Source organism: Sturnus vulgaris, chromosome Z, assembly GCF_052056855.1.
Source record: "Sturnus vulgaris isolate bStuVul1 chromosome Z, bStuVul1.hap1, whole genome shotgun sequence".
NCBI lineage: Eukaryota > Metazoa > Chordata > Aves > Passeriformes > Sturnidae > Sturnus > Sturnus vulgaris.
The window spans coordinates 7,944,177-8,016,265 of NC_142283.1; the positions used below are offsets into that span (position 1 = coordinate 7,944,177).

Consider the following 72,089-nt stretch of genomic DNA (forward strand, 5'->3'; position numbering starts at 1 on the left):
CCTGGTCCTGCACAGCACAGCTTCATGAATCCCACCATGTCTTGAACCCTGTCAGGCTTGGTGCCATGACTGCTTCCCTGGGGACCTTGTTCTGATGCTCAGCCAATCCCTGGATGAGAAACCTTTTCCTGATATCCAGCCTAACACCCCATGACACAGCTCCCTGTCACTGTGACTTAGAGCAGCGTTTAGAATTTGGAAAGATGGGCAGCAGAGCCTGGAATACACCTGGACTTCTTGACCTGCTGGATCGTCCTGCATTTTTCCTGTCCCCTTCTTCTCTCTTCCTCCTTTCCTGGCCAACATTCCATCTCTTTTTCCCTGGCCTCCAATCTTTTTGTTTGTCCTTGATATTAATTTTCCTAGAGGGATCCTGCGAACCTGACCACCCCACAGTGCGATTGGGCAGGGAAAGCCAATATTCACTGGAGTCAGTACATGTTTTTAACCAAAGTGAGCTCAATTTACCTCCTTTTACCTACTTACTACCACCTCAGTTCTGCAGAGAAGATGCTGGTTTCATCATTCACATCTTGCACAGTCCACCCAACCCAAAACAGACTGGATGAAGCTGTGATGAAGTAAGAGCTGAGCAAAAACCCTCTGAAGTTGGCAGCTATGCCTTCTCTGTTTTTCCAGAGAAAATTTTCAAATTTGATTAAATACATTCCTAATACACTTGAGAAAAAACCTCTCATTTTGGGTCACAATGTATTATTGCAGTGGCAGGAGGAATCCCATAATCTGAAGGGGTGGGCTGGCTTCAGGAGGCACAGCAGAAAGCACCTCACTGCCCAAGACACCTTATTCCAGTATTTGTGGAGCTGACAGGCATCTGCTTTTTGAATTCCACTCCTGTGTCTCCCCCATCTTCTCTGAGGATGTCTGGCAGAGAGGGGGACACATCAATCCAGAATTTTACCTGGTAATCCCATCTGTTCTGCTGTTCTGCTTCACTCTTCCAAATACTTGTCTACAAGGCACAAATGTGTGCACAAATGTCTTCTTGGAAGTCAAGAACACCTGAAGCAAAACCCACCCAGAGCCCTTCATCTGCAGTCTTCTTGACTTTGAGGTTTCTAGAATCCCAAGCCTCAGGCTATGACAACACTCTAATTCTCCTTGTACCTGTCACGACCATGGGGGTCTCCTCAGCTGATGGACAGGAGAGGCCAGACATTACCTGCCTGCTTAGTTTTCAACCACAAACTCCACCAGCACCTTCACCTGCACACATCAAAGCCTTGGTCTCAGTCCAAATGCCTGAAAAGTTGTGAAGCAGCTCCCTGCACAGAAAGCCGTGGATGTGGAGCAGCTCTTCCAGCAGCTTCCTCGCCAGCATTTGTTGGAGAGAAGAGGCTGCCAGGAACTTTTGAGCACCCAAACTCTGGTGAGATAGGAAGGCTGCAGCTGATCTGTCCAGACATAGCTTTTCCATCAACTCCATCATGACTTTCAATAGGAGGCCTCATCCTGCTGGCTGGGCTCGGCAGGTTTGGCCCCATTCAGATGGCTGGGTTGCTGGAGGTGTCCCTGTCTGTGGCTGAATTGTGGCCACTGTACTGGACAAGGACCAGCAGCCACTTGAGAAGGAGGAGATTGGCCACAAGCAACTTCTCAGCCACCCAGAGGGAACAGGAATACAGGATCAATAAGGCAGAAGTTGCCCATGGGCAACTGCCCATTCAAAAGTGGCACAAGGCAGGGGGGAGGCAGCAGCTCTGCTGCACCACTGATTTACAGGTGCTATAATACTCCTAATTCTGAGGCTTCTATTTCTTCTCTTGGAATCTGGATTATCAAGCTCCAAAAAGGATGAACATCTGAAGGAAGACAGTATCTTGCAGATACCTCACTTACAATTCACCATTTCATTGTCTTCTTGGGGACAGAGCTTTGTTTATTCAGAGACCTTGCCTAATTTGCATATATATGCATAACCATGTACAATAGCTCCCCTTGATCCTAGATAAAATAAGCCTGTGGCTAGGGTGCATTCCCAAGTACCACAGAGTGTCATGCCAAGATCCCATCTAAGCAGTATCACACATGCTCCACATTAGCAAGATGGGACACAACTGCAATCAGCTCAGATGTGCAAGTTGTCAAGTGCTGCTGGGCTAGAAAAGATCTTACAGGGAGTGAAGGAAGCTTGTTTTGGAAACTCAGTTCCTCCCATTTGAAATGAAGGCCTGAATTCTGCTGGTTGTCAGGCAGCTTGCCCTCCGTTGTTCCATTTCCCTGGCTGCAAGGAAACTTGGAGATGGGTGATAGGTGAAAAATCTTGACAGCGATTTTTGTTAGCAGTATTCATTCTTAACTAATGTTTAAATCACCCCTGAGGTATAGAGATGACATTGCAGAGCATGTCATCCAGGTGTTTAAAACTAAACCAGGAGTTTGTCAATGTGAAGTTGCATTTATTTTTATTTTTTTTTTATTTCAGCTGGAACAACTCTGTCTTAATAAACTGATATTCTTCTCACCTGCAGCTCCTATAGAAAGAGACTTGGAGGGGTGTGACAGTGACAGAAGATATTCCTTCTTCCTTTCCCCCAGCATCTGTGATGGGCAGTGTGGTTTGTCCTGAGACTGGAACAGGAAGGAGAAACTGCCTGTGCACTCCCATAATTAATACATTCCAGAGACTCGGGAGCCAAGATGTTTGGTTTTGGTGCACACTGGCGTGCCAAAGTGCATTAAAATGCTGTTGGAGACTGGGCCAACTGGTCTCATGAAGTTGCAGGCAGCTTCTGAATGGAAAACACAAAACACCCACACACCCACACACCCACACACACACCCACCCACCCACACCCACCCACGCCCTTACAGGAATGCCTGCAGGGTACATTACCTGGATGTCTGGGGAATACTCACTTCTGGACAGAATACAGATAAAACTCCATAGAGTGTCTCTATAGGTGCTTTGTTCCTTTGCTATTGTACACTCCACAAGGCCAAAGACTCTAAACCTGTGTTTCCAGCTGAACCTGCTGATAATAGGAACCCATTAGACACAGGCTGTCAAGCAAATCTGAGACTTAGTGGACCAAGCCACACCTGCTCCAGGCGAATTCTGCAGAGCCAGGGGCAGGGAGAGCTCCAGAGCTTTCTGATAAGCTGCCTTATACAGATAAGGACAGGGCAAATGTGTCACAGCTGTGGGAGAGCAAAACAGCTGCCCTGAGCAAGGGGCAGACACTATGACTCATCTCAGGAAGGGAACTTAGAACAGCTCTGGTTTTGTCCCATTTGAACTTCAAAAGACAAGAAGCCAAGATTTATTTTCTTTAGCCTGAGGGAAATTTTGGGTTCCTTCTTGTTTCCGTTTTGCAGTAGGGAGGTATGGGGAGAGTGTTTGGGTAAATGCCAAAACCATTTAAGTATTTAGTTTAGTATTTTTATTTTTTCATTTAGAGTATTTGCGCTTTTTAAATAGAAGAATAACACTCTATACCAAAACTAGGGAAACATTTCGAATGTTATTTTCTGCTTCAGTTTCACAGCTATCAGCTATTTTAAAAAATGGAAAAAGTAACCAGAGTATCACATCACATAAAACCATAAAATCACAGAATGGTTTGGGTTGGAAGGGACACCTAAAGGGTATCTAGTTCCAACATCCCTGCCATGGGCAAGGATGTCATCCTGCTCATACAAAGCCCCATCCATGCTGGCCTTCAACATTTCCAGGGATAGGGCAGGCATGGCTCCTCTGGGCAACCTGTGCCTGGGCCTCACCCTCTCACAAGGAAGAATTTCTTCCCAATGCCTAATCTAAACCTGCCCCTTGTGAGTTTGAAGCAATCCCCCCTTGTCCTGTCACTCCAGTCCCTTGTCAAAAGTCCCCTTCCAGCTCTCTTGGAGTACCTTTACAGACTGGAAGGGATTCTAAGATCTCCCCAGAACCTTCTCTTCTCCAGGCTGAGCAACCCCAGCTCTCTCAGCCTGTCTCCATAGCAGAGGTGCTCCAGCCTCAGATCATCTTCATGGCCTTCTCTGCTCCAGCAGGTCTCCATTCCTCTATAGTGGCCCAGAGCTGGATGCAGCACTGCAGGTGGGGTCTCTCCTGAGTGGAGGTGTAGAATCACCTCCCTCAACCTGCTGCCCACACAGCTTTTTCTGCTCCAGGACATTTTTGGCTTTCTGGGTTGTCTGAGCTCATTGCCTTCTCATCTTGGGCTTCTCATCTATGAACACCCCAAGCCCTTCTCCTCGGGGCTGTTCTCCACCCATTCTCTGCCTGGCATTTGTGCCTGGCATTGCCCTGATCCAGGTGCAGGACGTTGCATTTCCATTTAGTTAACATCGAGCCTCCACTGTGCTTAGCACAAGAAAATTGGTAATGAAAATTGGTGTGAACACCTGCATCTCCAGACTTATTGTTGGCTTCAGGTGTTCTTTCGGTGCTGAGTCTCATGAAAAATACCGAGAGCACTGCAAGGTGACACAGCCTCCAGGGAAGTGCTGCTGATCCTGATCATCCATGAATTTTCAAATTGAGATGACGGCCGTGCTGGTCTTCTGAGTGCTGAGCCAGTACCCTGCCAGTACTCAAGGCCTTATAATGAATATAAGGGAGGCCATCATTTTGCTGCTCTTCTGTGCTTTCCTGAGCCAAAACAAAGCTACACAATTATTCAGTTTTTCCTGGAGCAATCTGTGCCAAATAAACTTGTAAATGGTTTGGTTTTTTTTTTGGGGGGGGAGGGCAGAGGGTGGGAGGGGGATGTTCAGCACACACTGTATTAAAAGAATAATTTTCCCTTTAATGAGAGTCTTAGATGTTAATTGAAATCAAGGAAGGACATGTGCACAGAGGTGAAACCTTTCATTAAACAACTCACATATATACATTCAAAAAATCAGAAAACCTTCAGGTGCAGTACTTCAGTAATGGCAAAAACTTTACTAGTTTTCCCACCATAGTGACTGTCTTAATAAAGAGGGATCACCTTTACTGGTAGTCTCTGCAGTATCTGGGTCCTTAATCACAGCTGCAGCAAAAATTAATTGTAATTTGAACAGTTAAATTAATTAAAACTTTTTGTTTGTTTTAACAAGATAACATATATTTTACTTTCAAGTAGAATAATTATTTCTGGAGTCATCTTTCCTTTATAAGCCTTGGATTTCTACTTACTACGGTTTGCAATAATGAACCATACCCCTCTGATATCTCTCAGGAGAACAATTCCATATTCCATTCAAGCATCACAACTACCCTTGTCAAGGAACTGTCTTCATCTCATGGAGGAAGAGTCACAAATGGGCTAATTAGGACATCTGCACTGATTTTCCAGGTTTTTTACCAACAGGCAAAACTATCACTTTCATTTTTAGTCTACTTCAATAGTTCATGGATGGCAGGGTCTGAAAACCGTGCTCAATTCTTCATTCAGCTAGAAAATTCACTTAATGGAATTCATGGGTTTGCATGAATAAATGCCACACCAAAAACAGCGTTTGCAGAAGAGAGTTCGAAGAACTGACCCAGTTTATCACACCCCCTTAAGCCTCACTGATTCCTCCTGCCTCTCTCAGCATGGTACCTGCTCCCCTGCTGATGGAGCTGGCTGAATTTACTACGCTGGCTGAATGGACTACGAAAACCACGGACCCCAGACACTCCAGGTGCAGCCAGGGTGGGGAAGACCCCAGGGGTTGGGTCTACTGTGGCTGCAACTCTCACACAGCTCTGACAGTGAAAGGCAGACTCCCCACACACACACAGAGGCCAAAGTACCTCTCCACTGGTATTGTTTCCATTCCCCATCCTCTGTTTCCCCCAGTAACCTTGGAAAGCAGCTGCCAAGCCAGTGGGGAGAGTGATGGGGGTCAGCGAGCTCTGACTCTCCACCAGCGAGGGAACCACCACCATTTCAGAAACCAGAGATGCAAAATTCACAACTCATTTCATTCCAGTATTAAGTATAAAGTTAGAAACTGCACAAAGCTATTGAAAAGGACTTCAATGGTGAAAGATTGTTTTTAAAATTGTTTTCCCACAGAAGGAACACTTTTCTCTCCCTGTGTTCTGCCGTCCTGCAAACTGCTCTCCTCTAAGTAATATGCTCCATAATGAACTTCTCAGTCCCAACTTAGTAGCACGTTTTACATTGAAGGGGTCCTTAATTTAATATGCAACACTGAGTGCAGCCAGGGGAGCATTGCAAAACAAGGCACTAGAAATTGAAGGAAAAGCACGGCACTCATCCTTACAGTCAATACTGTCTAATCAAGGTTTGCAATGCAAGTACATCAAGCCAAGGCTCACACTGCACTTCAAGCTGCTACATAGTTTTCACCTGTCTTTCTCAAAAAGATGTTTCCATGATAGCATAAACATAATTTATTTATTGTTTTCAAGCTGCTCGCTCATTATAGAGCCTGAATGTCTTGCAGAATCATCACAAAAATTTTCATGCCAAAGCACAGAATGTGTTTCTCTGCTCCCTGCCTGGTTCATCTGTGATGAAAAACAGATGGTGTTTGTTCATTTGTCAAATTAAACTAAACCTCCCTCCCCGCAAACAAACAAAACACTCTTCGGCGTGACTTGTTTGATCGCTGTCATTAACACATCTCTCTAGGAAGCGCTAATTGTTCAGCCACTGACTCACTGACCTCTTGCCCAACAGCTCCTCATTCTTTCTGCTCTTCATTGTGTCTTAAATGCCACCTTAGCATCACTGCCTTGATTTAACCCCTCCTCGTCACCCTCCCTGTGCTTTCCATATCTTCATGCACTCTTACCAATATAACTAGGAACCTAGAAAGGGCTGGAAATATAAGAAAGTTCAACTATGTATATATATATATGTATATATATATATATATATACACACACACATTAAATATTTAAATCATTTTCAGATTAGGTGCATAGTCTAGCACTTCAAAGCTCAGAATAGTCCATGTATTGTTTTAAAAGGTAGTGACTTTAATATGTTGAAGGCTTTGTTCTTTGTTGTCAAGAAGAGAAAAAAAAAAAGAAAAAAGAAAATGAAAAAAGAAATGAAAAAGAGAAAAGGGAAAGGAAGAAAGGGTAAAATAAAAAAAAAACTAACAGCCCACCAACTTTCCTTGCTTTGTTCACAGCTGCCTAAGTTAATATTTTTCTGCTCCTTCTGTGATCATCAACAGGAAAATTGAGGGGGAAAAATCTAATGAGCAAACTTTAGATTTTAAATTAATGCAATCTTCCTGGGAAAGAACACTTTAAAACAAACAAAAAAAAAAAGACAAAACAACCATAAAAGCTTGCAGGTATTGTGCATAAGAAGTACTTGAAGAAAAACAATTTACCTTAATGGCTGGACATGCAGTTGCATTTATTCTATACGATTAAGCATAAGCCCATGAATAAACACTTTACTGAATTTTACCCACTAAGTGAAATTCTTTAAAAATCCTGAGCACTCTTCCACTAATGTCCATGAAGCATTCAAATAAAACTTCCTATTTCCATCATTTTCTAAGTATCATACAGATAATAGTATATTGTTCAGTCAGTACTTTCTTAAACTGAACTGCATCTCTTTTAATTTAAAGAGTTAATTTCTAGTAATGCACTACTTCAAGAAAAGTCAATAAAAATATTTTGTCAGCAATCACATGAGTTAATGCAGGTATATCTGAAGGCCTTGTAATACTTTCCTTTTATATGATCCATGCCCTTCACTAGGAAAAAATGTCTGTGGTCAAGTTTAATCATAGGTGCAGGTAGCTGGGTGAGGAGGGAGGGAAGGAATTCTCCATTCTCCAATTCTCTGACACCACCCAAGCCCCTCAGGACATCAGCTGGGGTAGATGGCAGGAAGGTACCTGCTCCACCTTCCTGACATCTACCCGATGGCTTCAAAAGGAGAAGTTGACATATTCATTTAAAAGCAAACAAATAGTAATAACCCCCCCCCCACAAATCACAGAACTAATCAGTGCACAACAGCATTTTCTAGGACACAATCAAGATGTGATTCACCTGACAGAAGGCAGATATTTGCATTTGATCATTGGCACTGGCTGGCTGAGTGATCAGGGAGAGGAAAAGAAGGAGGAGGAAGATAAAGATGACAAGAAAAGCATTTCTGTTCTGTAGGTCTTATAAAATTCAAAACTAGGGTCGGCCAGCTCAACAGCACTTTCAAGGTGTCACTTTCCCCTGTAGACTGCAAAAATCATGTTAAGGAGGCACAACCAGAAGAGGGTCTCTCAATTTAGATATAGTGAAATTAATTGATGATCTACTTTGCTTTTTTCATTATGATCAATGTGGCACAAATTTTCCTTTGACTCTTCCCTCTGCCTCCCTACTTCTAAACACATTTGTACAAAAAGCAGTGCTGACACAGGCCGAGTTACCTGTGACATACATTAAAAGCAAGACCTGCTGCAAACACAAGAGAAACTTACAGATGAAGAGCTGTCATTTCAAACTGAACCTGGTTATGAATGAACTTTGCAAAAACCAAACAAATCACACAAAAAACCCACACTGAAGAATTTGCAGCCACGCAGGATGGTGTATTTAAAGATCTGTATATGTGGCAGTTTGGGACACGGTTTATTGGTGGGCTGGGCAGTACTCATTTAATATTTGGCCTCAACGGTCTTAGTGTTTTTTTCCAGCTTCAATGATTCTGTGGTGCTCTGTGTTCACAGGGTGTCTCTGCACTCCACAGGCTGAACAACAAAACCCACTATCCTGGAGTGCAGCCCAGCTCAGAGAGAAACTTCCTTGGAAGGGGTTTTTGGGGCAGATCTGATACTGTACAGTGAACACACACAGAAAAACACAGGTTTTGTCTCTACGCAGAAAGCACTTTTTTTTTTTTTTTCAAATGGATGTATAAAAATGTGGTTACAATAAATTAAAACAAGTAAACAGGGGCCACTAGTTCACATATCACACCAAACAGCTCCCTCTTTAACCAAAAGAATCAGGAAGAACAAACTAGACATAACAAATCCTTGCCACATTATTGAATGAACTAACAAGAGGAGTTCAGTGAGAAGAAGGATAATAAATACTTCCATATACTCAAGGTAGTAATGCACAAATTGGCATAAAAGAGTGCACCAAGATATGCTGAAGTTTTGTGCTTCCTTTTGTGGCACTTAATAAATACCTAGAGATCACACAAATATCTCAAAAGTTGAAAGTTTCCATGTCATTTTTACCACAAGCATCAGAAATATAAACTGTTAAGTATATAAAGATAACCTTTACACCTGACTATCTACCTTAAACTATGTAGTTTTATAAGCCGTAGTATACAATATCCCCTCTTAAAATTTAAAATAGGCCTAGCAAAATATCAAATATCGTGAGGCACTCTGCTGTAATAAAGTCTTTTTTTAAATGCAAAAAAAATCCTCGGCAGAAGATCAGTCACATTTCTGACAATGCAGGGCTTCTTATCTTACTCATTTCTACGTATTTCAATGCTTTACTATAACATTAACATTAGAATTTAATTTGGAGACAATCTCCACGGCACAGTACATTTTTATTTCCCAACGAAGATTCTTCTTTTGTGCATTCCTCAGGATTCTGCTGTCTGGCCATGACCTACTCTGTGACTTCTGAGTGGCTTTGTTTTCCCATGGCTAATTCACCACCATTTTTGTACTTGTCAGCAAAATAATCAGAGTCAAAGCTCACAGACAAATCTGGAGGACTCACATAAACATTTCCATTGTCTATTGTGACCTTATGAATCCTTTGTTTGACTCCTTTTGATTGCCACTTTGGTGTTGGTGATGGTTCCAGAGGATTTATTCCTTCATACAAGCCTTCTCCTGTTTCCAAGGTAATCTTAAACTTATGCCAAGGACAAACAATACACGCTTGTCCATCGATATCCTGCAGGAAGGAGAAGAAGGAAAGATAGCAAGTCATCTTCTAGGACAAAAAGTATATTTGATAATTTGGTTGTATGGCTGTTTGCTGTTATATGTATGTGACTGGTTTTTTCAATATTTTGTTCAGATAAAAGCATTAGAAAAAATCCATTAGAGTTTTCACATAACTCTATGCCTCTGCATTATTTTTATTTTGCTTACATACCTCTATTTCTCCACGACATAAAGGGCCTCCTTCATCTGAAACATGGCAGAACACCGTATTAATTTAGGCAGCAGATTCTATGCTTAATTCTAACAACACTGAGATCACACAGGCAAATATCTTACGGTAGCAGCGAGAGTCCAGAGCATGAAATTTCCCCTCATGGTAGAAAACAACAATTTCTCTGCCATTGATTTTGGCTGTTATTCTTTGGGACTTCTTTATGTTCTCTTCTTTGCCAATGAATATAAGGCCATCTGGCTCTGTTTCAGCTCCTCCTGTGCTTGAGCTGTCTGATTCCACATCCTTAAAACACATGTACAAATAAATGAAAAGGTCACTTATAAAGAAATTCACATTTAGATTTCATGTGGGGAGAGGGAGAAAAGATTTCAGTGAAAGACTGTCAGCATGCAGAGGTAGAAAAGGAAGAGAGCTTGGTAATAATGTTCAGTTAGTGTGTTCACTAACAGAACTAACAGGACAAGGAAAACCAGCTGTTGGAAGCCTGATATCTAAAGCTGAGGCAAGATAAACTCTCAATCACTATTCATTTACTCTGCACCTAAACCAGCTTCACCTCTCAAAACCTATGTGAAAACAAATACAAGGATGGCAAACGTAAAATACTATACATTTCAGGTATGCAATGGATAGATTTACATGTAAATCCAACACTCTCGACATAATGTTATGGCTAGAAATATTAAGTGATTTAAGTTAATAAAAAGTTATTTTGAAAAGGAAAGAAAACATTATTGAGTAGCTGTATTCAACCTGATATTTTTAGCAAATGTGCCTGCCTTTCCTTCCCTCTTCTTACATATTTCAAACATATAACAAACTCTCCCTCTCACAAGAGAGAATATAAGTGGCTTTATGACAAAAACAACGTTCCCATTTAATTTACTTACAATTTGCTATTGTGTTCCAGTTATAATCAAATTTCCAATACAACATCGATTCGTCAGAAAAATGAGGTTTAAACAGGCCTTTATAAACACAGAAAGAGGAACCATGGGTGGGGGGAGAGGTGGGGATGTCTCTCAGGCTGCAGGGGGGTGCAGAACCTCAGAGAGCTGCACTGTACCTTTGGTCCACACCAGATTGCAATGGAGATGAGAAAGCAGATGAAGAAATGAAGGCTGAGGATGATGAGATCCAGCATCTCCTCTTTTCCCGGTGCCTGTCACCACTGCCCTGCCTTATTCCCATATGTCACAAAGTGCTTTGCAGCCCCTCTTTAAAGTGCAAGCAGGAGGCAACTGGGCCAGGCCCTAGAGCACCCTATGGCAGGACTTCAGAGGCTCAAACGTCAGAAACCGGCTCTGCCAGGGCTGATAAGAGCCATGGACACTCTGGGGCTGGCCTGATAAGAGAAGAGTACAGCTTCCAGTTCCCCCTGCTGCTGTCCTCACCGTGAGCCCACGCTACTGCTGCCTGCTCCCAAAACCCTGCTCAGACCCTCAGGACCAGCATCTGCAGGTTTCTTTATGAACCACTTCGCTGGGAAAGAGTGGTTTAAGTGACAGTGTGGCATTTCAAAGTCCAGTTGTTAACTGATCTGCACATGATCAGCTGCTAAAACCAACTCCCTGCTTTCCAGTTCGAGGAACTACCACCCAGTCTTACCCAGAAAGTGAAACGTCACTGCCAGACTCACAGGACGATCCAGTGTGGCTTTCACACTTCATTTTTTCAAGATACACAAACTAATCACAGGAACCAGAGTAGGAAATCCCCAATTTTTAATATCACCTTTTGGCTGACTCCCTCTATAAACTTTCCAAATTGAGAAAGATATTGAAATGCAGAAGCCTGTAGTTAAAACCTCTCTTAATAAGACACCTCTAGAAAACCCTGTGTGTATAAATACATACATCTATAGCAACAGAAACACACACACATACATATTTGTGTGCACACACATCTGTGTGTGCCTCCCAATCAGTATTAGAGTACACCTGACCTCCAGCCCATTTTGCCATGACTTCTTGCACTCAGCTTGCATTTTGCACACATAAATTATCCAGGCTCCCATTCTGAAACCTGACTGAGACCATCAGCACCTCGTGGACCCTGAGTGGCCTAAACTGCACAAGCAATCAGTAGCCAACAGGTTACTTGCACAGCTGATACTCGCACACTTATCTACAAACAAGTGTAGACTTAGGACTACACTGGCACATCAGGGGCCCTCCAAAAGGAAACCTCCAAGGCAACTTTCTTCCCTTAGATAAGGGGAAATGGGTCACATCACCCTCTCACAGACCCCATCTCAGAATCCTGAGCTGCCGGAGCAGCTCCAAGTAGTGGAAGTGGGCACACTTCAGTCGGCAAGAGGAAAGGCTCTTTCCAGGCTTATACACGGCAAGTTAGCCTTTACTTTTTAACAGTTTTTCTCCTGATATTTTCTTAAGAGTTTGGCTGCTTTGATGTTTTCTGAGTCGCTGCAGACAGCACGGATGGAATTGTCCCTGCTGCCAAGTGCCATCTGGTGGGAGCGACAAAGAGGTTTGCGAGCAGCGTAAGGGCTCTGTCTCCAGCTGGAAACAGAGATGGATTTGTGAATTGTGGCAATTCATTGCTGCACCCTGCTCTGAATAATTTTCCCCCATTTTGGGGAAAAAGGAAAGATATCCCCGCTGCTCTCATCCTTCGGGGGATGCTCTGCTGTGGGTGTGAGGAGAGCGCGGGGGTGTTTGGAGGAGGATGCTCGGCCAGGCAGGGCAGCCCATAAATGTATATGTGCGTGTGTATATCTATATATAAATACACACAAGCCTCCGGAGGCTCGAGGAGGGTCAACAGAGCGGCGGCTACCCCGCTGACCATGGGTCAGGAGAGATGGAGGAGGGACCCCTCACCCCACATCTTCAGCCGCACTGCCCCAGGCATCCCCCCGGGACGGAGGGCGGGCGCCGTCCTGCTGCTGGTGCCCCTATCTTTCATCTTAGCTCTTAGCTTTGGCTGAGCTTGGAGTCCATTTATTTTTATTTTTATTTTTATTTTTATTTTTATTTTTATTTTTATTTTTATTTTTATTTTTATTTTTATTTTTATTTTTATTTTTATTTTTATCTTTATCTTTATTTTTATTTTATTTTATTTTATTTTATTTTATTTTATTTTATTTTATTTTATTTTATTTTATTTTATTTTGTTTTGCTTTGCTCTGTTTTCTTTTGTTTTGTTTTATTTTATTTTATTCCCCCCCCCCCCGACATTTTGATGCCCAACTTACAGAAGCATGTAAGATCAGCAGGATGGCAATTACTACACGAATTGCCTGGAAGTCATTCCCATTCAGAACCCGAGCTTTTGTTATCATTACATAGCCTTACCAATATTTTATTTGTGGATTTTGGATATGTCATTCAGAAATAAAACTGGCCAGTCCAGAGTCCAGAAAATAACTTTTTTTTGTGTGTGTGATTTTTGGTGTTTTTTTGGTGGTTGGTCTTGTTTAAACCCACTAGATGACTGTGGATGTTACCACTTAATTTCAAGCAGTCTGGTGCAATTCTTGCATTAGTTAATTAGTGAGATGCACAGACTGAGTAGGGGACTCTTAACAGGCACACTGCAATGGGATGTATATATCTAAAACCTGCCCTGCTTGTGGCAAAAGGCATCTAAAACACAGTTATAGTTATTCCTACCTGTTTTTAAGGCAGAGCAATGAAGGAATATTGCTCTGAGGCTGTATTCTCTTCATTTAGCTCTGCTGCTGTTTGTAAAATTTTCAATGCGCTCACTGAACCAGCTGATTTTTTTTTTTTTTTTGTCATTTTGACCTTACAAATAAAGCCAAACCGATTCTTTTCTGCGAAGTGAGAGCCCTGTTTCTGGGCAATCAGGCAAGAGCAACCTGCAATGTTTACAGCTGGTAGCATACGTGTTATCAAAACCCTCAGTATATCGATGACAACTCCTGTGTGCAAAAACGATTGACAAACCAAGGCAGGTGACATTAAAGGCTCGGTGGCTGTTTTTAAGTAATAATGGTGAAGCCTAAACCACCCCCTGCAGACAGAAAGAGGCTGCAAAGCACATTCCCAAGGCACCAGTCTCGTGCAGGATCACATCTACTTTGGCAATTTGTTCCTGACAAATGCTTTGAACCTAATCCGTTCCAGTGGCAGAGTTTAGATAGTTTGGCAGACTCTTTTCATGTTTAAATACTTGGAGATCTTAACTTTTTCCCTCCAAATTATTCATCAGAATAGGCCCGCCTGAAAACCAAAATAATTTCTTTTTCCTGCTCTTGGTGGCAGCATTTTCCATGCTGTGAAGCCTTAGTCACTGCAGAGGACTCCTCAAGGTTTCTCTGACAGCTGATACCAAATACAATTCCAGGTCCCTTATTTGAATTATTTCCCTCTAAATGCTCACATCTGTTTATAGCCCTTCTTAAAAGATAAAGACACAAAGCAGAGTCAATACCCTGAGCATTCACTGCAGTTAATAAAACAGTTGCCTCTTGTGCCTTACAAACTCCTTTAAATCATACTCACAAGTCACTCGCTTCCTTTTTCACCACATCATGTGGTTTGCTAATGGTCTGTTTCAATTTCTCTAAAATTTCCAGGCATATTGCACTTTTTTTGAGCTGCAAAAATGCAACCTAGACAGTTTTTTGGTGACCATTTTAGAGTTTTTCCCTTTCCTTTTTATTTTGACTTCAAACTATTCCATTATAATTTACCTAACTTATTTCTGATATTTTTTTCCAGCTAATCAAGACTCCTTTGGATTTTAGCCTATCCTCAGGAGCACTGGTAGCTCTTCCAGGGTGCATTTTCTCGTGCTTAACAAGAAAAGAGTGCACACTCCTGCATACAATTTCTTCCACAAAAAATACCAAACAGCACTACATTGAATTCTTGCAGACCAATTACATTATTTGGGGAAAAGGCATAAGTAAAAACCAAGAGTTTTAAAAGTCATTATGTATATAAATAGTGATATAAAGAGTTGGAAGACAAAGCTGTTCAAATTTTATACCCCATTTTCAACTGGATAATTGGTTCAAAATACTTGAGAAGAAACAAAGAGATAAATCTTTTGTTCTGCTTTTAGAAAACCACGGTAAAACAATACAGGATTTTTCACTGGCTTTCACTGCCAGAAGTGCAGCTTTATCTCCTGTTCCATGTTCTCTCCAGAAACTGCAGTTTACACATGACAATTCTGAAAGAACAGGTTTTCCAGTCTGTATTGCAAAGAATGTTTTCCTGAGCAGTAGCTTGAAAGATCCCAGGTAAACCTTCAACAGTAACTTCATCCAATGTTTAGTTTTAATAAGATTAATTTCCTACATGTTTTATCACAGGTCACTTCAAAAATTTACTATTGACATTAATTTCCATGTGTGTTTAGGTAATTTAATGTCAGTCTTATGTCTTTGGTTCTGTGTCTCACAATGAGTGGCTGCATATCCAAGGAGGTAACAACTATATCCATTACCATAACTTATTAATATATAATTGCATATTATCATGCTTGTCCAGATCAATGAGACATTTCCTATATGGCATCTTTATCACATTTCTTCCATGTGACCTTTCATAATGGAAGTTTCTTTGATAAGCTAATGAACCTGCCACCCTTTGAGGTTTAATATTATTCCTGGATTCATTTGCACTATCATTTCTGTAGTAAACCGTTAGGTATGACTGCTTGCAAAGATTATTTGTATCTAAACATCATTTTTTAAACAACAAATAATTCTGTATCTAATAATTCCCTGTAGTTGTGTTGATGATAGTAACAGCAATAAGGAAATTGTTTTTGTAAGAATATGTCACAGAGTGGAAAAAATATAATGTGCCACAAGAAAAACATACATTCAAAATATTCCTTCCAACTTCTGTACCAGCGAGGGAACCTGCAAACCCCCGGGAATCCTGGTTTCCAATCCTAGAGGGTTGGAAATTCCCTTCTGTGCCACAGAAGGCAGAGCTCAAAGTCTTCAGCCCAGATTAATGTATAGACACCAAGGAGATGCACAGGTCTGGCTTCCAATTAAGTGTGGAGTGAACTGGACAGCAACCACAAAAAATGTCAAAAGGCAAGGATGCACCATAGGTAAAGCTGTTATCATTACTTTTGTGTCGTTTTTACCATAACTATTAACAGTGATTTCAACAGCAGAGCAACAGAACGACAGAAGGCCTGACACTACATTCAGGGTGAAGGACTTCAGGCAGTATCTCCCTTATATATAAAATCAGTGGAAGGTGGAAGTTTCTCCTTCCTGTACCTACACCCCTACATCCCTATAGAAGCCTGTTAGGATTTTTTTTCCCCTCATAAAGTGTGGAAGAGTAATTAAGTCTTTGAAAGTATTTTATCATTCTAACATTGCTGAAAGTACCCGACTTTTTAATTCAAGAATCTCATATTAGAATGCAAGGAAGTTCTTGTTCTTTCAAATCTATAAATAAAAGTAGTGTAGATTAAGACCAATTTGCATTATCATTTTTATGTATGAAAACCTTACTGCAAACTAGGAAGAACTCTGAATGCTCAATTAATTCTTTCTTCTAAACTGTCAATAATATGCTGCTAAGGAAGACTTCAAGAATAACCTTACTGTTTAGTCTGTCATCAATACCCTAAATTTGTCTCTCCCTCGAGCTCTGCTTTGCTGGTCTGTCCCGTTCACAGCTATTTCCATAATTTCAGTCAACACTCGGTCCTCCTGTTAGGTCTTTAGTTAGTTCCTTATTTCCTCTTGCACATGAGTCATGTAAAACATGCCATGTTTTACTGCAGTTACTGTGCCTCTGATTGCTTCTTGTGATTACTTTGCAGAGTAATCTTGCAAAAGACTTCATCTTGCAAAAGATTCAAAAGCTATCCAGTTATTTGTCTTATAGACTGGGTAAGCAACATCCATATGACTTATTCCCAGGCCTTTTTTTCTTCCCCACCTGCCCCCCCTTCAAAGACCAGCCTATGAGTATTTTCTTTAAAAAAAACCCAGAACACTACCTACCAAGCATGGTGTCTGTCCCTGCACATACAGCATAATGAAAAGCTTTCAGTTTTCTCACTTCTTGCTCTGAGAACTCTCCCGTGCAATTCTTGGTGTACAGTGAGTAATAATCTCCTGGGTGCACCTCTGCAACCACTTAGGCATTTCAATAGCTTCCTAAGTTACATAAAGGTAAGAAGAAATTACAACATTTAGCAACTAAACACATTAAAAAGAAAACAAACAAACGGAAACGAAACAAAAAAACAGATGTAATTTAAAGCCCTTTACTATAAATTTATAGTTTTCAGTCTGTGGTCCAAGAAACACCAGGTGCTAATCTGTTGCACAGCACTGCTACCTCCTCCATGTTCTCCCTCTGCTTCCACAGATATCCAGCTATTTTAAAAGATGCCTGCAAGAATCAGCTGGGAAAAAAGCCTAGGAGCTAGAAACCCATGCATAACTGCAGAGTAATCTTCTAGAATTTTACTCTACGGAAAGTACAGAAACACTGACATAGCATCTCATTAACTGTAGCATAACTACGAAACTATAAAGACTGGGCACTATGTGAGGCTGCAGAACAACATGGAAATTCACTTAGTCTGGAAAGGTCTTCAGGACAGTGCCTGACAGACCTTGACACCTAGATAGAAAGAATTCAGTACATTAGACCAATTTTATAGTACTCTTCTCTTTGCTTTTACAGGAGTCAATCCATTTAGTTATTAAGTTTAAGATAACCCTGTTGTTTGTCTGTGGTAATTCAGGGCTATGAAAGAAGCAAAATGCAGAGGACCATCTGTTCAACAACACAGGGTTTCACAAGCATAGTGTGTTGGTACTCTGCTGTGTATTACCTCCCCAGCAGACTTAGAATTTAGTTCAAGTTCTTCATCGATGCACTCAAAAGAGAGATTGATCTTTTTAATTTTCAAAACACAGTTGCACTCCAGAAAAATCAGCAAACCATCAGTAAATGGTGGTTCACATACTGGGAATGTGCGAGTGGTGGTGGAAAGGTACCTCAGCAAAGCATGGAGTTTAATCTAACTGGAATAAGGATGAGAAAAATGTAACAGAGATGTTAAAACTCTGTCTGTGACTTGAAAAAAAAGGAGCTCCTGCTTTCCAAGACACATCTAACCTAACTATTAATACCTAGAAAGTTTTCTTTCATGTCAAATCTAGATTTCGTTTTTTTGCAAACGTCTTCTGCCCATGCTCTCCTTATTCCCAAAAGCTTCTCACCATTCCTAGAAGAAAAGAACCACAACCCCATTACAATGACATTCACATTTCTCAGCCTTCATTTGTATAACCTTGTTTCCAAATATTTCTGATTTTGTTGCACTCAAGAGATTTTACAGTTCTCTGTAAACAAAGAATAGATAGGCCAGACAGAAAAGGCCATGAGTTGCATAAATTCTAGAAGCTTTTTTTTTTTTTAAGTAAACATAATTTGTTTTCAAACCTAATATTCAGTTCTTCATCAGCAGAGAATGCTGACACTTTTATGCAGTGAAAGCTGCATAAGCCATTTACATTTTTAGGGTAGATAGTGGCACCTGGAGACATAACATGAGATGGAATAAAAAAATACCTACTACTTTGAAATTTATTTCATAGTAAGTATTATTTGTTAGTTTTCCATATAACAAGAGTTTTCTCTATTCTGAAAACACTGAAAAGCTACAGCAGCACAGAAGAGGTTAACAGAAAAGAGATTTCTGTTGTGTCGTATTAATTCAAATTCAAGGTTCATATATTCACAATACACCCCAGACAGAATGATTACACAAAGCATCACTTCTAGCAAGGACCATGCAGACTGTTCCAAACCATGAACTTCAGATCAGTACAGAAAATAAAAACAGCTAAGTATAGCAACAATTTCCTTCTGTTTAAGCCTTGCTGATACTGTGACTATAGGGCTTTAGGAGAACGTGAGGGCACAGGATAAAAGCAAAGAAGTGACATTTGAACACAAAGCTCTGCTCCACATCTGCATCTGCCCAGCTTCCCTGGCCCTGTCTCTTCTCCTCTGCTCATGCTTCCACCTCTCTTCTCTCACTCCAACTTGGCCCTGCAGTAGAGATGTACTCGATACTGGAGGCATCCTGCCACCCCTGCTCAAAAAAAGCATTTTGGTAGAAAACTTCTCCATGTGGAACTTCACCAACTGACCATTGTCTGGGGGAAGTGGGGAGGGAAGTGCTGACCCCTTCTCCCTGGCATTCACGACAGGACACATGGAAATGACTCAGAGCTGTGTCAGGGCAGGTTCAGATTTGACATGAGGAAGCATTTCTTTACCAAAAGAGGGCACAAACTCTGGAACAGGTTTCCTTCAGAGGAGTTCAATGCCCCAAGTCTGTGAGTGTCCCAGAGGAATTTGGACAGTGTTTTTAATGTGGCTTGAACTTTGGGTCATCACTGAAAGGATCAGAGAGTTGGGCTTGATGGCTGTTGCATGTTTTTTCCAAATTAAGTAATCTTTTTTCTTTTCCCTTTTCTTTTCTTTTCTTTTCTTTTCTTTTCTTTTCTTTTCTTTTCTTTTCTTTTCTTTTCTTTTCTTTTCTTTTCTTTTCTTTTCTTTTCTTTTCTTTTCTTTTCTTTTCTTTTCTTTTCTAATTCATTAACATACTGTCTTGGCGGAGGTTCTCAGGTCATATTTCTACCCAACTCAAGGGTATATGGTGGCTGATTATTGTGTAAAGAGTTGCAAAGTTCTTTGGGAATAAAATATTAAAGAAATCAGACCAGAAAAAGTCTCTTCCCTGCTCGCCTAAGGTGAGTCATTTGAATAGAAGTGAGAAAAACATCATTTTTCCCATTATCAGCTCCACACGAGGTGGATAATGGGTTTGTTCTGGGCATATGCTGGGGCTTTTAATAGAAATTCTCCCAAATAACTGTCTCAGGCTGCTATTCAACTGCAAGAAATACTTATGATCATCCTCATTACTATTATTACTGTACCACCAGCATTACCATCACAATTATCCATCAAAACATCCGATAGCTCAATTGTAGAAGATCCCAAAGGACACGACGGAAAGAAAAATCCAATTTCCAATTATCCTGTTGGAGCTGAAATGCTCTCATTATGATCAGACCTGTTCTACAACATCAGAGAGACTGAATACTTGTGAGAGATGCTGTCGGATAAACACTGGCACAGCACCTGAAGAACAACAATTCTCCCATTGAAATCTGCAATGCTTTTTTAAATAAGAAAATGCACTTTTTTCCTTTTTTTTTTCAGTCTGAAATAACCATTTCAAACAAAAGCTATATTTAACATTACATTCTCCTATATTAAACATTAGACATTAGATAAAGTATCAGGTGCATAAGTTTCTTTCTGTCTTCATCTTTTTCAGAATACAGATCAGACAATGTAAGCCTTCCTATCAATTTCATACTCTGCTCTTTTTGTAGCTTAGGAGATATTCTTCCAAATTTACATTTCAGATTCTACTATAAGAATTTTCTGTAATAATCTCTGGGAGTACAAAGCCTCTTCCCTCCCCGGCAATTGACCTTAAACAGGTGAGTCTTCCAGAGGGAGCATCACCCACCACTGAAGCAGGCACGCTTTCAAATGAAAGCCCGGACTTTAGAACAGCCTGCAGGATTTGAAGCATTTAATTTTTCAAAAAAAATCTGGTAGTTTCAACAGTACCCAACACTTACAGTTCTCTATTAGTGTTGTAATCAAAATGATTAATCTGCCTTTGACAGATAGCATGGAGCTTATGTTGGATTCCTTAAGGAGGGCTCCGATGAGGCAGAGAAACCAAGGCTTTCCCTTTCCTGAATAAAGTATATCCAATATTCTGGGTGAACAGAGAGAAGAGTGGTGAGAAAATGGTAAAAGATTTGCTGGTTTTATCTGTTCACAAGGGGATATACTAAGTATTTGGGAATAAAAAAAAAATCTTCTCTACCTATCTTGATAGATATTGGATTTATTGATACAAATTTATGAATAATAAATTCACTGTAATAAAACTACTAGAAATTCATAAAAGCATAGCTACTGGTTCCTGTATCCTTTTAGCTGGGCTTATCTGGAATTTCAGTATTTTTTATAATTACTAAAAGCCTGCGTGAATCAGTGTGTGAGGCTCAATATCTTAACTCAGTCAAATTTTTCATCTGTGATTACAGGAACTACCCATCCCATCCTTAGCGCTCTTGGAGCACACTTTGGCAAGAATAAAAGCGTTTATCGACCTTGCTTTCCCTTCTGCTTTCCAAGCTGACGGAAAAGGGCTCATCCCACCCAGCGGCTCAGCTCCAGGAGCGGCTGCCGTGTCCCACCGCAGGTACCGCACCTGGCTGCGGTGCTTGACGGCTGACATGTGCCAGGCGCAAGCACGAAACACATTCCCGGGAGCAACGCCGAGGTCGATTTGGGGCTCAAGGGTATCAAACACTCTAGAATGCCCTCGCTGCCGCAGTTCCCGCTGCCGTTCCGCGCTCCCCCCCCAGGATGTGCCCATTCCCCCCTGGGATGTGCCCGTTCCCCCTCGGGATGTGCCCGTTCCCCCCCGGGATGTGCCCATTCCCCTCCCGGGATGTGCCCATTCCCCCCCGGGATGTGCCCGTTCTACCTCCCGGGATGTGCCCATTCCCCCCTGGGATGTGCCCGTTCCCCTCCGGGATGTGCCCATTCCCCCCCGGGATGTGCCCGTTCTACCTCCCGGGATGTGCCCATTCCCCCCCGGGATGTGCCCGTTCTCCCCCGGGATGTGCCCGTTCTCCCTCCCGGGATGTGCCCGTTCTGTCTCTTTCTGAGAAACCACTGTGGTTTCTCAGCCTCATCCAATTTAGACAGATTATTGTTTATATAGTTTTTCAATGGGGATAACTATTTTACATGTAACTCCGCCCATAAACAGACAGGTTAACATCATATAAATAGAAATGATCTAGATAGTTTTTGACATGACCTTTCAGGAAACTAAGCTTTAAACTGATGAATGAATGCTCTGTATTTGGTTATCTTTCAAATGTCTTGAAAGTTCTTACATTTAAACTGTTTTAAAAAAGAAGAAAAAGAAAAGAAAAATAAACAGTAGTAGTATTGCATATATAGCAGTATTTGGTCACAATAAACGTGGAAATTCCATCTTCTTAAATAGGCTTTTAGAAATAGCTGTTTCCCAATGATTTCATCTCATAATTACATATTGTTTATATAAAATTTAGTTAAGGAAGTGCTTACGAAAATGCAACAAATTTTTACAAGTATACTTTAGAAATATATTTGAGCATATACTGTAGTTGCGGATTCTAAAGATACAATAAGTTGTGTTACACTTAGTTTCTGGATTGTCTTTTATCTTAGTTTTTGAGTCACAAAGGGGTAATCAAGTTTTGACTGTGGCATTTCGAAGGCTCATTTGGAGGCAAAATAGTTTGATATAGACCAAAACAGTGCATGGTTATTATGACAGAGTTAAAAAGCGGGAATGCCTCTTTCCTGTCCTTAAATGCTGACACTTTTTGGCTCCCTGGCTGTATTTGGAAGTGGGGTTTGCTTTAAGTGTGTGTGAAGGGAGAGGGGCACCGTGGGCCACACCCCGGGCCCCAAGAATCCCGTGAGAATATGCCCAGTGCAAAATGTCTCTTGAAAGCAGTTCACTGCTTAGCAATTCCTCTTTTATTCTTTTAGTAGGATATAAACAATATTTTGAGTTCAGTATGTCTTTTTATAAGAATTAATTATATGTCAGTTTAACTTAGTATCCATAATGTGAAACAAGAAGGTAGGGACAACATTAAAGAGATAACTGGAGATGCGATACAAAATAAAGAATATGAGGAAGCCTCAAATAACTGCAAGGTAATTATTTTATTACTATGGAAAGTAATAATTTTTTGCACATTTTGTTTGTTGCTCCTACCCCTACATCTGTAAAGTAATGCAGAGTGTGGAGCACCTTATTGACATAATGGTTGAAATTTATTTTCAGGTTTCATTTTCATAACAACATTGATCATTCATGTTAGTTGAGCGCAGGTGAACTTTTATTTCCTTTCCTTTTGCATTTGTTTACATGTGGTGATAAAAATATGAAGAGTAGAATGCTAGTGTTAAAAATCCCTTTCAAATCTAGACCTCACAGAGGAGCTTTGAGTGCTGAGTTCCAGGTGTGGTTACTGACAGAATTTACTATATTTTTCCAAAAGATTACTTAACCTCTACTATTACCTGATTGAATAGTTCACTAAACTTAATGACAAAACTCAGGCCACAGATCTGTAAGATGCATTTCACTCATTTTTCACTTAAAATTCTGTATTTTTAGGCAATCTTGAAGCAAGACAAAAATATCTACAATTCTTAGTAATTCATTGGCCTGACAGCTGCTAGTTTAGAGCAACCTGATTAGGCCAAAGGAGAATATAGGAAGGCTATTGATCTTGAACCAAACCACTTACTGTCAATTATGGTCCAAATCCATTTTTTCTCTCCCTGAAAAGTGTAAATATGGACTTGAATACAGGAAAAAAGCAGAGCTAAGGCTTGGATCATGTTTTCTTGAGGCCCTAAGTTCTGTGGTAGCTTTGGAGAAGCTGAGGTTTGTATTATTTTTGTGCCCACTGAAACGTTAGTTTCAGTATACTTAAGTTTGTATTTATTGCTTAGGCTAGACAGCAGTGAAGCTTAGAAGGGAAAACATGAATTGAAACAAATACAGGGAATTTGTCCATGTTTGGAAATTTCTCTGCTTTTAACTGAAGAAACACTTGATAATTCTTCTCTGCTTTAACTGGTTTATCTAGTTCTTCTTGTTTATCTTGTTTTTCTAAATTTCAGCATGAAGTTGATTGTTACTGAATTTTATTAATGTATTTAAATGTAATTAAAATATTAAATGTACAACTTAATATACAATACATTATATATATAATATATACACAGTATATATATACATTACATATACAATTTAATAAACAATACATTTAAAATTGCCATGTACTGGTGAATCTACTGCCTGTTGCAGTATATAGTTACCATGTACTTGGAATGTATTTTGGAGATTTGCGTGACATACAAGGTTGAGCATTAAATCAGTCTTGGATAGTAACAATCTCTATTTTTCTAAAGGTCTTAGTTATTTCAATATAGATACCTTTTTAAAGTGTAATTGTTGGTGCCTGATGTAAAGGTACCTGATACTGAAATTACTTAGTTTAGATTCTGCTTTATGTTCCTATACAAAACAGTATGAAGCTTGGATCTAGGTTTTCATGGCATGACTTAAAGTGCTTTGTAAATTGTCTCTTGTGCAGGCAGGATTAGGTAATATATACAGGTTTCACAGAGTTGGTAATTCACTCAGGAAGCAAGGAAAGCTTTTCACTTAAAATAAGAGGACTCAGAAGGCTGTGCAGAAGTATCAAGATACCTTCTGCTCAGTGATTACTACATTAACACTTGACTTCATAGAAGGTAATGGAATAAGTTTTGTAGGCAGAACTTGTTCTCATGACATGTAACCTTTAACACTAAATCTTACTTTTTTATTATAAGAAGGTAATTGTCAAGTTCCTATGAGAAGTCTAACCATCCAAACAAACAGATGTCAAAGGAGACTTAGCAGAGCAAAAGCTCTTGGAACTCTATGTAAGGCAAAGGATATTGAATACCAAAATTCACTCTTAGGATTTCTAATTCAGTGGATGCCATGGCTGATACACAGATTAGGTATTATTTTTAAAAAAGCCTTGTCACATTGGTGTGTCAGGATGCTGTTACTGTATAATGTTTATTGATCCTGTCCATCTTGATAGGGCAAATACTGGAATAATTGTACTTGAGATTAGTAGCTAAGAGAATTCTGTTATCCTCTGTCCTCTGAATAAACTCGGTGCTTTTAAGCATTTAGCTCTGCTAGTTCATTGTCTGCATTAATCACTAGGCTTGTTTTTCTCTGCTTTAAGATCATAGAATATGCGTCATCCTATTCACAGAGGTACAGTTCTAGACAAATCTGACTCTCAGATGTCACTGTAACTGACTGGAGTGTCCATTTCCTTAATTTTAATTTTTTTCAGAAAGAAAAATAAAATCCCTTAAAGTAATTGCTTTCTTTTTAGTCAGTTACAGCAACAACGAGCAAAGATTTTAGGATATTCAGTAGCATTTGTTTGGCAGTTGGACCTACTACTAATTACTGGCTAGAATTTGAAAGCCATTTTTGTATTTTCTGGAAAATTCAGCATGTTTGCATGGGATTTTCTTCCTCTTTTCTAGTGGTGTCAGGCAGAAATGATGTATGTAAGAAGCTTGTGGAACTGTATTATCAAGAAAATAAATATTTAGAGGTAGTTTGAGTACTTCACTCTCTACCTCCTCAGAAGAAATTTCTCTTTGACGAGAACTTCCTATTTTTCCTCAGAAGAAAAAGAGGAGAAAGTGGGATTCCCACACAACATGGACTCGATTGCCTGGGCTTTGTGTGCTGCCTTCCATTCAAATGATGAGGACAGGCAAAGTTGCCCCAGGGCGCCCTTAGCTTTGACCCACCCAGCGCTCCCAAAGTCCCTGTCAGCACGGCCTTGCAGAAAAAATCAGTTTACCACGAGGTGGAGCTGTTAAATGCAGTTAAAGAGGGTCCCGTTTTCTCTTTTTCAGCTCTATTGATTTTTTTTCCACACTGAAATTTCAACATGGGCGGCTGCTGCTCTTGTCTTTGTACTCATAGTGCTAGAGATCCAATGAGGCTTTATTTTTTTCTTAAGGGTTTATCCAAGAGCTGTCTGGGTCTGCTTTTACTGTTCATATCATGCAAGAGCCAGAGTCAGAATTTGTACTCTTGAGGTCACATCCCTTATTTACTCTACCTTGGAAGGTGGACACAATGCCCCGAGATTTGCTATTGCTCAGCTGGAAGCAGGTAAATATGTTAAAATACTTTAAACATTAATCCGTTGTCCAGCCTAATATGGTAATGACAATAATATAGTTGACAATACCTGGAAAACTTGCATCAGACCTCCAGTTCTTTAAAGAGTGACAGAGTGGTTAATTTGTCCCTGTTGACAGGTGGCTGAAACACATCAAAAACTCATACAAATGAAACAGGAGGAAGAAGATGGAAGAAGATGCTCTGGTTACTGAAATACAGTATACAGAACCCGGTTAATATGACTGAACAATAATGTTTCTGACTCCTACTCATCCAGATGCATACACAGATACAATGCAGCTGGACTTAAAATGGAGCTTTAAAAGTAATGAGAATCTTGTGGCTATTTGTCTCATTAAGGTTAATTTGTATTAAACTGCTCAGGAAAACTGGGTGATTTGACTTCTTGCCTTGCATGCCACACCACCCCTGTCCCCTCTGGCCATGCTAATTGTATAGTTCTGTATGAGTTTGCAATTTTTATACAGAAGTCAATGTATTTACACAACACAGACTATTATCTTTATCTATCTCTCAATTCCTATGCAAACCTGTGGTAAGTGCTTCTTTTGCTATTTTTTTCAATTGTTTCAGTTGTTTGATTGGGATAATGAACAGAGGGAAGCTATAATAAAAATACTGAAATGCAATGTCTTAGCAATGTGAGGGATAAGCTAATGAACAGTCTGATATTTATCATTCTCTGCTTCTCAAGAATGTTCTGTTAGTTTTCCTAATCACTTAGTTTGTGTTTATCTTGGTATAATAAAGCTTGTAATTTAGTATATGAATATGTTTATCACATTAAATATTTCTAATTGAGTTTACAGCAAGCTTTTCATTTTTCTGGAAAATAATTATCAAGGAATTACAGAGTAGCACTTCCAATGCTGTATTTGAAGTAACTCCCTCAGAAGATGTGCACGGTTTTTGGCTACTTATGCACTGCTTTCTAATAAATCACACTGCTGTGTGGGTCCAGCACTCTTGATACAGCATGCTTGAATGAGTATGATTTCAGGCAAATGCACAGAATAGCTTAAAGGCTTAACTCTGTAAGTGTGTGTTTCTCAGGAAAACTGCAGATAAAAAATGTGCACAACAAAAGGCCAACAAAATACACCATGCTGTCTTTCTCTGATTTAGTTTCTCCTTCTCCTTTTGCCCTTTGTAGGCTTTGTGCAGTTTCCTTCCAGCTCTGTGGGTACTTAGAGAGGGCCAGGGGTGTTTGTCACTCTCCCTCCATACATGGATGCATACAGGCACCACTTTGTAACCTGTTAGGGATGAGATGGTGTGAACTGGTAGTGATCTTTGCCACTTGCCATGAAGTCAGCAGAAGTGTAATTATGTGCAGTAAGCTTTTAACAGAACTTGTAATTGTAAAAGAAGAGCTGGTATAACAAGCTGTAATACATTTCCTTTTTCAACTCAAGTTGCCTTTGGTGCACTTCTCTCTGGGCAGTGCTGCTGGAGCAAGGTGCAATTAGTGAACCTTTGGAATTGAAACGGGAGTTTTTTGGTGTCATTGGGAGCAATTAGCAGATGTCCTAGGATGCAGGAGGGTTTTGGCAAGGAGTTCTGATGGGGCTGGGGGAAAACAGGCAGGTCTGCCCAGCTGATCCCCTGGTTGCATGAAGATAGGGCAAGAACATGTAAAAGGGTTTGGGCAGGCGGCAGAACCACAGGCTTGGGGAAAAGGCGTTGCAAGGAAAGCTTCAATTGCCATTGGGAAAGTGGGCAAAGGAAAGTAAGCCCCTGTCCAAGAGGGCATCTGCTTTCTTTTGGGACACCCCAACCCAAACAGCTGTATTCTTCTAGGCCTATCTCATGTCCTGTTTTGGGGTTTGAGTGTGGGCAAACCACGTGCCCATCAAGAGCCACCTTTGATTTTTTGCCTTGGCCTCCAGAGCCAGAGGCAGCCTCTCACAGTCTGCAGGAGCACTGTGCATGCAGCCAGTGTGCTGCCTAAGGAGGCTGGCTGGGCACTCTCCAGCAATCAAAGCCACAGCACAGCCCTGCCTGATGGACACATCCCACCAGCACTCTGAAGAGATGGGATACCCTCATGCACACTGGCACCCTTTGGATAGCCCTGATTCAGGCTTAGGACAAGCAAAGGAGCAGCACTGTATGGATCACGGCCAAAAGTTCTGTGGCTTTCCCCCGAGCTGTGGGGAAAAGTTTCCTGATAGCAAGGCACAGGCCTGTCCACTCTGTGCTTTCCTCTGCAGGTGCTGTTGCATTGAGTGATGCAGAGGATGGGCTGAGTCACTGCCTTCTAGCCCCTAAAATGAAGAGCCAAACAAGACTGAGATGATCAGAAGTAGTTGCTGTTTCATGATGCTTATGGCCAAATGCACAACCAATGCATGCAAAACTTGTACGAGTTTTGCAAACGACTATCATGGACAAGAACCCCAGTTAGAAGTACAGCTTGCTGTGGAGCCCTACCAAAGCCTCTGCCTTGCTTCTAGCCCCCCACTGGTTGTGTCAAAATACATGGGAATGTGAAATGGCTTTGGTTCAATGAAGAAACAAGATTCAACTAGAATTCCAGGAAGGTGTTTGTCTAACAGGGTAGGAAAAGTACTGCAGTTAGCTAAGAGGCTAGAGGCTTGGAAAAGAATTGTCTACAAAACTGCAGCTTGATGAGAAAGATGTAAAAATCAAACATTTTTTGGCATCAGCATGTCCCCTCAGACAGAGGGCAGAGGGGATACCACTGGCAGGTGAGGCTTGTAGGAAGGAGGTTCGTGCTGCAGCCAGGCAGAGAGACCTTGAGGGACAGGAGAAGGAGTGAGAGGTGACTTCTCCTCCTCCAGGAAGAACTGGTGGTCACCAAGGTGCAGTAAGAGCCTGAGAGCTCGGCTGTCTTTGCCCCATCCCTGCCCCTGTGTCCAGGCACAGCAAGTTTTGCCAAAGCCCCAGGCCCCCCAGCCCCTTCATGCTGGAGCCACCAGCGGGTGCATGCCAATGTCAGAGGGGTGGAGAGGGGGGACACAGCAGCAGTCTGTGCCAGGGGATGCTGGGGAGGCCACCTGCAGCTCACTGCCTGCCTCTGCTCTCTGCAGCCAGGGCACCACCCTGCACCCACAGCTCTGCCTGGCCCCAGAGCAGCCCAGTGCAGCAAAAGAAATCCTGCACTCACATTGGATCCAGGGTTATGCAGAGTGCCAGTAATGATTCCATACGGGCCTCAATGGAAAACTGCAGTGTTTCTGCATACATTTTGCACCAAAATGAATATAGCACCAGGTGGAGACTTCTCAGATATGCAGCTGGACACCGAGTCAGAGATGGATGGTTGGAGGCTGTGGTCTCCTTCCTGGACACCGAGTCAGAGATGGATGGTTGGAGGCTGTGGTCTCCTTCCTGGACACCGAGTCAGAGATGGATGGTTGGAGGCTGTGGTCTCCTTCCTGTGGGAGTCACCAAGAAAAGGCATTTGGTAGAACATGTGTACCTGGGCAGGGCACACAGATGGCACTTATTATCTCCCTCACTGCACTCTGGCCCAGACAGGAACTTGTGGTTGAAGATACATGCCACATTAGAATATCCTGTTTGGTGGGCTGTATTGATCACCAAACCCACAGTTAATAGCAGTGATCTTCAGGAACGTGATGTTCCTAGAAAGATCCGTTTCTGCTCTCTGGTTAAAGCATGGCAGAGTCACTGGCAGAGGACTCTGGATCTTGGAAAAGGAGGGTGGCAATAAGGCTACAGCACCCCCCAGCATTACCCTGCAGCTGGCTTAATCAATGGCCTGTTATCTGGGTCTTTGGCCAGTTCTGGGGAAAAGATGTGGCTTTGGTCTGTTTGGTTTGGCCATTCTCCACCTGCCATCCCCCCCTTTTCCATCTGAAAGCCCCCAAGAGCTGTGCCAGTGTTTATCTGGCAGCATCTCTCACAAGTATTCAGTCTCTCTGATGTTGTAGAACAGGTCTGATCATAATGAGAGCATTTCAGCTACAACAGGATAATTGGAAATTGGATTTTTCTTTTCCTCGTGTCCTTTGGGATCTTCTACAATTGAGCTATCGGATGTTTTGATGGATAATTGTGATGGTAATGCTGGTGGTACAGTAATAATAGTAATGAGGATGATCATAAGTATTTCTTGCAGTTGAATAGCAGCCTGAGACAGTTATTTGGGAGAATTTCTATTAAAAGCCCCAGCATATGCCCAGAACAAACCCATTATCCACCTCGTGTGGAGCTGATAATGGGAAAAATGATGTTTTTCTCACTTCTATTCAAATGACTCACCTTAGGCGAGCAGGGAAGAGACTTTTTCTGGTCTGATTTATTTAATATTTTATTCCCAAAGAACTTTGCCACTCTTTACACAATAATCAGCCACCATATACCCTTGAGTTGGGACACCATCAACCTGTATTTCATGCCCATAGAGATCCTATGGGGGAAATCATATGGTCACAAAAAGAAGTCAGTTGGTTGCTGCTTGTACTGGCATTCAAGGCTCTCTTTGCTCACATCTGTTCTAACAACACCTCAAAGGCTCTGCCAAACCCCTGCTGTGTAAAGGAACACTTGTGTTCCCACAGCCTGCAGTGGGACAGGGAGAAGCAAAGGCACAGTGAGGTGATGTGAGAACAAATTCGTCATTGTCTGAGTGATTTCTGCTTACCATCACAGCAGCCAAGCCATGCTTGTTTTTCACTTACCCTCTTCATACCCAACCTGACTTTCTTCATTAGGAAAAGTTATGGCGAGGTGAAGCATTAACATTTGACTTCGACTGCTAAAGGGTGAGGCCTGGTGAAAAAAATTACCTGAGCACCTCAATGCAAATTATCTGTTGCTGAATTAGAATAGACAAAAGAGATTGGAGACTAGAGACTAGAATAGACTAGAATAGACTAGAATAGACTAGAATAGACTAGAATAGACTAGAATAGACTAGAATAGAATAGAATAGAATAGAATAGAATAGAATAGAATAGAATAGAATAGAATAGAATAGAATAGAACAGAATAGAATAGAAAATTTTATTTGAAAAGGACCTACAACCATCATCTATTCCCTGATCCTCTCAGTGATGACCCAAAGTTAAAGCCACATTAAAAACACTGTCCAAATTCCTCTGGGACACTCACAGACTTGGGGCATTGAACTCCTCTGAAGGAAACCTGTTCCAGAGTTTGTCCCCTCTTTTGGTAAAGAAAGGCTTCCTCATGTCAAATCTGAACCTGCCCTGACACAGCTCTGAGTCATTTCCATGTGTCCTGTCATGAATGTCAGGGAGAAGGGGTCAGCACTTCCCTCTCCACTTCCCCCAGACAATGGTCAGTTGGTGAAGTTCCACATGGAGAAGTTTTCTACCAAAATGCTTTTTTTGAGCAGGGGTGGCAGGATGCCTCCAGTATCGAGTACATCTCTACTGCTGGGCCAAGTTGGAGTGAGAGAAGAGAGGTGGAAGCATGAGCAGAGGAGAAGAGACAGGGCCAGGGAAGCCGGGCAGAAGCAGATGTGGAGCAGAGCTTTGTGTTCAAATGTCACTTCTTTGCTTTTATCCTGTGCCCTCACGTTCTCCTAAAGCCCTATAGTCACAGTATCAGCAAGGCTTTGGTAGGGAAATGTCACATTACAGGCTCAATCCTCTCAGTAGCTCAGAGAGAAGGTACAGTGGTGATTGGATGGGTTGGGCATTGCTGTTTTTTGACCCCAGGTTGCACATGCATAGAAACTGCAATGCCATCAGCCCACTCTGTCTTCTGGTCCATCAGGGATTTTCCATATCTGGGTAGGAGAGCTCCATTTTTTTAGCAGGACGTGTTTTCCATGACCTTGCAAATAAAATGAGGTGTGAAAACCTCAAACAATAACTCCAAAAACAAAAGCAAAAGAAAAAAGGACAAAAAAATATAAACAATTGAAGTAGAAGAAAGAAAGAAAGAAAGAAAGAAAGAAAGAAAGAAAGAAAGAAAGAAAGAAAGAAAGAAAGAAAGAAAGAAAGAAAGAAAGAAAGAAAGAAAGAAAGAAAGAAAGAAAGAAAGAAAGAAAGAAAGAAAGAAAGAAAGAAAGAAAGAAAGAAAGAAAGAAAGAAAGAAAGAAAGAAAGAAAGAAAGAAAAAGAAATGAGTGAAACTGAGCACAGGAACCCTGACAAAGGAGTTGGTCCCAAGCGTGATCCAGTCCTGCCATCAGGGTGACCACCACTCAGCCTCTCCAGTTTGCCCCACTTCTCTCCTGTCTAAACTACAAATAACTCTTATCACCGGGGAACCAGAGACTTGTGGCCACATCAGCATGTTACAACCTTGTGTCTACTCAACTTTTTGCAGGGTATTATCAGGCTCCACAGAAAAATTCTCCCTCTTCTCTGTAGCCCAACCCTCCCTTCCATGCAATGCTTGCAGGGCAGGTCAAGCAAGAAACCTTGCTTAGGAAAGCTCATGAATGTCACTAGGGTGCCGTTTTTATCTGCTTTCTGCCTTTTCTGCCTCTTTTACTCCTCTTTAACCTCAACTGTAAAGAGGGATGAACAAAACAAACCATGTGAACAAACTGAAACATTGTTTTTACTTGCTAACTTTTCAAGCTGCAGTGGGTGTATCTTGCTACTTTAGTCTGTTCTTTCTAATCAGCCTAATAGTATCCAAAATGCACAAATACCTACTTCAAAAACAAAAGCCTAAAAATCAGCAAGGTCCTCAAGAAACAAATGAAAACCAGTCAACCAAGAACAAACTGATTGGACCTGTGCCTGAGTGCTAAGTCTCTGATGGAAATCACTAGACCTTGCATGTCAAGGGATTTGTCAATTGCTGCTTCAGTGCTGTCATAACTCAAGGGGGATGCTGAAAATCTGACAGCTCCTGGTTTTTTCAAGGGAGCTTAAGGATTTTGTGTACCTGCCTCCAATAAAAGGAAACTAAACAAGAGAAATCTGGAAAGCTTAGCACTGAAAAACCTGTACCTTGACATTTCAAACATAAATGCTGAAAAGAGAGGTGTGGTATTGCTAAAGAGTCTGTGATTAAAGTTGAGGTCATTTTAAGTGCTTGCATGCACTATAAAGGACTTCCCATGTCATTTGAATGCTTGGGAAGTCCAGTGTTCATTGACTCTCTTAAAGGGTATGCAAGCAATCACTGCTCAGCATGCAGACATCCATCTCTTTTCAAAACAAGTGTTATAATTTGACTCAAAAAGAGTATTGCAGAGCATTCTTTGCTTCTTCCTCAAATGGACGCACAAGCAAATACAAAGGAACATTTTGCATCTCATGAGAGTGGCAATTTTCTCCAGGTTACTGTACGAGAATCTTGAGTATCTCATGAGTAATAAATACATAAAAAAACCCTTTAGCTACAGTTTCCACAGCTGATTTTCTATCCTGTGACATTATCCTATCTATCACAGCTGCAGTTTAGGAGTTACTGTTGTGGTTGGGTATAAAGAAAGATCATGGTTCATGGAGCTGTTTTTCACGTGTGACCCGTTTTCTGGATGTTAGCCTAAATGGGTAAGAATCCTCTGTAAATTTTCTATTTCAGTAACTTAATTTCTTCAGTGTAACACCCTCACCACTGTCAGTATCCAAATGAATTATTGTTAAGCACTGCAAAAATCACAGCACAGATGTTTGAAATTATAATCTCGATAATAAAAGTAAAAACAGTTATTAAAGCCCTGGAATATCCTTGGAGATCTTGCATTTTGGGGGCATTTCTCCATTGCTTGACCACCAAAAGCCTACTGCCTTCAGGGAAGACAGAGAAAAAAAGCAGGTTAAGACTCCAAGAGAATTTGGCTACTTAATGTGGGGCTGGAGTTGTCTCTGACTAGTGTGAGGCTCCCTGAGACACAGGCACAGTGCCAGGTGACTGCACCCTGATGCATGGGAGGCACTCCACACGCTCCCAGCTCACAGCCTCTCCCAAAAGGAAGGAGCTGTACACATTTAACACTGTGCTTTGGGCCAAATGACCTGTCCTGATACTCACACTGGCGTCTTTGTAATATAAAATTACAACTGGTTTCACCTAAAATGATTTTTTAAGTAGGGAAAACTTGAATAAGAGAGTGAATGGCATTGGGAAACAGGGAGACAGACACAGCAGGAGTTAGAAGAATTTAGACCTTGACATAAAAGGCTAGCAGGAGAGGGGATAGGTGATCTCCAGCCCTCTTCCTTTACAACATACTCCAATTGAGACATAGATAAATACATGAGTCTGTTTAGATAAATAATATGCTAACATTAGACCAAGTAGGAAGGAAAGTCAATAAAGAAGGAAACCAAAAGGGATTTAATGAGGAAAGTAGATAAAGGGAAACTGAGGCAGGGCCACCCAGATATGTTTTGTCCGGACCTCTTGAAATAGAAAATCATTCTATCCCCAAATTTTAAAAACCAACCAACCAACCAACCAACCAGAACAAAAAACACAACCAAACAAAAAAGTCTATCTTTCAATCATTCATTTTCATGTCAATAATATGGGCATGAAGTAGGAAAAAAAGAACAGCTTTTCATTCCAGAGTGTTGCTACTCACTGCGACACTACCAAATATATTCTGGCCAGCTACAGCAAAAACAGCAAAGCAGAAACTGGGGTTTATTTCATTGTTTGCTTCTTTGGTAAACAATTCTGCCAGAGAGATTCTGCTGGAGCAAACAGCCTGGAAATACAAGATACAGCTCTGCATGGAACACAGAATCGGAGCCTGTGCCAGGTGAGCATCCTCCAGTGACAGTAATTTTTGCTGCCACAGTGATGTAAGTATGTCAGTGAAATAAAGATGCCTTTGATATCAGTGGACATCAAGCTGGGTTTGGGAAGGCAAATAATCCAAGAGGATGAAATCTCTGACCAATATCCCTGGGACTGAGTATGCAGTGCATTTCTCAGGTGAAACTGCAATAGTTTACAGCAAATTGCACAGCCCTTCAAACTCAAGTTTCTCCTTGGAAAACTCATACTCCAATTGTAAAATGTCCATTGCAACTTGAGGCACACAAAAGTCTGAAACCTTTTTATAAATATGGTTCAGAACTAGACCTATATACAAAAGCAAGCCTAAGCAGGGAAAGAAATACCCCAAACTATTAAATGCACAGCTGGAATGAGAAGTGTATGCTATGAGATGTGAAAATGTGTGAATGGATTTTTAATAATTTTAATGAAAAAAAATACTTTGTATTGGAAGGAGTCTACTCTAATTCCACCATTTCACTAAATACAGTAGGTAGGTATTCAAAGCAAAAGGGTAATTTAAGGCATTTCCCAATCTGAGTTTTACTGATTCCTGTGTGATCAAGCTCATAACAGAGTCGCTTAAATAAGTCAAAGAGTTATTAAACATTTCTTTTATAATTTCTACAGATACTTAAAATTGACTGAGCAATCTTTGCTTTCTGATCTAAAATGAAGCATACTTTGCTGGCACACACATCTTTGTACTGGGTTTGACTGAGACAGAACCAATTTTCTTCAAAGTGGATCATATGAGGCCTTGTCTTGTGTTTGTGCTGTACACAGGGTTTGTAACACAGAGGTGCAGAACTTGCACAGAGTCAAGATCTTTTCTGTTTCTCAGAACTTCCCACCAGTGGGCAAGCTGGATTAGTGGCAGCTTATTCATGGGGTTATACTAGAGCACCTCAAACTGCATGTGGCTTCACCTATTGAACTGCCTTTATCTCAATCCACAAATTTTCCTGCTTTAATTCTTCCAATGCCCTCTCCCATCCCACTGGGAGAGGAATGAGCAAGCAGCTGTGTGAGGCTGAGCTGCTGACTGGGTTCAGCCACAGTTACCAAAAAGACCCTTCATCCTAGTGATTTTGTTCCCACTATATTTCTTTTTCTTGGGGCAAACAGATGAAGATTCTAAAAACTCCCAAGCCTCGCAAAATTTATTGAAATACATAGTACTTTTCAAATCTAAGTTCTGATTGCAGTGTTTAGCCAAATATCCATTATGCAATGAAAAAACTGCCTCTTTCACCCATATTCAGATTTTTCCTCTCTTTGTGGAGGTATGTGGTGTCAGATTTTAGCAGTCTAGAACTCAAACCTGATACTGAGAAAGAAGTTCACCTGCCAAGTGCTTCCATAGCTTTGAAGTTCAATAAATTTCTGTTTCCACTTACAAATTCACTTCCTTGATCCCATTCATCCACTATGAGCTCTTGTAAAGTTCTCCCCTTGTAATACATAGATTTTTCCATGATTTCACATCAGCTTTCGTCATCAATCTGCATTTTTGATGAAGATTGTGTTTACATTTGCTTTAGTTATGAAAAAAATGAAGCAAAGAAAAATGAAATTACTCTAGGAATAGCTAAATGAGAAAGAGAACTCCTAGCCCTAATCCAGTCTACTGATACACTTGTACTAGAGGACTGAGCAATTATGCTAAAGATTATGTGGACAAAGTTTACAGAAGTTCAAAAGCCAAATTAGCAACAATAGGGAGAATAATTCCCACTCTCCTTGTGTTTTTTCACTATGAAGATGTTTGGGTTTTTTGATGCTTAAGAAACCTTTCAACCACAAAGTACTGCAGATTTGAGGCGGGGGAATCTCACTCTAAATATCAGTTTGTTCTTTCATGCTTTCTGGCAAGTTTTACTGGTTGCTGTTAGACATCAGGCTTTTTGTTTGAGAGTAGTGCTGCCATTTGTATGCTACTGTAAATTCTTTTGTGGGGAAGTAAATCTATTCTCAAACATCAAAGCAAGTTAGTGCACAAAATTTCCTGCCCTGCATAGACATGACCACACATCAAATACACACTCTGTTGTTTTCTGGAGAAAGGACCTTCTATGACTCTCTATCAAAAAAAATATGAGGTTGAACGCAATAAAATATAAGCAGATTTTTGGAGAAGCAATGTTAGGACATCCTCAGAAATGCTTCCATTTGTTCTGCATTGTGGGGTTTTTTGGTTGGTTGGCTGGTTGGGGATTTTTTGTTGTTTCGTGGTGCTTTGTTTGGTTTGGTTTGGTTTGGTTTTTTCCCTGTGGGATGACTCAGACAGTCTAATTTTCTGCGAGCAGCTGTTGAAGTACAAGTAATTTTTTATCTTTACAGTTAAAGCTATTTCCAGATATTTCCACTAGGAAAACATCTGAAGAACAAGGAAAGAGTTTTAATGTGAGCTGCATGTGGGGGTTTGTCTCTTCAGACATTTTTTCTTTCCTTGCCTTTTCTCTCCTTTTCCTTCCCTCCTATCAGACCAGAGAACTAATGGCATCACAAGTGCAGCCACTTAGAGTTGAATGGGAAGGTATTTAGTCCAAATGTTAAATGTAAGTCCATGACAAAGTTAGTGATGTTTGCTCAGGTTTCCTCTGTCAGCACAAATAATTAATTTTCGTTCTATTCTATTCTACTCTACTCTACTCCACTCCACTCCACTCCACTCCATTCCATTCCATTCTATTCTATTCTATTCTATTCTATTCTATTCTATTCTATTCTATTCTATTCTATTCTATTCTATTCTATTCTATTCTATTCCCATCCCATTCTTCCAAAAGAGAGCAGTCACCAAAAAGAGGGATATTTTTCTGAATAACCTAATAGATTAAATACACTATTTGAATAGACTAATTTTCTCACCATCAAAATCTATTTTGTTTGGCAATAAACTAACTGATTTTGCCTTTGATGGTAACTAGTAAGTGATTTCCTTGAGCTCTTTCATTTTATTTTCTCTATCTGCCCTATTAGAGGGGAAATCAGAGAGTGGCTGGATGACCACTTGGCAGGCAGGTTAACAAGGTTAACCCTCCACAGAGCACTTCAGGAACCCTGCCTTTATTTTTAGATAGAAGAATATTGACCAATTGAACATCACACTGCATCAAGTATGGTCATACAACTTGTCATCCATTTGTAAAAAAAAGAGAATATAATTTATATCATGCTGTGCTTTGGGGTTTGTTTTGCTTTATGGGTTCTAAATTCAGTGTCTTTCTAAAACTGATGTATAGCTGAGAAACATCTTCCTTCTGGAGAAAGGATATATGTATAGGTATATAGGTGAATATTTTATATATATACACACACACACACACACACACACACACACACACACACACATATATATATATATATATAAAATTCTTTTTGCTCTGGCTGCCAGGTGAGCCCAGGTTTGTGCCTTGATATGCTGCTCATTCCAAGAGATGTCTCACAGCTCAGTGCTGCTGAGGAAACAGATGGGTGACATCAGGAAACACCAGGGCCTGAAGTCATGCAGTGGTGCTGCCTCCTGCCCTGCAGTTTTTGAGTTTGGAAAAAATGCTTTTGGCACAGTCAGGTGGAGCATAGCCAAGTGGGATTTCCCAAGGCAGTTTGGTGCCTATAGCCTCCCCTTTGAAAAAACACTCTCCAGTATAAAAATTATGTATTCTACTCTGAAGGCAGCTTTTATCCTGAAACTACCAGCTCTGGTTCTGAAAATAATTTCCTACTTGGAATCCACTGTCACCTAGCAGTGAAACCCACAGGTTATGCAGCCTGGCTTTTAAAGCCTGGATGAAAATAATCACAAGAATGCTCTGAATGTATTTAAAGTTGGCACTTCACTACTTGAGTGTTCATAGAATAAAATCTTTGCTTGTTTTACCTATGCCAGGTGGATTACTTCAGAAGCTGCCTCTGAAATTGCTCATTACAGATTATTTTCATATGGTGCTTTAAAAAAAAACTTCAGGAAAACCTGAGAAAAGTACTCATTCTCTTCAAAATTTTCTGAGTCTCGTTCTTGTCAGCTATGGAGATATAATTTTAGGTTGTCTTTTGTCCTGTACTTAGGCCTTAGAGTGAATATTTTTAATTTAATGCTATTAATAATTTGATACATCCCGTAGTTCTGAACAAAAAGCCCTAATGTAAGACATTTCATGAGTACAAAATAAAACAGCATTTCATCTTAGTAAATGGATGGTTGCATTTACTCAAGTAGTTTCTGATTCCAAGGTTTTAGTACACCCACAGGAGAGGTAAAATAATGCCCAAAGGGTATAAATAACTATAAATACTTCATTTCTTGCTAGGTATGCAAATTGTAAAACTCAGCCATGAGTTCTGTTCTGCCTGTCTGTCTACAGTTCTGTCGATTTCCATATTGTTGCCCTCCCCATTCAGACCATCTTACAGCTGGGTGCAGACAATGTGATATATGTTCTGAGGCAATATTCTTTCTTTTCAAATGATCTGAAGGGGTCTTTTTGCAACTGTTGACAGAAAACAAGTAGTTAGGCTCAGGATAGGTTTGCTTAAACTTCCCTTCAGGCCATGGTAAATTCTCATACCTCAATAGATGGTAAAGATAGATAGATTTTAGTTTCGAAAAGGGGCCAAAAGATGAGAAATGTCTTGCAAAACTTTCTGTGAATTCAACCTTTCACTGAAAGCGATAAATAGTCTGTACAAGAACACCCATCTGAGATTTTTTTTTTTTAATAAGGGAAGGATCCACATCTTCTCAGGTGATCCAGAAAGCTGAAGTAATGTCAATTTTTATTGTGCATTATCAGAGCAAATTCACTGTGTGCATGACTGTCGAAGGATAATGAATTCATTATTGTTGCCCCTTTTTACATTTCCAGTCACCTTAGCTGCTCCTGCAGACAGAGTCAGTGTCACTAGCACTAAAACTGTATTTACAGTAACATCTTGTGGCAGCCTGTGGAGAAATTTATGCTGGACAAACCTGGAAGAGAACTAGAGAAATAGAAGCACTAAACACATACACATTCTGACTCATTGTTTAACGATTTCCTCCTCAGAAACCATCACCCTTGAATGCCTTTCAGAGACAAAGTAATGCATTTTGGCAGTATTCTCAGGGGCTTAATGTTACTGAAGGGTGTTGATTAAGTTGTGTGCCCTTAGCAAACTGAGATGCTAACATATTAAATGAGAAAAAAAAGTGTTTCTTCTGAAAAAACTCTTGCTCATTCTTAGATGGACACCAAAGAAGATAGCCCAATGTAAGTTGTTTTATAAGTACCATTATTTTCTGATTTTTTTACTAGTATGAAGAAAGAAAATTAAAGGTAAAATTGTGTAAATAAATTAGAGTCCTGGCTAGTTGAAAAATTAAGCCATATTAATCCCAAAAAGAATTCAGGAAGTCTGGAAATGAAACATGAAACAGAAATTAGAAATGTGTTGTACTGCCAGTAGAAAATTATAGGCTTTGAAGGATTTGGCATCTGAAAGTCTTATGCACTCAGGTGTTGATGCATGAGACACACAGACGTGGGCTAGTGGCTTTTCAGTCCTCAGAGAACAGAATAAGATACATCTCTTTGTGTGAATATAAACCTGCCAATAGAAAAACTAGAAATCTATACAACAGACAGGAGAATGATGGACAGTAAAATCACGAAGGGATGAAAAGCTTATGACATCTGATAGAAGAGCAGTACCTTAATCAAGAAGCAAACAAATCAGTCTTTGAAGGACTGTCTTTGGAGTCCAGGGCTCACAGGAAATTTTGAAGAGACACAAGGAACTCTGACAGAGACGGAGACCAATAAAGGCTTTAGAAAGTTGAGTCAAAAAATCTAGAGGTCTTTAAAAGACATATAATTGTAGCATTTAGGGACATGGTTTAATGGCAGGCTTGGGAGTGCTGGGTTAGCAGTTGCACTGGATGATCTTAAGGACTTAACCTAAATGCATCTGTGATTCTAGGGTTCTATAAAGAAAACATATTTACAGGCTTGATTTGAGAGGATAGGTTCCATGTGGTGATTCTATCAAACACCATCTGGGATGGACACTTCATTTACACTGTGCCCTTGCCAGAGGATGGCAGGATTACAGGGACAGGTGAGGAAGGGAAAGTGTCTGAGTCCTTTCTGCTTTACCTGTTTCTGGGTCAAAGTACCCCCAGAGACTGTCCATGAACCATGGTTACCAGAGCTGAACTGCTGCTGCTAATGGGGCAACCCTAAGCCAGACATTTCTTAGCTTTTGAGGGTCTCATATTCAGCCTTTACAGCTTTGCTGCATGCAAAATACTTACACAGTGATAAAAAAATTAGGCACTAATGCACTTTAAAATCCACTGACATCAGCCACACGTGTTTCCACACGTGTGAATACCTGTCTAAATGGACTGGAATATCTGAGAGTAGGAAACTCTCTAGCAAATATTACCCTATGTGGCTCTCTACCCTATCTGGGGAAGGCAGAGGGGCAGATTTCACTTTTTCCTTTCCTCTACTTTCTTGAGAGCACTGTGCATATCTATTACAGTGTGCCTGAGTTTTTGTAATTATGGCAATAGTCTGAAGATTGAAAATAGGCAAGTACTGCTCTCCCCTAACCGTGCACTAATACCTGTTATTAACAAAGGCCATAATCTTCTGAGTCCTTCAGATAGAGATTTAAAAACCTTGCAGTTTGCTAAAGAGCTTATCAGAGGTAATTAAAGCCTGGCTGAGCATACTTGCTTTTAAGAGACCCAGAAGGGCTTGCTCCATTTTTATGAAACAGAGATGCTGCCTCAGCACAAATCCCCTCCTGATCAATGGATTCTGAGACAAATCTATTAAACAGCCCTTCTTGGAATGGTGGAAACAGCATCTCTTGAAACGTCAGACTACTGCAATTTTCTATGAATTTCATAAAAGATACTTTGTGAATATGCAAGGAGGAAACACAGGAGGTATAGCCATTCCTAATTAAAAGGAAAATTGACCGAAGGGAATTGTCAGGCAGAAACTGATCAGCATCCTTGCCTTTTAAAAGATTGTTTTGCAGTACTTCAATTGCAGAGATAATTTTGCGGTGTGGGAAATGGAGGATATTAACGCGTCTTAAAACCCATTCATGTTTGCCGTAGTTGTTTTCCTTTTTAACGTCTGTGGGTGTCACCCTTCTCTGAAAAGCAAGCACACTGCAGCTTACCTCTGAGATTTCAGTGTCTGCTGCTGTCTATCAAGCCTTCTCAATGTCTTGTCTAACTCGTTACAGATTAAGCTGCCAATATCACCTCGAAAATTTGGCAGCTTCATCCCTGGGTTTATTCATACCGGAATCTCCTTGTGTAGTGGCGCTCTGCATCCAGCACAATCAAGTCTCATCTCTGTTGGTGCTGCCACACTCATTTAGTCCCTGCAGCATTTCTCATAACGTCACAATTTATCCCCAGACAGAGTGCTAGTGCCAGAAATCATTGCAGCACTGGAGTTATCTCAGGCTGCTTTACCACCCTGATGCTTTGAAAGTATTTTTAGCACTGAGTAAAAGGAAGACAGACAACATTTCCCCCCACTGTTAGCTCGAAACGTGTCATCCAGGGAGAACAGAAGAGAGCTTGGATAGTGATGGTTAGTGTTGAACACCACAACAGACACATCCAAAATTTCCAGGTGTTTCATTTGTGTGCCAAGTAGGATTTTTTTTTAATGTGACTGCACTAAGGTAACAAAGTCATAAACCATCTGTATTTAATTAATTTAGCAATAAATAAACATGCGGGACTTGGAAGATCTAAGTGCTACAATTGCTCAGATCCTGTGAAGGGTGAGTAATTAATTTCGCTATCATTATTATCAAACCACAGTGAGAAGAGAGATTGTTTTTTCTCCTTTGAATTGTCTCCTTCCCTCCAAGTCTCTATTTCAATGAAGGTCTTTTATTGTTTAATGTATCTGTCATCATCTGGTGACAAGATAACATCAGGCAAATGCAAGCGCTCTCATTTTATTATTGTATTATTTTCCTTTTGTTTGCCTCAGGAAAAATGTTTTAATTGCTAAGGATAAGAACAAATCCACAGATCCACAGATCTAGAAGCTGAAGGGGAATGAAAAAAATGTCAATATTTGCATGACTGAGAAGACAATCAGTCTGTCCATACAGTTCTATAACTCCTTATAATTTATGACTGGAAAAATATGACAACAGTAAATGAAGAAGGTGCCAGGGGACAGGGGGAGGGTTGTGAAGGACTACACAACCTCTGTATTGAGGGGATTCAGAAAAACTAAGAGCAGGGAAGGCATAAACCAAGTGCCAAACATTAATCTTATCACTGCTAGCTCCACCTCTCGTTTCTGAGGACAGGAGAGGTCTGGGTCACACTGCTGAATGGCATGGAAACTGATGATATCTGATCCCTCCAGCCCCTGTTTTGGAGGGCAAAGGCCAGGCTCAAAACTGAGATAAAAAGAAAACAGATTTCAACAAGAGATGGATAAATCAGCATACACTATGTAGGTCCTGGTACACCAGTCAACCAAAGGTTCTGTTCAGGTGGCTCTGTCATGGCTCAGGCTTGCTTGGCACTGGGGGAGCACTACAACAAGCAGGAACTGGGAAAGTGATGGGAAAACCATGCCCTTGACTGGCAAGGAGTTCTTTGACAGAAGATTGGAACCAAGACATGGCTCTGAAATGGTGGCATGAGCTGAACACAGAATCACACAAAATTGCAGTTATTGGAAGGCACCTCTGGAGTGCCACAGCACAGCCAGTCTGTAGCTAGACAAGATAAATCTGGCCATAACATAAACCCAATTCAGATAGCCTGGCTCGCTCTAGAAAAGAAGGAGAGCAAGTCCCTGGGTGAGCAACAATAGGATGGATTTGAACAAAACCAGGGGCCTCAGTCAATGCTATTCAATCAAGAATGCAGACATATCCCTCACTGGCTAAGGAGCTGGGCAGTGTTGAGACTCCAACCAATCACTTGTCTAAGCTAGGGAGTTTTGAATCACTTAGGAAAGATGGTTTGGAATAATAAACCAGTGTTGTTTGTGGCATGATCCTGGGCCTCTGTCTCCAACCTACAACCTCACGTAACACTAGAGGTCATCAAGTCCAAAGTCCTGTGCTTTAGCCTGTGGCTGGCTAAAGCATGTTACCCAGGACCAGATCCACTCATGGCTTGAATGCCCCCAAGGATGGAGGCTGCACAAACCCTCTGGCACTGTTCTAGTGTTTAACCACTTTCCTAATAAAACACTTTTCTCCCCTGTTTAAATGGATTTTTTTTTTGTACTTTGTTTTGTGCTTGTCGTGTCATATCCTTCACCACAGAGCCTGACAGCAGCTTCTTTACTCCCTCCCATCAGGTATTTATACACATGGATAACATTCCCCCTTGATCTCCTTTTCTCCAGATTCTTGTGGAATTCACCAAGGAGAGACCAGACACCACCAGCAAAGCTCAGAAATTCCTCAGAGCAGTTCAGAAAGTTGCACTTTCTGATCTGAAACTATATCTACATGCTTAGGTTTCCCTATTATTTAAGTTCTTTTTGTGTATCATGTGTGTTATCCACCCAGAATAGTACTGTGCCTAATTTCAGTGACATTAAAAGGATTTAAATAAATACTTTTATATTTTCTTCTCACCTCGCCTGCCTTTCTTCACTGTGTGATGACAAAGTAAAAGACAAAGCACACACTGAGCACAGGTCATCAGGTCTGACAGATTTCTGTTTTGTTTAAAGATGTGACTGTCAAAATGCAGTGCAACATAATTAAGCCATGTAGGTTCATTCTCAGTATTTCCTTAGAAAACATGTAAATTTGACTTATTATCATTATTTGGCTTCTGAATACCAAATAACAAAGGAAATATATTTGGACAAATACAGAAAAAATAGTTAATATGGAAATCAGCTTGTCCCAAGTGGGAAAATGTCTCATTTGCATTCAGATTCTGCTTCTGCTGCCTCTTCCTTTGTTTCCAAAGTGACAAATGGTCTTTCCCTCCTCCCCAGCCCTTTCAGAATCTCATTAAAAGATGCAGAAATGAGGCTTGAACAGCCCCGTGACCTTCTTTCCTTTCGGGGTCACATGCAGTACACAATTCAATCTGACCCACTGGCATATTTTATCAAGGGTTTTTTTTCATCAGGAGGGGGTAGAATAGTACAGAGTGACCCCAAACCCTGGTGTTTCAATACACATGACGATACACATGCCATTACTCACAGCAATATATTCCAGTGGCACACAGATTGCCGTATAATGCGATTTTCCCTCAATGAAAGGGAGTTTGAACAATAAATGGCTCTATCACAGGCATGAGTTGCACATATTGCATTTTGAGAAATGAGGTTTCTCACTGATTTAACATTCTTATTTGCTGCAAAGTCTTTTTAATAACAGGAGACTGGTCTGCTTATTTCCAGCTTACTTTACCTCTATTTTAATGTAAAGAGCACATGGAGGAGCAGCATGGTATTTTAGTGATTAGTAACTCTGATAAATACTTGTAGCTTATAGCAGTCATGGAATTTACAGCTGAGATGCATTGAATTTCATGGCTAGCAAGAAATGGACTGCATTACCATTAAACATAAGGATCCTTTCAATATCTGTCACTGGACCAGAAATCTAAACAAAAATGGAGCTGTTCCAAAAGTCGTTTTTACTAGCCTGACAAATCTTCATCCCACTTTTCATTTGGGAAACATCTTGGAATTTTCAGTGGCAGACATGCATCAATATTAAGGCTTGAAATAGCATTTTGTGCATTTATGTCTTAAATATTTCAGCAATTCCATTATGGACTCCTTCAGAGAAATAAACCAACAGCTGGTCCCTTTTACGTAAATGAAAAGTTAACGTGACAAAATGTCATAGTCAGTTATTGCTGCTCAGAGTGAAAAAAAAACTCCACTAGCTAACATGATACTGACTTGATTCAATATCATATTACGACCTTCTTTCTGAAACCATGTGCCTTTTCTTCTCCTACAGGAAAACCTGTGCCTTTGTGTGGTTGGTGAGCAGGAGCAATGAACATTAACTAGTACCTGCACTACTCTGACACTGTGCACCAGCTATGAAAACTACTTAAACGTATTTGGAGAAAGCTACTTAAAATTATAGCAGTATTCTCCAAGTCTTAGAATAATTTGTCATCCATTTAGAGACCTGCAATATACGGTGAGAAACCATTAATAATGCTACATCAGCAATTTGCTGATTTACAGAGTCCAAGTTCAACTTGGCATGTAATATCCATTTGTCTGTCTCAGTCATCCCTGAGACTTCACTGCACTTGCCCAAATGTAACTGCATCTTGTTCAGATTTTTTTTGGGTATGAGACTCTTGGATGGGGGAAAATGGGAATTTCATCTGCTCCAGCTAGGAAGCTGTTTGCATGCCCCACCTACAACACATTTTACGCCAGTTCTTTTTCACATTTGCTACATCCTGAAGTCAGGGAGGACTCTGTGTTGGGCACAGAACATCTGCAGAGCTCTTGCAGGCTAAGAGACAGCCACTGAGACAAAATGAGATGAAAAGTGTCTTACGAGTAAGAGTGTGTGTGCATATGATGTGGGTACTGAGAGGTTTGGCATGGCTGCGCCACTGATGACACAGAACTGTGGAGTCCAGGTTATTCCAGGACATCTACAAGCACATCAACTTCCAACAATTATCTTGGATTGCAGAAGTTAAGCCATGGATACTAGTGAGGAGCAGCACGCCCAAAGCCAAGCCCGTACCAGCAACTGACAGGTTGCTGTAAACAGATGTTTTAAGGCCACTTAATGAATCACCAGCAAAAGTATTTGCTAAAGCAGATTTATTATTGAAGTGAAAGCATGACAAAGCGTGCTGGCAAGGTTTGCTGTACGTTTACTAGCTGGTTAAAGCAGAGAGAAAAAGCAAACAAAAATCCCAAACCAATCTAAAACTACCTATGCGAGGGCTAGCAAGAGGCAGAGGAGGGTCATGAGATGGGGAGCAAGAAGACAGGGGAGGGGGTGTGGAAGGGAGTGGGAAGAGAAGAGGATGGGAAGGGGTGAGGATGGGAAGGGGTGAGGATGGGAAGGGGTGAGGATGGGAAGGGGTGAGGATGGGAAGGGGTGAGGATGGGAAGGGGTGAGGATGGGAAGGAGTGAGGATGGAAAGAAATGTGCAATCCCCTCGTGTTGGTCACAAGGTTCAGAGTATATCCCCATGTTAAACTGGGCCCAGACTGGGCCTACAGTTTATGCCACACACCCAGCAGTACATAACCTTAGCATCACTTAAACTGAACAGGACTTAAACCTAATAGCACTTAAACTTAAACCACTTAAACTTGAAATACTTAAACTTAACAGAACTTTACCTTAACATCACTTAGCAGAACTTAACTTCACTTAAACTTAATAATATTTAAGCTTAATAGAAATGAAACTAAACAGCACTTAAACCTAACAGCACTTAACAGATCCTAAACTTAACGGCATTTAAACTTAACAGTCCTTAACACTTAATGGCTCTTAATAGATAATTTAACTTAAACTACTAAGCAATGGATTCAGACAGAATTTACTATAACTTACTTACAGACCTAACTCTAAAGTACTTAAGCTAAACAACCTTCCTCCCGTTTTTGCTCCAACATTTTTACACTTGCAGGCACACAAACAGAGTCAGTTCAAAGTACACCTGGGAAAAAATCCCTGTGAATTCAGTGAAGTAGTCACTTTGGATGCCTTTGCGTCTTTTCAGTGGGCTCAAGGCTGAACTTTGAGGAGTGGGGATATGAGCTCAGAAATCATCAATGTTGTTTGGAGATTGTCCTCCAAATTTGGCAAGCTTGAGTGTTCTGTGGCTCTGAGAGGCCTCACTGAGAGGCAGGTGCTGATCGCAGCCCTCTGCAGTCCAGCCCCTGAGGAGGGCTCAAAGGGTCTCGCTTTGGACCACTGTTTATAATGTCACAAGAGAGGGGGCTTCAGTCATAGTAATTTTCCTGACCTCAATTCAGGTCAGTAACTTTCTTCAAAAGCTAAATAATAAAAATCTTGTCCAATTTGGGTTTTTTTCAGGCAAGAAAAGTAAGTTTCCAAGGCTGTTGGTCAAAAAACTGGAGCTCATTAGACAGCACAGTTCCTGGAAACTGACTGTTTGTCAGTCTGGTCACTTATTGCACCTTATAAACACAAATGTATCATGCTCCATTTCTCTGATGGAAATTCTTGATCAGGTTACGTAAATAATTTTTTTAAAAAGATAGTTTGATGATGATAAAACAATATTAAAAGTAAGGAGCAGCAGTACATGTCTAGTTAGTACACATACTCTAAAATATAGAATATATAAAACAAAAAGAATAATAGAGAATAAATCATAAAAATGACAATAAAGTGCAGCATTGCATCTAGAATTCCTGTTGCAGTTGATGACCACCCAAACCAAATGTCCCACTAGTGATGTTCTCCATTTTCTATCACTCTTTCCAAGATAATTTTTGTGCTATGTATTGTTTCTGTACCATGTATCCCTTCTGTGCTGTGATAAATAGTGATTGGGGTTCTGCGTCCATTGCTCCGGATGCATTCCAGCAATCGACACAGGTCATCTTGCTGCAGTAATTTTTTCACAGTGAATTGTTCATCCCAAAGGCATTGGCATTAAATATCAACAGTACATGTAGGTGGGTTGTAATAACTCCTGTGATAGGAGCTGGATAATTAAAGTCACATCCCTTTATACAGGGTGTTTATTTCTATAAGCCTAATGAGCATTTGTCAGATTACAGTCCAGCCTATATAGTTACAAAGGCATATTTCTGCAGTGGAAAAGATGTTCATGTGGCAAAAGTGCTTAATCAGAGAAATTTTTTGTGCACGCACCAAGTCATGTGTTGAACTTGATGAGTGCATATTTGCCTGCAAGGAGGTGAATAAATTGCAGGCAGTACCTAGCATGTACATAACAGCATGGGTTCTTTTCTTAGAACAGTTTCTCACCAATATGGTTCAGAGACTCCCTCCCTTATATTCATTTTAAGCAGAATGTTTCCAAGTAGACAGTTTCTGCACATTTTGCAAGTCAAGATGTTTGCATTTGGGCAGATGTGTTGTTCCAGCATAGCTAGCTTCCACTGGTTTATCTGACAGAAAGCAAGGCTGCTGGGTCTGATATTAAAAAAAGTGGCCTGCTATTAAAATTTTAAAAACATCTGTATGAATGGCTGCCTTCAGACTGCTCTAATTCCACTCCTTCTGATCCTGGCACCCTCCAACGAGCTCTCTGGGACCTGCAGAGCCAAACTGGGGATTTGCAGGGGATGCTCTGGAGGGCCCACGAGTGACTCTGGGACCTCGAGATGGAGAAACAGGAAAAAGGAGTGGCAGTGGCTGGAGAGGCTCCAGAGGGAGCAGCAGAGGCAGAAATGACAGGGTAACAACCTCATTTTCTGTGTGGGCTCCATGGAGTTGGAGCTGCTGGAATTTCAGATGGAGCGGGAGCGGAGCTGGTGCAAGACTGAGGTTTTGGCAGATGTAAAGCGGTGGCTGCAGGTTGAGGAGCAGCAGTGGTGGGAGCCTGGTGAGGCTGAAGCCTGGGGTTGGGTGCTGAAGGAGCAGCTGAATATCATGAAGGCCTGCTTGAGGCAGATGAAAGAGCATCTGCGGGTTCATGTTGGACCACGTGGCCAAGCTCTGGGACTTGGAAATATTCCAGAAAACACTCCCAGAAGAGCAGAAGGAGAGAAGTAGCTGTTCCACAAGCCAGGAGCTCAAGAGGAATATCTCTGTGTTCTGCTGCCAATGGTTCCAAAGGAGTCAGACTGGCAGCAGGGACTGCAGCACCTGCAGTTCACCCTCCAGGAGCCCAGGGCTAGTGCTGAAATGGCACAAAGGTAGGCTACGAGTGCAACCCAGAGCTCCACTACAACTTCAGCTTCAACGTGTTCCCACCCAGAGCTTACCAGAGGAAATAGTCCAGAAGATTCAGCTTCTCATCCAGGCAACCCTTGACAGATATGCATCTTCACCTAAGGCCAGATGGGAAGTTATTTCCTCCAGTTTCCTGGAAATTTACAACAAACCTCAATGGGATATGATGCTGGGAAAGGGGGATTGTGGAATATAGCTGGAAATCTGACAGGCTGGCCTTGGCAGCAGCAAGCTCCATATGCAGAACATCACCTGGATGTCCATGATGCAGGAGGAAAAGGTGCTAGATCTGCTGCAATGCACATATGCTGAGCTTAACAACCGCTCATCCCACAGCTGCTCCGTGTGCCAGCTGTGTGTCCATGGGGAGCTCTGTGCATCTGATATCCCCCACCCAACTTCTCCCTGACTCTGGTGCACCTAACAGGGCCAGAGAGCCTTGACAAAACAGCACCTGGTGGGAACTACCTCCAGGAAACTCAAGACATAAACGCTAGCCTCAACACCCTGAGGCCCATCACTGTCAACTTCTGCAAAAAAAACCCAAAAAGGCACATTCCCCCCTGGAACAGCAAACTGATGAGGCCTCTACACTACACTACACTCTATGGCTCCAAGTTTGATATGGACTTGGTAATCCCTGGAAATGGAAAAATAAGAGAGGGAGAGAAAGACAGAAGAATAGAGGGACAAATACAATCTATAACCTGTCTCTGATTACCAAAATAAAAAGCAGGATGATTAACATTAAAAAGACAAGCAAAAGGTGCAACATTTCGTTAAAAACCCTGGCTGCTGTTGGCAATGACTCAAATCAAATGTCCCACCAGTGGTGTTCCCTTGTCTATCTTAACTTGTTCCATCACTCAGTGGCTGCCTTTCACATCATGATGAACAGAATCAATATTTTTTCTTTTGCCTTGTGCTTGCTTCAACAGCTGTCTCAGGTTGTCATGTGGCAGCTTTTTTACCAACATGAGGTTCATGCCAACAGGAACAGGTTGTTAGGCTGGGAACAGGATTTAGTCAGATTTCAGTAAATGGTAAGAGGTAACTAGAGCTCAATAATTAAAACTGTAATTGACCTGTAATTGAACTAATTTACGAACACAAATGTTAGATTGATTACTTGTATCTACAATAAAGTTGTCTACAAGTACAAAATAACAAGAGGTTCTCATTCAGGATGAATTCTCATCCATTCCATCAGGCCACACACTATGCTCTAGAGGATAGATTATACCTCCACTGTGACTTTATCCTTGCACAATGATTGGGCATATGCTATATATCAAAAGATTGTCTATTGCTAAACCAAAAACCGTAGCTTTACCGGTAGTGAGGTCTAAAATGAAATTGACTGGTTACCACCAAGAGTGGAATTACCTTCCAAATTTAGCTGGGCTATTCCAGGTCACCTTTTGAATTTCAGAGGGCAAATTGTTTTGAACTGCTTTATAATTGCTGCCACAGTAAATGGCACCTGCAGCTGATAAACCTCTGTGGTATAGAATGTACTATGGATACCATACTGCTTAGCATAAATAAAAGAAGTGAGGGTCTCCCCTCTGTGGGTTGAGCTTGCTCATGCTCGTTTATGCGTGAAGCAAATTTGGTTCACACTGACCATAACTGCACCTGCAAGGAGGATAAACTTCAATGGTTAACCTGATCTTCAGTAGGGGTGTGCTGATATCATTCCTGGGAAGAGAAAACAATACAAGCCCCAACCAAGGTTGTTTAACAGCTTGGACTAATGACACAAATCCTTTTCTCTACTCAGAATATTTTGTGTCTCCTTAAACCCAGTTGAATTGAGTAGTAAAGATTTCTTTGGTCCATCAGGACCAGTTTGGCTTTGACATCCCTGAGGTGGAAGCCTGTCTTCTATTTCATAAAGTGCTTCCCACACTGCTGTTCCTGCTCCCCTCACCTTTTCTGGGGTTCAGGGTGGTCTCCTGTAATTACAGTTGTCCTCCATAAGCAGGATCTCTCGGTATTTGAGTTACCAACTCTGCAAAACAACAGAAGCAGTGATTAAAGGTATAGTATTGTCATTCAATTTTCTATAATAAACCCATAAGCCACAACTGTCAGTTCAGCTTTTTCACCAGCCAAATAGGAGAATTAGAAGGGGACTGTGATTTAGTGGTAGTACCTGTTTTCTCCAAAACTGTGTAAGTGTCGAAGCATCTGCCTTCTTTGTGCCTGTTGGATTGGTAGTATTGGATATCAGTTGTTAGTGGCAACAAATCAGCCAGAACTTCAGAAATCCTACCTTGCTTCACAGCAAACATCCAGGTCTGAGATATACCAGCAATCCTTAGATCAGAGAGTGCAGGCTGTATGGAGCAAGCACACTTCAGTCTCTGAATTTCTTTTGGGGTTGGGGTTAACATTTGATCCAAAGTGCCACATTTGCCATCCAGCAAACACCAGCTTCTATAGTTCAGAGCACCGAAACCCAAATTTACATTGCAATCTTTTATTGCAAACCAAGTAGTCAGCATCTTTCTCACACAGGAGCAATAAATTAAGCTTAGCATCTTGACGGATAACAATTGCTCTGTTTTCTTTGGTTTTTTTAACTCTTTGCCATCTAGATCATAGATTCAGCTTCTCAGCATCTCATTGTGTTACTATTGAATGTAGATCTCCTGTTTCTTTTAATAATTTTATTAATTGTTAAGGAGAAATATAATATCATATCATATCATATCATATCATATCATAGCATATATCATATCGTAATTATAATCTGAATGTTTGGGCCATTATTATGTATTCTTTGACAGAATTCCTCTTGCTGGATTTCAATATCACTTAGTTTATTAACATAATGCCCTGGCAAATCAGTCATCTGAACTGGAATCTGTACAATGCCAAGTGAATTGAGAACTTGATTAAATATCACTACTACTTTTCCCCCCAATTTTTGGTTTTTTTCTTCCTTTGTTCCTTCAATGGTTTCTGCAGCTGCTCAAATTTCAATGACAGTAACAATTCAGCTGCTTTCCTCCCCACTACTTCCTCTCTCAGATCTTGTTTCTTCCTACTATGGTTATCCAAATTCCCCAATAATTGTCTTTCCTTACAATCTGCCAAAGCAAGTAGAGTCCTAAAATAGCCATTCTCAGTCATAAGTTTACCAGCTCAGCCTATCTCCTGTCTCTCCCTCAGAAGCCAGTGATGACTTCACAATACCTCATTTGCTGTCAGTTTTATTTTTGGTGAGCCACCTTATAATGTTTCCAACTGCTGTTCACCTGTTCACTTATGAAGGACAGCAAGAAGTAATTTCCAAGCTCTTGATTAACAACACCAGCCTGTGGGGCCATAGGAATGGCAAGTCTCTCAGGACACTGTGGAGTTCTAATTCCTGTATTATCATGTTTATCCCACCTGTGGCAAAGGGAGTAGGACTTTTCCCAAGGCACTGTACTACCTTCTCAAGAGCAGCAGCAGATAATTCATCCATCATTCATGGGAAATTCCCTTCTGAAAACCGTCCACACACAACACATTCCATCAGACACTAGGACCCTGCTGCTCCTGTTTGGGAGGTCTGCTTCCCTGCTGCAATTCCAATCTCCTTACTGCTGTTGCTGGCTCCTGAACTATCTCCCCCCACATTAAAGGTCTTCCCTGACTCCTGACTCCCTTGTCTGCTTCTCTGTGAGGTTAACACTCACCTCAAGTGGCCCTGTAGTTGTACCACAAAGTGTTTTACCATGTCTGTCAAACCCCTGATCACAGGAAACATCATATTTGGATTAGCAACCAGTGACACAGCTGAGGGCTATTCCAGCATCAACCCTATGCGACATCAATTGCAAGTCTGCTGCCTCCTGTGCACTCTCCATCATATGATCTGCAGCTGGGGTCTCCATCCGAACCTGGATCGCCTCTCTTTTAGACCCCTCTCTAAAAGATCCAAACCTCCTGCCCAAGAGACACCCTTCTGAGTTAAGGGCCACGGCTCTCTCCGGGCACCCACCATTAAAAACACTCCCGTCCCCCTCGGGCCTGTGCCTCAGACAACCTGATTCAATCAATTCCATCACTCTCCAAACACATTCAGTTTCAGATTCCTGCTATCTTGGCCATTGCAAAGAGTACCATTTCAGTGGCAGTTGTCTGGCCCAGATCATCAATAAAGGTTTCTAAACCCCGACATTCTTCCTATGAGATTTTCTCTCTCACACACACACATCCTGAAGCTCTGTCTGAAGCCTGCTAGTATGGCCACGTTCAGCAGTGAGGAATGCCTCTGCCTGCCCCCTGCTCTCCTTTCCATGATTATGCTCTGCAATGAGAAGCCCCTTCACTCGCATGTTGGCATACCTATATTTTTGAGACAGTGGTTAAAGCTGCTTCCAAAAGTGCACCCAAAATGCTTTACCTTTCCCCTTCTATAACTTTTGTCCACTTAACACCACACTTATCTGTTTAAATGCAGCCTCAGGGTTATACCAATTTCCCATTTGACCATTCTCTCAACTTTAGCAAAATCAAGGAGCAGTCAAACACTGACATTTACTGGACAGTCTTGGCTTACAGCTGCTCCGATCCCTCCTGGCTGTTAACAGCCACTTCCCAGCACTCTCTATCTGGAAATCACAGGTGGAGGGGTAATATCCCAAAGCGACCCCTTTGACAGCAGTAAAGTGTCCATGATGACCCAGCCTTACACAGGGAAGGAAGGTCCTAAGATTTGTAAATACCCATTGGCTGAAAGGAATAGCAAAATTCAGAGGGTCCACAAACAATTAGAAAGTTCTATTAGCAAATTACACACCTGACATAGAGATTGGTAAGGTAGTCCCTGACCTACTGTTAAGCGCACAGCAATGAGTTTTAGATAAAGGGATAGGGTGAAAGGGAAGAAAGAAATTTAAGAGGAAAGGATGAATTAAAGTGAAGAAAAGAAACGAAAAGAAACGAAAAGAAAAAAACCCGAAACGAAACGAAACGAACGAAAAGAAACGAAAAGAAACGAAAAGGGGGGGGGGGGGGGGATAGGTAAGTAGGAGAAAAGTGAGAAAATGAGAGCGAAAAGGACATTACCAGCCATGATCCCAGCATTGATCCAGCTGACGAGGTGTCAATCCTGATTCCAGCCCTGATTCAGCCGACGGGGTGTTGATCCTGATCTCGGAGTCGATGCAGCTGCGTTGGTCCGGTCGATGAGATGTCCAGGGCTCCGACGATCCTGCCTGGCATTTATGGGCAGGTTTCCCCACCCCGAGGATGGGTTTCTCGCTTCCTATGTAAATTAGTTCTCATGCGCAGTCCGTTCCTTCAGACCTTTCTGGAAATGGGTCGGGGGGCTCTGGGGGTCTTGGGTGATCTTTTTCCCACCCTATAGTCCATTCCCACTTCCTGCCACTCATTCCTGCACTTGTGTTATGCTGTGCTGTGGCTGTTTATCACAGGAAATGCCCTATCTCTGCTTCGCCCCCCTTTTCCAGCCAAAACTTGATCTTTCTCATGGCCATGTTAATAACAACAGTCCTTGGTTATTACCAACAATTCTTGTCTGTTATTTCCAACAGTCCTTGGTTTCCTCAACAGCCATCTGGTTATCAGTGCTTGAGACATCTGCGTTACCCCCTTATCTTCAGAGAATTGAGAACTCAAAAAAAAAAATCTCACTTTGGACCCTTGTTTAGAGGGTCCCAAAAGAGTGGGCTTTAGTTCTGGTAGTTTTCGACCCTGGCTACAACTCAAGTTGGTAATTTTCTTTGAAAGTTCAGTAACAAAAATATAATTCCGCTTAGATTGTTATTCAGGCAAGAAAACTAAATTTCCAAGGCTGTTTGTTAAAAAACGGGTGCCCCTTAGACACCTGTTAGTTCCTGGGAACAGACAGTGTTTCCTGATAAGCTCAAGAGAGGCTTAGTCTAACTGCAGTTTGTCAAGGCCAAAGCTTAATGAGCACTTCTCAGAGTGCAGCCACGGGAGGGGGAGAGAGATGCTTTACCACAATGCATCCCATGACTATAGCTTCTCTGCATCTATATAGACAATCTATATGGGCACAGAAACACTATGGAAAAGTGGACCTAGAGAGACAGCACATCTAGAGAGACAAGACAACTTGGGATTTTCCTTCCTATTATATCCACTGTCTGTATATCCAAGAACCTAGGTTATTGTATAGACTAAAAACCAACTTTAGGGTCGTGAGGTCGTGATACTTAATTAAAATTATCTTTTAGAACATTCAATTTATGACTCAGACATACAGCAACTTTATGTGGTAAGTGCTGGCAGAAAGATAACTTGGGGTTAAGAGTCTGCAAAATCTCCTGGTTTTGGTTCACAAAAAAATTAACAGTAACATGTTCTAGGACTTATTTCAAAGTTAATTCTTTTCTTTCACACAACAATGAAGTGAAAAATCCACAGTCTTCTAATGTCTTAATTTTTAAAAAACTTCTCTCCTGAATGATAATAAATAATTTCCAGCCTTGTGACACACAGTAAACTGAAACAAGGTCCCAAACCTCATAAGACTGCAGAGCCATCTTCACATAGGAATAGGTGCAACATAATTAAAGCTGTTCCTGGAACTGGTATTATTGACAAAGTCAGTGCAGACACTCCAATATTGTAGCATACATTTTGAAAATAATTGACATCCTACTGATGCTTTGATGTAAAATGTATGATGACATAATGACTGGAGAGGGGTGACCATTCTTCAAAATACTGCAATTCACCCACTGCAGGTTGAAGCATTTGCTCTTCTACCAATACATATATTGTAGAAGATGCCTTTCCTGGCATCCATATTGTTTTGTTAATGTAACCAAAAACAAACCCCACTCTCCAAAAAAGGAAACCATCAAAGACCTCAAATCTGCTAAAATAAGTGCAACAGTATTCCTGAACATGTGCAGTACTGCAGTTTTCACTTCAGTTAATGTGTTTCATACAGCAAAACAATCTTGCTGAGTTGCATTCTTAGTAAAATGCCATCACATTTTATCAGCTGCTGGCATTGCAAAGGCAAATGTTTGTTGTTACCTAAAATTACTTTAAACATCAATAAAACAAACAGAAGGAAATGTGACTGCTGTGAATTACTGTGGGTCACAGGGACCACAAATGCTCATAAATGCTCATAAACATGAATGAAATCTGGTTTTGGTGAAGTGCAAGTAATTTGACAGGAGATGCCATATTGCAAAAGGATAAAATACCCATGCACTGGCTTCAGCTTAACTGTGCAGCACCTGAGAGGAAAGCTTTGTTTGGTGCTAAACAAGGCAAGACTGATTTTCACTCACTACCTTCCAAACAGCAAATTCAAGCTCCTCTTGTAGGACATGCAGAACTATGCCCCCAAAAGGTGCCAGCTTAATCTCATCAATTCTGTATTTTCCTGGCTGCTGGAACAACATGGCTGTTGTCTGCTGTGCAACACGAGGAGCAGAGGGGAGGGGAGCATTACTTTGGTACACAGAGGGTTTTCAAATTTATCCATGACCTCAGTGTTCTTTGGAACAGCACAACCAATGGGTTGATGAATTCACAGCTCTTCTGTGTTTTTCACAGGTGTGCATCCAGAAGATACTTCAAACTTCAAACTGTGTGTGAGCAAAATTACTTTTTAAAAATGTAAAATGCAGCAAAAGCCTCAAGAAGTGCTTGACCCCTACTGGTCTTCTAATGACAAGTAGAATCAGCAAGCCACAAAATACAAACCCACCATAAACCAAGTTTGATTTACTCTAGCACTCTGAAATACAGAAGGCATGCTTAAATCAATTGTCCTGGTCATTTAAGTCCTAGGAAAAACTTTCACTTGTTCCTACTTGTGAGGGAACTAATTTTTGTGAGTGAAAGTTAAAGATTTAGCAGAACACAGGCAGATAGCCTGTTTTCTACCACACAAAGAGCTAAGGTTAACTAAAATCAAATTTCCCCTTTGAATAACATTTTTTCCTTAATACTTAGAGATGAAAATTTGAGACGAGAAAGAGCAAAGCTGTTTTGGATAGTTCTGTGAGGATGAAGGCTTTTTCCTTTTCTATCAAGTCATTTTACATATGTGTAAGCACAAACATTTAGTCGAGAGAAGAAGACCAGCTATATTATACAAGTTAGACAGCTGAAAAGTTATTTGAACATTCCTGGGGTTGTTTTTGAACTTGTGTGTATCTCCTCTGTTTCTCTCTCCCCCTTTCTTCACAAAAATACCCCAAACCAAAACCAAACCAAAACAACAACAACAACAAAAAAACCCAAAACAAACAAACAAACAAAAGACCAAAAAACCTAAAAACCCACAGACAAACAAAAAAACTAAAAAAAAAAAAAATCCAAAAAACCCCAAACAAACAAATTAAAAAAACCCAACAAAACAAAACACCAGAAAACAAACCAAAACAAAATTAAAAACCCCCACATGCTCTGTCTGAGATCAAGGCTTTTGCTGACACCAGCTTGGAGCAGCTGACTCCAACAGCTGTGCAGGCTCTGGTACTGACATGGTCTCTCTAACAGGCTGCCCCAACCACTTGGCACCTTGCTGGGAGATAAAGGCACCTGGGAGGTGATCTGCAGCCTTCTTTCACTGAGCTTGTCTCCACAGGCAAGGCTTGCCACCTCCACTGTTAAAAAACAAAGTTGCCTGTTCACTTCTTTCATGTGTCTTTTGAGACAAGATGGGAAGACCTCCCCCCCAGACTGTTGGTGTCTCTGCACCTTCCAGGGTGAAGCAATTTCTTGCAGGAGGCGTTTGGCTGACAAAGCTGCACTCATATGAATGGTAAGTGATGGGCAGAACCCCAAGAACTGGGGTGTATTTTGTCTAAATGGAAATAAATAACAAAGAGAGTTCTGTCACAAAAACACACACACAAAAAAATGAAATCGGTACACCCATATGATATCTGTCAGCACCAGATTTTGTCGTTATTCAAGTTAGTGGAATATTGCATTTATCATGCTGATGGAGTTCAGAGGCAGCTGCTAGTCCTTAGTCCAGGTTCATAAATTGTACCATTGTGGCCTCTGAGCATCCAAATGTTCCACCCTTAGGATGGTATTTGATTTTTCACTCTCTGCTCTTCTAGTGTAAATTAGAACAGTTTTTCACAACTACTCTTCACCTGGCTGAACAGCTGTTCAAGGTGTAGCACCGAGCATCTCACTGAGTGCAAGGCAGTGTTCACTCCATCCTTTGCTATCCTGCTAGCACACAACCTTCACAGCTCTGTCTTAATCTTTCCACATGTCTTAATCTTTACCACATCCTGAAGGAGCCTCTGCCACACCCCAGGATTTTTAAGCACCTGCTTCGCCACTTAAGGAATAGTTGCAAAGGAACCACAAGGAGTAGGCTAGTCTTTCAAAGATGCCCAATGTACTCATAGTGCACATGATTTTGAGCTGATGACATCTTTTCCTTCACCATCATTTCCTGTGCACATTCTGCCACCTGGAATACCTGCTCAGATGCCAGGCTTTCCTAGCAGTGCAGATCTGCCTTGCTAATGCCTTTCACTTCAGGGTGAGAAACCAAGGATTTGAACCAGCTGAAGGGCAATTCAGTACTGTGGTGGTTGACCTTGGAACCCACTGTCATGATCCACTGTTAATACAGGCGGGAGTCAGGATGGTTCATTTGATCTCAGGGGTGCAAAAGACACAACAGGGGAAAACAATCAGTTTAGTCAAAACAGTGCACTTTTATTGACTGCCAGCAACTCCGTTTCTGCGATAGAGGGGGGAGATATAAAGGAAACAAAGTAAAGGGAGAGAGAGAGAGAGAGAGAGAAAGAGGGGAATGGGGGAATATGAGATGAATGAGATGCATTCTCATGGTCCCAGCCAACAGATGTGTCTTCTGTGGGGAGATCTCAAAAGCTTCTCCATAGAGTCACTTTTTATAGTCCTTTTCCAAAGCGAGGGGCTTCTGGGGAAGAGGTGGGGAGATTTATGGACTATTGTGAGGGTTGCTCCAGGAAACAGATGTACAGAACCTGCCACTGCAGCTAGTGCCTGCTTGAGAGCAGTGTGCCATGGAGCACAGCGAGCACCTGCAAGCAGTGCCTTGGCAAGCATCCACCTTGGCCAGGCCAGAACTGGGTGGGGGTCCTGGGGGTCTTCTCATGAAGGTCGTGAGAGGCAAATGAGGGAAACGCTGGACTGACTCTTACACCCACCAAGGTGCTCCATCTCTCCCCCTACTCAGAGGGGCAGGGTGAATAAAATAGGAATAAAAACTCATGGATCTCTGAGATTGCAGAAATTTAATAAAGCAAAGGTAGCACACGAAAGAAAAGAAAAACAAAAATATTTACTCTCTACCTCCCATCATCATGCAATAGCCATCTGCTTTCTGGGAAGCAGGGCAATTCATGAGCCCCCCAGCTCCTTCTTTCTCTTGGCATTTGTTGCTGAGCATGAAGTGACACAGTATGAAATATATCTTAGGTGAGCTTGAGTCAGGTGTTCTGGTGATGTCCATTCCAAGCCTTTGCCCACTCCTAGCCTAAGAGCCTCAGGGGTGGGTTGATTGAAGATGGTGCTGTTCAAAGACTGCTTGGCAGCAATCAAAACCAGGTGTGTTACCAGTACCATTCCCCTAGAAAAGCAAAGCACAGCAGAGCACCATGATGCTATGGGGAAATCTAACCCCATCCCATCCATCTCTGAACCTACAGGACCTACTGATCAACTGCTTTGGCTTTGTCCATTTGCCCATCAGCAATTACTATTGTCATTATCTAGATACCATTGCAGCTGTTCACAGAGCAGGACACTCAACGCTGATTTTACTCAAACTGTGTAACTAATCCAGGACAATGTGCACACAGGTGAGTTACCTTGCTGATTGCCCACAGTTGCCCAGCAGAGTCAGGTGTGGGGGACCAAAATGTGCTGAAAAGGGTGGTGAATCACATGGCCAAAAATTCAGTGACAGAACTTAGCACTTTGGAGTATGGCAACGTATATGAGGTCATGCTGCATCCTACACAAGGAGTTTTAGAAGCTCTTCTGTGAAAGCATTGCCCCAAAATAGGCTCTTTCACCTGCTATACAAGAGACCAATACACACAAGAAGTCAAGGTATTTGATTTATTTACAGTTCTGTGCAGAAGAAGGGGCTGGGTAGCAAATCCACATAGCCAGCACCATGACTATCAAAACTATTCACTATTTATTCATTTTTAGCAAAGAAAAGCATTAATGTTCATTGCAATCAATGGCAGCCACCTTAGAAGCTGGAGAATGGGGAAAATGTGTTGTAGAGTGTGAGGTTTCTGGGGACCTCTGGGTGCCTCTTGTGCACCCACACTGTCGGGCTACTTCTTCTTTTATGTAAAAGCAAAGCAGCTAATAGTTGCTATAAAGTTATTTATTGCAGAAGCACATCAGTCTCAAAAGCAAATACAAAGCAAGGCAAAGCAATGGCATAAAGCAATGGCAAAGCTGCAGTGGCAAAATGCAATGGCATAGAGCCCCGGCATAGAGCCCCCACTCTCCCTGATGCATGTTTTTCTATAGAAACTTTCCAACCAGCTAAGACACAAACTCAGACCACTACTTCTTAACCTATTAGAATTCCAGTTTCTTAGCACACCAGGCTATGTATAGACTACGTTCATGGCCTATCTTGTTCTAACTGAAAAATGTAAGCAATATTCTTAACTCTAACTCTGTTTTGTCTGAAGCGAGGTTCTTGGAGCCTCTAAGAAAACATGAGCATGTTTTTCAACCTTCGCTAGAACATGCACTACTTCTCAGGCATCTAAGACCTTTTGTTTACTAAAAGCACTTAAAACTTATTCCATTTACTTACTTATTTTCTCTCACTTATGTTACAACTTAAATCTTCACTTCTGCCTTATAGTTGAGAGGCCTAATATACTTCAATCCATCTAAAGGTTTCAATTCAATCCCTGCACTCTGATTTCTCTCTGAAGAAATCAGAGAGACTCCTGACTTACTGACTCCAACATCTCCCCCTCCTCTTTGAACCACAAAGATTCCTTAATATTCAATCAATCCAATCTATCAAACAAACCATCTAACCTCAATCATTCTGTGACTCATCATCTGCAGGCTACTTGGCCTATTTTCTCCTCCTGGATGGCCCTCTGGTAGCAGAGAAGGCAATCCTTCTCATTAAAGTCTGGCATGGCATGTGTCCCCACCACTCAATGCCTACTGGGTTGCATCCAGCAGCAGAGCTAAAAATCTTCTTGGTGGCAAACACAGAGGCCAACCCAGTCTTGCCCTTGATGATTTCAGGAGGGTCTTGGCCAGCCCTGTTTCTTTCACTTGGTTGTCAAAGCAAAACTTCACTTATTCAGTAGCAAGTGGCTATCATGGCAAAGCACACACAAATTTGCATTAGCAATATAGCTAGCAATACAAATACAAACAATACAAATAACAATATAAATCACAAATAACACTAACAATATAACTACAGGGATAGCTAAACAAGTGAAAAACAGTTTTTTCTGGGGTTGTGTTGGACAGACATATGACATTTAAACTTAATACATTAGTTAAAGTTACAGAAGCATTTTCAAGTTGGCTAATTGTCAAATCTGTACTACTAACAGTGAACAAAGCAAAGCAGAAAAAGCATAGCATAAGATCAAAACCCATATTTCCCTTAAACCATTACAAAACAAAATTCTGCAGTACTACTGATTCTCCCTCTCTTTTTTTTTTTTTTTTAAAAAAAAAACCAAACACCCAAAGTTCACAATCTTGTACAGGTAAAACACAAGCCATCAGGTGCGAGTAGAAATCTTTGACAGTTCACATCTGTGTGCCTGCTTATTCACTGTGGCGTAGTCAGCATTTTCTTGCACTCGATAAGGTTTCACACTCTTTGCTGGAATCCACTTGGGTCCTGTATGAGTACAAGCAAACTCTTCCCTCCAAATTATTACAGGAAATGGACTTTTAACAATATATGTAGTAAAACTAGAAACTTATAATCAGGGATAATTTAGATACAACAATCAACAATATTTTAAATTATAGACATCAATTTATAAAATTAGATAATCATAAATCTTTAAAACACTATGTCATCATCCCAGAGTCTGCAAACAGCTGACAAGCCTTGATTCAATGAGGAATTAGATGATCATTTCCGGATAATGAACACCGAATTCACCCCAAAATCAGCTTCAGCTGTCATATTGACAGGGACAAATTGCCAAGTCAAAACGACTGGAGTATTATTTTGATGCAGAAAACTTCTGGATTTACACAGTTTCTCTTCCAGGTAGAATTAAGGCCTGGCCACTACCGAAATTCTAATTGGAAGAGAACTCCCTAACTTTTTTTTAAAGCAAGACTCTTAAGAACAAAGGTTACAATGAAACATTTCAGGATGAGAGGGGAACCAAATTTTTTCAGCAGCTCAGCTTGTTCTCTCCAAAGTTTTCCCTCAGGTTAGAGATGCTTCGAACAGGACAGGCTGCTCGAATACTTTTCTAATAACACCTGGAGAAAACCATAAGACTTGCAATTCAGAAAAGACTTTCAATAAGGCTCAGATAATTTTCTTGGAACTCTGAAAAAAACTTAAAACTATGAGATAACACAGGGTTAGGAGACATGCTGAAACAAGAGAGAGAATTAATAAAAATGAAAACAAAGGAAAACATAAAATGCATGTTTTTGACAACAATGCAAAAGACAAACGCCTTTAACTTAATATACAAAAACTGTGAGAATGGAGCTGAATCTGATGCCATGCTCATGTCTCCTGGCTCCGTTTGCCCCCAGCAATGTGGTTGGAAGCAGTTCTTGCCGTTCCCCCACCCCGTCTCTCCCCCTTCTCTCTGCAGCACTGGATTCGTGCCTGGATGCCGCGGGGGGGGCGGCGCGGGGGGCGATGGAGCCTCTGGGAGTGAGGCGGAGCGGCGGGGCCTGGGCGCGACCGACCCGCTGCTATCGGGGGCTGCCGCTGTCCCTCGGCCATGGGCACGGAGGAGGGCACGGAGGAGGCCGAGGGCACGGAGGAGGGCGAGGGCCGGGCGGGCGGGACGAGGCGGCGGAGAGGGAGAGCGGAGCAGCGGCGCTCCCCGCTCCCCCGGCGCGGCCCGGGCTGGTCACATCGCGCTGCTGCGCCCGTGTCTGCTCCAGATCGTTTGAATTCACTCGGCCGCCCTGTAGTTGCTTAAGAATTGTTAAAAGTTTTTCCAGTCGCGATCCCGCGGTGCAATCCGCGGCCTGGTGTGAGAAAATCAACCTGACTGCGCGTGACTGGGAGAAAGGCTCAGTAACTAAATCAAAATCTTTTCAGTCTACTGAAAAATACTGTGGTGTTTTTGACAGATAATCTTTTGACTTTAAAAGAAAGGAACTTCTCTCCCCATTTGAATCTGCCATCTTTGATGTTGATGTCTCAGATTTCCCCAAAACAGGACAATCATCTCCTCTAATATTTTCAACAGCCTGCTGCTCAGTCTCTTCCCTCTTGCCCTCAATTGCATCGTCCTGACCTCCCTCCCCCAGTTCCCCCTCCTCTTTCCCAACGCGGTCTCATGCTGGGGTTGGGGGGTATGAGTTTCTCGAGCAGACACCGAAGCTGCGGCGAGGCTGCGGCGCGGAGCGGGGACCGGCGGGACTGTCCCTGAGGGGAGGACGGAGACCCGACGAGGAGCGGGGACCGGGGGGACTGTCCCTGAGGGGAGGACGGAGACCCGACGAGGAGCGGGGACCGGGGGGACTGTCCCTGAGGTGGGGACGGAGACCCGACGAGGAGCAGGGACCGGGGGGACTGTCCCTGAGGGGAGGACGGAGACCCGACGAGGAGCGGGGACCGGCGGGACTGTCCCTGAGGTGGGGACGGAGACCCGACGAGGAGCAGGGACCGGGGGGACTGTCCCTGAGGGTGGGCGGGAGACCCGACGAGGAGCGGGGACCGGCGGGACTGTCCCTGAGGGAGGGCTGGAGACCCGACAAAGGAGCGGGGAGCGGCGGGACTGTCCCTGAGGGAGGGCTGGAGACCCGACAAGGAGCGGGGAGCGGCGCTGTGGCTGCAGAGCGGGGGGCTGGTGACGGGAAAACCGGGGCCCCTGCGCTTGCGAAACACGGCCCGAGCAGCATCAATGACGGTGCTGCCGGCCGGTCCCCGGAGCCGTTCTCCCTGCCTACGGGGGACGGCGGTGGTGGAGTCCCCGTGGTTCGTGCTTGAAAAAAACCGCGACATCTGTAATTTGCATAAATTGCAACATCAGTCTAGAAGCCAGCGAAGAACTCTCTGTCTTTTCAGAATTAGTAAATGGCTCACTTAAAGATTCTGCAACCAACCTCCAGGAGGGTAATAATAAAGGGGCTTCTTCATCTTCACGAATAGTATCATCTAAAAGCTTAAGTCCTATATGATCCCATAGAAAAGAGCTTAAAGCAGAACCGGCGTCTATATTTGGAAAATTCTTCTGAACATATATTAAAAGGCCTCTTAAGTCATCATCTGAAACATTAAAGTCATTTTTCCTCAATAAAGATTTTAAGCAATAAAAGATATATTTCTGCTCTTTTGGCATATTATTTCCCATTTCTCTAACTCTAACTGGCACTACTCTTCACCCCAAAGCTCACCTCAATATAAGACAGGCGATGAGAAGGTCCAGACCCAGCCCCCTTCGTCCACCTCTTATGGGTGCTTGTTCCTCTCAGCAACCGGTGGGGTGTCCAGCCTTCTTCTTGCCACACTCAAATGAGGGTTCCTGGGAGGCCCGACAGTAGCTAAAAAACCTTGCAAGCGAAGCGAAAGCACGGCACCAAACACGGGGCACCAAATGTGAAGTTTCAGGGGTGACCTCCGGGTGCCTCCTGTTCACCCGCACCGTCGGGCTACTTCTTCTTTTATGTAAAAGCAAGAGGGGCAGAGTGAATAAAATACGAATAAAAACTCATGGATCTCTGAGACTGCAGCAATTTAATAAAGTATAGCAAAGGTAGCACACGAAAGCAAAGGAAAACAAAAATATTTACTCTCTACCTCCCATCATCATGAAATAGCCATCTGCTTTCTGGGAAGCAGGGCAATTCATGAGCCCCCCAGCTCCTTCTTTCTCTTGGCATTTGTTGCTGAGCATGAAGTGACACAGTATGAAATATATCTTAGGTGAGCTTGAGTCAGGTGTTCTGGTGATGTCCATTCCAAGCCTTTGCCCACTCCTAGCCTAAGAGCCTCAGGGGTGGGTTGATTGAAGATGGTGCTGTTCAAAGACTGCTTGGCAGCAATCAAAACTAGGTGTGTTACCAGTACCATTCCCCTAGAAAAGCAAAGCACAGCAGAGCACCATGATGCTATGGGGAAATCTAACCCCATCCCATCCATCTCTGAACCTACAGGACCTACTGATCAACTGCTTTGGCTTTGTCCATTTGCCCATCAGCAATTACTATTGTCATTATCTAGATACCATTGCAGCTGTTCACAGAGCAGGACACTCAACGCTGATTTTACTCAAACTGTGTAACTAATCCAGGACAATGTGCACACAGGTGAGTTACCTTGCTGATTGCCCACAGTTGCCCAGCAGAGTCAGGTGTGGGGGACCAAAATGTGCTGAAAAGGGTGGTGAATCACATGGCCAAAAATTCAGTGACAGAACTTAGCAGTTTGGAGTATGGCAACGTATATGAGGTCATGCTGCATCCTACACAAGGAGTTTTAGAAGCTCTTCTGTGAAAACATTGCCCCAAAATAGGTTCTTTCACCTGCTATACAAGAGACCAATACACACGAGGAGTCAAGGTATTTGATTTATTTACAGTTCTGTGCAGAAGAAGGGGCTGGCTAGCAAATCCACATAGCCAGTGAATGGAACAGTAGATTTTTGATTGATAGCAGAGCCACACATTCAAGAAGAACCGTTTGCAAGGGTTTGCTAAGTAAAGGTGCAGCAGTGATTGTTAGGGCAATCAGAAAAAAGAGTTTTACAGACATTCTTACAACTCATAGAGAGTGGATGATTAGGGATACTAAACTGACTTACAGATTTCTATATGCCAGAATGTCCCTTCCCTTTGTTAAGACAAAATTTATAATGCCAATTAAATGCTCAAAAACTTTTTTTTTCATCTGTACAGCTGCACATCTCACAAGAGAATGAAAGGCTCAAATCTGTCTGCTAATGAGCCAGACTTCACAGGATCCTGAGCCTGATATCCTGGATGTGGTATTGAATGTTGCTTAGCTGAATTTAATGTCAGTAAAGAAGTTCTCAGGAGTATGGACTGATAGAGGATTTAAGATAAATAAACCAAGTAAGTCTGGAGAAATAGTTATTTGACTGTTCTGGTTTTAAAAGTTGCTTTCTTTTGTGTTTCAGTGGATGAGCAGAGAGAATCTCTTGTGTTTGAGATGTGAAAATCCAAAAAGATAAAGAAAAGTGCCGCTATGCTGGAGAGTAGCACCACAGAGATTATAAAAAAACCTACCAAAACAACCAAATAAAACCTTAAAAAAAGCACTAGTCTGTTTAGTAATATTTTTGAAACAAATGTGGAACAATAGTAAGGTGACATTAAAAGTGTAATTGTATTGCAAAGTGTGGATGAAAGAAGATCGAAAGGCAGAAACATTGAGATGTTAATTATTTTCAGAAGTTGGCGGACAGCTTTGTTTTGGGAAGAATGGGTTAAAAGCAGAAGTCTATCATGGAGGATTGTAAACCATTCAAGTGACCTTGCAGCTGGGAGTAATCCTTGATAACCCAGTGTGAACAACAGCCAGTGATCCTCTGGCGTGGGCTGAGCATAACAGTGTTTGTGTGTGAGCCTCTGCCCAGAGCTTGCTTTGGGAGTCCTTCAGTTAAGTGAGAAAACCAGAAATAAATTTACACTTTGTGTTCTAACCATGGGTTTGTGGCTGTCATGACTGCCTGTGCAAATTCATACACTGTGAATCAACACGGTCTCACAAAAAGGATGGAAGAAGAAACTCAGATATTATGACAAGCAGTATCAAAAGTATGCTATAGAAGCAAAGATGCAGTTCCATGCAGCCACAATAAGAAAGAAAGCCCCTATGGGAAAAGGGGAAAAGGAAAATAACTCCAGGGGAAAATGGTTTCTCTGATTTACATAAAAGTGGATAGTATATGTTAATATATACCTTTTCAGGATAGCCAGAGGCATTCTTTGCAACACCAGTTGAGCCAGGGAGGTTGTTGAAATTTTACTGGGAGAAACAATTCCTAGATTTGGAATTCCAGGGAGTTTCTCTTTTGACAAAAGGTCTTATTTCACCACAGATGTGGCAAGGACTGTCTAAACTCCTTCGGTTTAAGTGGGATTTACACATCCCTCGGAGACTATAATCTAGTGGAAAGGAAAAATCAAAAGAAATTGCAAAACTGTGTCAAGAAACCTACGTGAAGGAGGAAGATGTATTTCCTGTTGCTTTAATAAGAATTTGAATCACCCCATCTCCTTGGAGGGGGTGAGGCCATCTAAAATTCTGAATGACAGATTGTGTCCTCTTGACACTGTGCTTATGGAAGGTGATCAAATGCATGTGAAAGACAGTGATGTGTGGAGAAGTTTTCTGTTGTCTCTCTTGTGGGTTTTGTCCTCTCTGTATAGGTACCTTAACCAGCAGCCAGTTGCAACTTTCAACTAGGAGGCTGCAAGGCACAAGTTTATGTGTGAACGTGGAAAGATGGACCTTTATAAAAAAAGTGAAAAGCTCCTTATGTTGTGTTATTGAAGATATATACAGCTGCAAAAGTAGAAGGAATTAATTCCTGGATTCATTACACTCAGGTAAAAAAGGACCAGAATATCTGAGCAAGACAAGTGGATTTCACAACAACATTAACTACAGGATCTGAAATTACAACTGACTGAAAATCTTAAATGAATCGCACTTGGGTTAAAGGAAGTGTTGGGAGCATTTAGATGGTCCACAGGGACTTATATTACTATTAGTAGGCATTTATCAGTGTGGAATTCTTTTATTGTTGAGTAGCTCTGGAAATTCTAGGATTGAATGAGTTTATAATACCTTGTTGTTGCCTTAAGATAACACAGGGAAATCTAGTCCTACAACTTATCCAATAATTTGGGGCAGTGCACAGCTCTAGTGCAGTGTTAAACACTCAGTTACAGGCAACTCTGAAAATGGCAATTTGGAAGGATGACACTTGTTATGGTTTTACTGCAATTTGGAACTGGTTGACATGGTGGTTCCCCAGTCTGAATTTATGGGTCAAGAAATTTTTATCTTTGTTATTTGGAGTGTTGGTGGTTGTTTGCATCTATGCACTTACCCAGTGTATGTGTATATGTTACTTGGGGATATTGGAATCAGAAGGGTGAGAAATTGATTAGATAAATCTCAAAGAGAAATCATTGCAAAATGTGGAATATGTAAAACTTTTCTTAAGAAAGCATATTCTTAATATTTGATCTTGGTGTACTTTCCAGACTGATCAACAAGAAAAGAGATTCCATCTGTAGAACAGAAAGCAGCCAACAAAGATCTAGTGATATCCAGGTGCTGGAAAGGCAGATTACTTGTTGGCTGAATTGCCTTGTTAAGGTCCTGATAGGCTTCAGTGATGTCAGATCTAGAGGGAGTTAAAAAGACTTGGGAAGAAGGATGCAACACTGGTGGTGGACACACGGAATGCAGAATTGATGGGCATAAGGACATTTGGCAGAACCCCCAAGACAAGGCCCAAAAAATAAAGCCAAGGCAGCAACTGTGCTGAATCAGCTCTGGCTGGGTAAAGGTCATTCCAGCAGGGGCAGACCATGGCCACCCACTCAAGAAACATCTCACTGAGAAGAAGAGAGAGACTGAGAATGCAGAATAATTAGCATGAGAAGCAAGAGCATCATTACCCAACAGCACACAGAGTATTAATTATGAATAGAACTAGGTAACTTGTAGTGAATTAACACTAGTTTATTTGTTTATTAATATGTATAAATATATTAAAAAGTTGAAAAGAAAATTTGAAAAGTTCTGGTACTCATTGTGCTGGCGTTGTGAATATTCCACTGAGCTTACCCCTTTCTGCACAGAACTGTAAATAATTACCTCTACTCAATGTGTGGATTGCCCTCTTGAGCACTGGGTACAAGAACCTATTTTGAAACAACAAAGGGATGACAATCGTGAGTGGAAGTACAAGATTGCCAGTGCTTGCAATTGTGGCTATCTAGAGATAGAGTGAAGAAGCCTCCTTAGTGCAATAAAAAAAATCTCTTTGGACCATCCTTCACTTCCACTTCCTTACCATCCTTGTTTTGTCTCTCTCTTATGAAGTTGAGTGCCACCTAAGGCCACTCCTCATCTATCAAATCCATTTCTGAAGACTACATGGCTCAGCTCCTTCACCACATGTTCTTATCTCCACTGAATTCTGAGCAGACCAGCCTGCCCCCTCAAGAGTTCCTTCATAAGAAGGTAACATTCACTGTGAAAGTGGTGAGGTCCTGGTGGCCCAGAGAAACTGTGGTGCCCCATCCCTGGAAGTATCCAAGGCCAGTTTGGATGGGATTTGAAGCAACCTGGTATGGTGGAAAGTGTCCCTGCCCATGGCAAGAAGAGTTAGATGATGTTTACACTCCATTCCAAACCAAAACAACATGTGATTCCATATAGTGTCTGTATGGAGAATAGCAGAAGGAATAAAGAGACAATTGGCATACATGTTAACCCCAATTGTTAAAATGGCTTTAGGATGGTGCTTCATCTAAGAGTAAGTTTATGGAAGTGGCAGGAAAAGCATGAATGTCAGTGGACCTTCTCAGGTTTAAAATATTCAGCTGGAGTCCCTCAATGAAAGTTCACCTCATATGGACTGGAGGTTTTCCTTTTATAAAAAGATGCTTCTAGAATTGTCTCCCTTTCCCCAAATTACCAAGAAAGTTCATTTTTGTTTGAGTCTTGATTATGCCAGGTTTAGAAATGGAAGTGACTAGCCCAGCTTAAGAAAAATAAACTTGATGTCTTGCCCAAACAAAGAACCTCAGCTCACAGTTCACCACTTAGGGACCCAACCACACTGTACATGTCAAGAAGGAGCCTGGGTTTGTTTCATGAGTGCTTTCTTTTAGCCTGGTGAAAATGAGGGTGGTTAAACAGTGACACAGGTTGCTCAGACAGTCAGTGCTATACACCATCCATGGAAACAATCAAAATCAAATTGGATGGGGCTTTGAGCAACATGAGCTGGTTGAAGATGTCCCTGGTCTTTGCAAGGGTTTTGGACTAGATGACCTTTAATTGTGTCTTCCAACCCAAACTGGTCTGTGGAAAGCAGATGTGGCAAACCACCCTCCCCACACACTCAGGGTTTATACCCAACTGCCAAAGGGATTGCATGAAGACGTCTGTCTTCCCTTAATGGAAGAATGACTAAAAGGGTGCCTGAGAATGCTCTTAGTAGCCTCTCATAAATCCTTACCAGCAAACCTAAAATTCTGCTGATGGAATGAATCTGTACACTCTGCTTCCAAGCAATACTCAGAATAAAAGTAAATTACAAAGTAGTACCCCTAGGGGACCACTTCATGTTAGTGCTGTGCTTTATCTCAATTGTTTGTTTCTATTTTCATTTTTCTCATCTAGCTACAGAAAAAACTCTAGTAGAATAGAATCATCTCTTGCTGTCCACACAGAAAGCAAACTTTCAAAACAAGCATGTCTGGTTAATTTAAATAGTTATCATGTTTCATTCTAAAATTTATTTTGTATAGTCCAATTTAAAAATTGATTATATTTATGGATCAAAATACTCCATTGCATCAAGGCATATCTAGTACATGTCAACAGAAATTTATGTATTTCTGCAGAAATATTCAGTGTGAAATAGAAGAGGAAAGCATTTTCTTGGAGAAATGTCAAAATTTTTAGAAGTTTTATATCTCATTTTCAACTCCTTGAAGCATTTCAGGATTTCATTTTATTAACCACAGACATTTCAAAATAATTTGAGTTACTACTGCCTCTGCAGACCCAATCTTCCTCAGCTAGGGATTCTGAGGAAAATAGGAACATTTCACCGTGAAGTGACATCCTTTCCCCTCTTTTTCTCATACTTTTTCCTTTCGTTCATGAATTTTCTCTTTGCCATGGTCTGAGAAACACTGAACAGTAAATATCCTTCTGCCCAATTCTTCCACTGAAGAGGATTGTGCCTGAATCTCTGGAGACTTTTTGTGGAGCTTTCCATTGCTGTTTCTTGGGGACCAGGAAACTCTTGGTGGCATAAATCATCTGCATTTTACAGATTCCCAGACTTCAGGGATGCAATTTCCAGGAGACAGGAGGAGGGGAGGTCTTCCTTCATTTTTCAAAACCTTGCAGTAGAATATAGTTATTAATGGGTTTCCATTCCCTTTCATATTGGAAGAAGCCTTTAAGGGAGCATGTTTTGCATTCAGATTAGCACAAGATCTGTCATTAACTGGTATAGGGAAAGACTGCTTTT

General features: G+C 41.5%; 1 protein-coding gene and 3 long non-coding RNA genes across 5 annotated transcripts; 2 read left to right on the forward strand and 2 right to left on the reverse strand.

Moving 5' to 3' along the window:
* Window positions 1–8,805: 8,805 nt before the first annotated feature.
* Window positions 8,806–11,670, reverse strand: RFESD (Rieske Fe-S domain containing). Its single transcript, XM_014883868.2, has 4 exons — window positions 11,166–11,670; window positions 10,201–10,381; window positions 10,076–10,110; window positions 8,806–9,871 (listed from the first exon to the last, which is right to left on the reverse strand). The coding sequence occupies exons 1-4, from the start codon at window positions 11,241–11,243 to the stop codon at window positions 9,578–9,580; spliced, it is 588 nt and encodes a 195-aa protein (XP_014739354.1). The 5' UTR covers window positions 11,244–11,670; the 3' UTR covers window positions 8,806–9,577.
* Window positions 11,671–19,716: 8,046 nt separating this feature from the next.
* On the forward strand, window positions 19,717–21,366 carry LOC148219648 (uncharacterized). Of its 2 annotated transcripts, none has more exons than XR_015799511.1 (3): window positions 19,717–19,853; window positions 20,538–20,615; window positions 21,237–21,366. It is a non-coding gene; the product is annotated as an uncharacterized LOC148219648 (long non-coding RNA). The 2 variants fall into 2 exon arrangements; XR_015799510.1 differs by lacking the exon at window positions 21,237–21,366 and adding an exon at window positions 20,808–21,015.
* A 4,426-nt stretch (window positions 21,367–25,792) lies between these two features.
* LOC148219649 (uncharacterized) lies at window positions 25,793–27,125 on the forward strand. Its single transcript, XR_015799509.1, has 2 exons — window positions 25,793–25,978; window positions 26,128–27,125. It is a non-coding gene; the product is annotated as an uncharacterized LOC148219649 (long non-coding RNA).
* A 22,545-nt stretch (window positions 27,126–49,670) lies between these two features.
* Window positions 49,671–54,863, reverse strand: LOC148219650 (uncharacterized). The gene is made up of 3 exons (XR_015799508.1): window positions 54,706–54,863; window positions 51,572–51,652; window positions 49,671–49,771 (listed from the first exon to the last, which is right to left on the reverse strand). It is a non-coding gene; the product is annotated as an uncharacterized LOC148219650 (long non-coding RNA).
* Between the last annotated feature and the right edge of the window lie 17,226 nt (window positions 54,864–72,089).

Coding starts and splice junctions, on each gene's coding strand:
- RFESD (XM_014883868.2), bottom strand. CDS start 11,243: ATGCTGGATCTCATCATCCTCAGCCTTCATTTCTTCATCTGCTTTCTC. Junction 10,382..11,165: donor CAATCTGGTGTGGACCAAAG/GTACAGTGCAGC, acceptor ATGTGTTTTAAG/GATGTGGAATCAGACAGCTC. Junction 10,111..10,200: donor TCTGGACTCTCGCTGCTACC/GTAAGATATTTG, acceptor GCCATGTTTCAG/ATGAAGGAGGCCCTTTATGT.